The 69,904-nt window shown below is 40.1% G+C and overlaps 1 protein-coding gene across 1 annotated transcript; it reads right to left on the reverse strand.

The window, feature by feature from the left end:
- Positions 1–6,688: 6,688 nt before the first annotated feature.
- Positions 6,689–32,044, reverse strand: EMP2 (epithelial membrane protein 2). Its single transcript, XM_063344610.1, has 5 exons — positions 31,620–32,044; positions 16,059–16,170; positions 13,785–13,878; positions 12,258–12,404; positions 6,689–11,673 (listed from the first exon to the last, which is right to left on the reverse strand). Exons 2-5 carry the CDS (start codon positions 16,134–16,136, stop codon positions 11,489–11,491), a joined length of 504 nt encoding a protein of 167 aa, XP_063200680.1. The 5' UTR covers positions 16,137–16,170; positions 31,620–32,044; the 3' UTR covers positions 6,689–11,488.
- Positions 32,045–69,904: the final 37,860 nt, after the last annotated feature.

Here is a 69,904-nt window from a genome sequence, read left to right on the forward strand (position 1 = left end):
AAAGAATTAATTCTTGTATATCTCCAACAAGTTTTATCTATTTTTTATCAGTTCTGATGAAGTCATACTGGTCTCTGTGGAAAACCAAAATTCAGCAACTGCAAATAATTCAGGTATTGAAATTTAACATCGAATCCATGCATGCTAATGCATTTACTACAGAATATACAAAGTACATCTAGAATATTGCAAACTACTACTCATGTTTTTTCTTTTTTAAAATGTCATTAAAATCCAGTTGTGATTCTGAAATGCTTACAGATGTGCCAGGTTTTTGTGTGTGGTTTTTTAATTGATACGTTAGCGTGCTTTCACTTTATCAAGATGTTTATTCGTAGACTTGCATTATTTTTAAAATGTTTAAATGAAACCAATTAAAAGCCTAGTATGAGGTGCACTAATGAAAACTTTTATACATCCAACCCACTGTTTTATTATTACAACGTTCTTTTCAGGAAATAGCATAGAAAGAGGAGAGGATTAATTTAATTTTCTAAAAATCAAATTATTGTAACTTAGTCGATATTTTAAAACAGTAGAAACACTACATTTTTTTACCAAGCTTGACTCTGTCATATAAATAATGTAGTGACAAAGTGAGCATTCTGAGCAGCTCATTCTGATAGCAGTTGCTGCTTAAAGGAAACAAGTATCACCCTTTAATCAAAAAGTAACACACAATCGGCTCTTCGTCCTCTCTACCCATGTATTTTCTTCATTGTAATTGGACTAATTCACTGGGGAAAAAAAATATAGGGAAACACTAGACCACAAAATCTTGAATAGCGTCTCAGAATGCACACTTTGACACACTGCTTCCTTACAGAGATGTCTTTGATAGTTAGAAACCTCTAAGACAATTCTGGGCCAGCTGAGTTGACTTGCCAGATAGTTGCTTCTTCGACAGAGGCAATACTGAGCATTCTTGGCGAGTCTGTCATTTCCATAAGATTATTGTCCCGTGTGTTTTGGGAGGGGAGATTGCTAATATTCTGCTGCTCTGACAAGGATTAAAAAATATTCTTGTCACAGTGTAAATTAAGACTTTTAGATAAAACACATTTACGTATTTTAAACTTCTGTGAAAATTGTGTTACAGCTATTCCAAATAACCAAATGTCTACACAAGCAGAAATATCAACAACAGTTCAGGTAAAAAAATAAATTAAGGATATTTTTCATGTTTTCTTCAAGTAAAGCCAATTGACATTGACTGTACATAGACTGCTTCAATATCCTGGCATTTGAGTTACTATTATAGGTGCATAGTTTTGGGTAAAATGTATGAACACAGAATGTAGGTATGTGGGCCGTCATACCTCTTGCTTTTATTATTGTTCTATCACCTTCTTAAAGGTAAACTTACAGGGAAAAGAATGAAGTGAAAAGTGATGATGAAATGTCATGCTACTTTTCCCTTGGAAATGGGGACCTTGTCTCCTGGATGACTGTATTGCATGGAAGGCACAGAAACAGTTAGGTTGCAGGGCACAGAAAATTGAGCAAATCAAAGGGGAAGAGATATTGGTCAATCTTGAACTATGTTCATTTTGTAAGCACTTACTCAGCTTTGTTCTTCATTTTTGATACAAGGTGAATATTTAAAGAAAAGTTTAAAGAAAAATGTCTGTCTCTCCCAGCATTGACAGCTTAGTCAAGCTTGCTTTTTAATCCCTTAAACAAAAGCAAGCTAATGCTTTCCCATTTGAAAGGACACATTTGTGTTAGTATGTGTTCAGAATGCTTTTTGAGGAGTTTTGATTCTGGGTAGTCCATCTCTGAAATTTTTTGATTGTTTGGGGAAAATAATCATAGATAATTGCAAAAATCCAAGTCCTGAGGAGCACGTCTTTTACCATGGTAATCTGTACATCCTCAGAGAAATCTAGAGATCATGTTGGGACTGAAGTGTTTTTCATAACCTCTTCCTTCCCAGTGTATTTAACCAGTTCAATTATATTGGTGACAGCAGCTGAGTCTATGGGAAGAAGTTAACTGTGGGGTTTTTTCAATGGGAGGGGAGAGTAGACAAAACTTCGTTGGTGTAAATTTGTGTAAAAACTGCTACAAAACCATGGTGTGTAATGGTTCATTGAGCTGATCAATTGAGTAGCTATTTCCTGTAAGAATATAAAAATAAAAAATTATTATTAGTGTATCTGGTACTACATCTGATTGTACAGGAAAGTGTCCTCAAACAATTAGATGATGTTTTAAATAGTTTGTTGTGAACAATCAAGCAATACTTCTACTGGCTTAAATTTCTGGATATATGCTATGACTGGCTCTATAACTTTGCATTTTTACAATAATTTTCTTTTGTTGTAAGAGGTCTAAGCTAACAGGTAGTGTTCCATTCTGCTAATTGTTAAATAGTCTTGGCGATACTTGACAACAGAGAAGCCTTCCAGTGAAATTCTATATTGTTTTATCAGAGTGAAATGAAGGAAAGAAAACGCAGTGATTGATCTATCAGAAGAAGAAAACCACGATTGTAGCAAAGGTAAAAGAGAAAAATATTTTCATTTACTTTTCACCATCTCCCTAAACTTAATGTCTGATGTGTAACTTAATGTAGGTAACTTTAAGGATGAGATAATTCTGTGTAATCATCAAACTATATCCATTTCTGTATCGGGTTTACCTGTGAAAGTTTTGGTAGTGGGGAGTGGCTTCTCTGAGAACAGATTTGGAATTGGATCAGATGGGTCAGTTGGATCATGTTGGACAGAGCCATTTCTAGCAAGCTCCAAAATGGACCTTCCGCTGGCAAAAGCTGAGCCAATCAGTAATGCTGGTGGCACCTCTGTGATAAAATATTTGAGAAAGGCTAAAAAACGCTTACAGCAGGTTGCAGACCTGGCAGACACCGAGGTCAGTGAAGAAGGAGGGGGAGGAGGTGCTCCAGGAGCCAGAGCAGAGATTCCCCTGCAGCCTGTGAAGACAACCATGGTGAAGCAGGTTGTCCCCCTGCAGCCCATGGAGGACCGCATCAAAGCAGATATCCACACTGCAGTCTAAGGAGGACCCCACCCTGGAGCTGGTATACATGCCCTGAAGGAAGCTGCACCTCATGGAGAGTCTTGGAGCGGCTCCTAACAGGAGCCTATGGAGAGGTGCCCATGCAGGAGCAGGTTTTGTGGCAGGACCTGTGGCCCGTGGGCGACCCATGCTGGAGCAATATGCTTCTCATGGATTGTACATGGAGAGGATCCATGTTGGAGCAGTTTGTGAAGGACTGTTTCCCATGGGAAGACCCCATACTGGAGCAGGAGAACAGAAGCAGCAGAGATGAAGTGTTTAAAAGGCAGTATTTAAAGAATTTGTCTTCTCATAAGGGACGTATGTTTACTGACTACAAATTCTGTCTGTTGTCACAACCCCTACTCCTACAAGGAAAAGTTACCAACTTACACTTACTAAAACAAGCTGTCACACTGAACGGTCTTGTTAACTGCTTGGTAATAAAGCTAGTCACACTACGTGCTTGTAAAGGACAGTGTTGATACAAACAAAAGGGACTCCTGTTCTTCATCCAGCTAAGTGGAGACTTGTTCTCAGAATGATAGGAACTGACCAGATGTGTCTTACTCATATTAAAAAGAGCCATTGCTTTCTTAGCTCCTCAGAGGTTCATGCTGAGATAAGAGATGGGATTCTAGAGTTTGGGAGAATCAGATTATAGAAGTTTATAGAAGTATTTTATAGAAGTATTAAGATTGGCATGAAAGAAACATGAATGGAAATCTGTTTGTGCAGAAGTACCAGTTGAAAGACCAAGAGAAAGAAAGAAAGAAAGGGTCAAAAAATAGCATGGGTTGTTAGCAGAGCTTAGCATTTCATGGACCACAACCTCTGTGTATACATGTATGTGTGCAATTTCGTTCAGTGACCAGATAGCAAGAAGACAAAGAACAAACTGAAGCCATAAGATAAAATGACAGGAAGACAAGTAGTGCCATAGGAAACCTAGAAAAAGAAAAGAGGAGACAGTATCTCACTCGGCATTTTTGTTGATGACTCACAGAGTGACATAAGATACAGAAGCAAAAGGTGACATTAACTTTCCATTTTTAAAAGGGTATAAAAGACCAGTTCACTGTTAGCAGCAAAAGGAATCCAGAAGATACGCTGAGGATGTGATTGCTGTTGTTCCCTTGTCCCCTGTTGTTGCGCACAAGTAATCCTGACTGGACTGTTTGGATTCATATCTCGGTGTTTGTGTTTATGTGAGTCCAAGTGGGCAGAGTCACCTTTTGCAGGAAGATAAATAAAATATCACCTTTGCTTTCTGTATAGTCTGGCATTGAGTTTTCTTACACTGACTGCTGCAAAAGGATAAAGTTAGATTATGCTCTGAAAAAGGAACGTTAAAATATTACAAAGCCATATATTATTAGGTGGACTTGTGACTAATGTAAAACCACAGTCTTTGTCATGTATGTCAAACAAGTTTTAAATTTGATTTTTGCTTAATGAGCTTCACATAAATAACAGTGTGTCCCTATTTGCCTTTGGTTTGTTTGTTTTACCTTTGGAGATGGCGTAATTTAGAAATTCTGTCTGTGAGCTTTCCTTCTCAAAGATGATTATGCATTTTAATTTTTGTCAGGGGCAATTTAAAGAAACAAATTAGTAATGATGAAGTCTTAATTATAAGAATTCCCTTGATATGTCATATGGTTTTTACTACATTTACAGTGAGTTTTTGCTGATCAATCCGAATTGGAAAACACTTGAAGGACATGTGCAAACCAGGGTGGGGGGATCCTAAGCCGTTTTAAGGAATAGCGGATGTGTGGGTTGTGATATCTACACCCCTAATAGTTACACAGATTAAGAATGGCTTTAGGATGAAGAGGAAATATTTGCAATCTCTGTAACTACCCTTCTTTGCAAGTATATATGAAGAACTTCTGTTGTGCGCTCATACATATAAAAATTTTTAATTACTACTTTGGTCCTGTAATCTAAATTGTACCTAAATGCAAGGAAAAAGAGAAGATTCGGCATCCTTCTGTACACTGTTTGCAGGTACTTAGGTAGATTCTCTTATTCTTGCAACGAACGCGTATGAAATAAATACTTCTGGTGAATCTAGGTGTAGTGTTTGGTGGTTTTGTGTTTTGTGCTAATCTTAATCTTTGTAATTACTACTGGTCACATTTCTTATTAGAACAATTCTTAAGTCCAGTGACATCAAAATTGATTTGAATGAATGTGTTACGAAATCCATTTGATAACTACTGTATTACTTGAAATTAATTATCATTTTTGTAAACTGCCCCATTGGTATTGTGCCATTCAGTTGGCTTCCCACTTTCGATAACAGGTATATAGCTTTGAGAGAAATTTGAAAGCTCTTTGGTCAGTGGAAAAAATTTGCTGCTAACCCTGTGTGAGATGAATTATCCTTCTAGTATCTATATGGTCCTTCTAGTGTCTGTATGATTGAAAGATGAAAGTCAGTGGTTACAAGGATTCAAGATATACTCATTCTGTTCCAGTTTCACTTAATGATAATATAGTTGGACTAAACTGAAACAATCTTCCAGTTTCAAGAAATCGTCACTTAGTGAATTGTTTTGTAAAGATAAGAGTCCTAGCCTGACATTGACAAGTCTCACAATAGGGAAAAAACCCTCAGCATGCAGAGAAAAATCATTCATATATGAAGTAAAGATTTTAACAAAGCTGTCTTTTGATAGGTAGAAAAACAATACTTAAAGCTTGCATCTTGTTTACAGGCAGAAGAGAAAAAGTTCAGAAATACTTAGCAAACAAACAGAATTCAAAGCCAGTGAGCCTCATTTAAGGGTTCCTGAAGCTGAGAGAAGAAACAGCAGATGAGGTACTCTATTAATTTTTAAATTGTGGATTTTCATATTGCAGGATGGTTTAGAACTTGATGGAAAGTTAGACTTTTTAAAGACCTTTTCAAATGGAAAAGGAGCGGTGTTTAAACAGTTGGCTTTGAAGGAGCAGGCTTCTCTTTCACCACGAGGAGGCTCCATTGCAACGGTATTGGAACAGCAAAACGTTTTCTATAGAAGTACGCAAACAAGTCGTGCCAGGACATACCGTCATTAGAAACAAACACATAAAAAACCCGACCCCAAAACTTGTTCCAGTCGTCCTTCCTCCTTTTATCTTCTTTTTCCTCTACTTTGCGTTTTCCTTTCCCTCCCTCCCCCTCCAAATTTGTCATGCCTAAAAATGTGTGAAACCATTATTTGCTAACAAGATTTAAACTTTTACCCTATGAGCATTTAGGTTCCTAAACAGTTTAAATTCTTCTGTACAGTTACTTTAAGCATAAGTGAGCTTTTTCTGCTGAAAATATTTTACTAAAAAGTAAATAAAAATATCTAATATAAAAAGAAAAAGAGAACATGGCGCCTTTTTTATTCATTGCTGATAATATATTAAGAAGGTCGAGTGTGTGAAGCAGTGCACAGGTGTTATATTCCTACCTTTTCCTTTGTAGCAGTGTGTGCGTATTTGGTTTAAATGAAGTTTTCTGAACTTTAGCATTTATGACAGCAACACAACTACCTTTTTTAGAAATACAGTTTCGCTTTTTTGTGTTTCTTTGAAGAGAAATAGAACATGAGCTTTCTTCTCCAAATAGCAGCAGCAACATAGATCAAAATCTGCACCACATGATACAGTTCGGATATCATCAGAATTGCTTCATATCTGTTGAAATTTATTATAGTAATTGAATTTCATGAAGGCACCTGGAATTTTACTCATCCGTGCAATATACACCCGTTTTAAAACTAAGCAATTAAGTACATGCACAGGTTTGTGGCTTTTTGGCTAAATTCGTTACAGGGAGAAAAAAAAGAAAACCAACACAAAAAAAACCCCCCACATCTAGAAATTCAGTTAGTGCAGTAATGATCCAAAGTAAACAAATATCCCTGAAGATGTAATGGTAACCTCTTCAGCACTCCTTTGGATAGCACACAAGTTGTTGTTCTAAGTTGTTATTACTAATGGGTAAGGAGTATTTTCTACTTCAGGGAAAATCTTACTGGAACCAAATATCAGCAACGTGCCAAATATTAATACATGAACATCAGTTAATCTGTGACGCTTCTGTTAGTTTGGAAACTATAGAGACAGTAACAATTCAGAAGTTTATATAATCCCATGAAGCTAAGTTAGTATGAATAGCAGCAGTGTAACTGGCTTATTTGTTATGTTTGTTGTTTAAGTAACAGCTGTTTTTGTCTTGGTGCCTAGACTTTCAAGCAATTTCCACATCTTCCTCTACTGCCAAGGATCCCTCTCTGTCCAGAGCTTGCTGAAGAATTCAAAGACCTTCCTAAAAGTGGCTTATGTGCAAAATCTGAGGGGGATTGCACTGTCACGGACCTTTACAGAAACTGATCCAAAGTGTGCTTCCTTCCACAGTTATCACTTCTATCTGTTCTGTGAAAACCTTAGTAACAATTCTGCATCACATTGGAAAAAAACAGGCAAAATAAGGGCTTTGCCACTTTCAATGACTTGCTGTTTATCACAGCTTAGCATCCCAAAGAAGTACTACTTTGTCATTCAATGAAAAGATATACATGCACATTACCGACCATTTTGTGATGTACAATCCATAACTCCTTAAAAAACTCTTTAGGAGACCCATACTACCTTAACAAGTGGTCTAGTGTTGTTCCGCTATGAAGTACTATATTGTTATTTGCAGTGAGTTCCGAGTCAAAGCATTATTTGTACAGCAGACGGTATTCATTTCCTTATGTTTCCAACTTGATACAGTCTGTTACGAACTTTATTCCGTTAATTCTGTAAGCTTCTAGGCTTCTACAGCTTTGAAAATGAAGTTTTGTTTTTAGAACTAATGTACTTCCACATTTCACTTTCTTTCATCTTATTACTTCAGAGGGTATTATTGCACATATGAAAGAAATGGAAAATATAATAACATTTCAGCTTCGTTATTTTCTTTATTTCAGCGGCATTGATGAACCGTGAATTTTAGGGATCTTAGCTCTCTTTAGTGTTTGGAAAGGTAGTGGCTCATCTTACTCCTCTTTTTAGAAACTATAGGAAGGATTCTTTTGTTTTGTCTGTTTAGCTAAATGGCACAAGCTTCCACAATGCTGAAGATAAGATAATACTGCTGTAGTCCCTACGTTATTTTGGAGCCATTAAAAAACACGTAAAATGAATGGTTGATGTAGCTGGGGTAATTAGATAGTTCATGCCTAAGCAGCACAGTTCCTATCGCCTACAATGCATTTTTTTAAAAAGGTATCTTGTAGCAAAGTAGTGCAGAACTTCATTTTTTCTTGTCCTGGATGGAATAAATTAAAAAAATACCTATTTTTTTAAAAAGAAAAAAGACATTCACATAAATATTCTAGATTTCTTTTCCAAGATTGTTTCCTGTACTTCTTTTCAGTTTGTTGCTTGCTGGGTAAAAAATGGCAAGGTAGGTTCACAGCTGTTAGTGAATAATTTAATAGTTTGGACTTTTTCCTTTTGTTCACTATGATTAGAAGGCAGAAGTTCTACGGGGCTTGCGAAATTGTTTCTGGGGAGTTGGTTTTTTTTTCAGATCAATCTGTACAAATCCATCTGCGTTATCATCTCACTGCAAACCTGAAGCTTGGACCGCAGCAGATATAGAAGTCACTGGCCTGTTTGTAACATTATTTACTCACATGGTAAAGGCACTCCACCTAATCTTAAATACACAGCTGTTGCTGCAAACGATAAAGAAAAACCCTTATAAGCAAACTACTTATCAGAGCATCTGTGGATTTTGCATTACTCAGTAGTTACTCTTTTGTCACCATACACTTAAATGTTCAATACACTAATATTTGCTCTGCTTACCCTGGGAGGTCTTCAACAACAAAGGACAAAAATTACCAGCTTGTGGTTCTACTACAGGCAGGAAGAATTTAATTTTACCTGTTCACACAAATACTCAACTATTTCTCATCCAACATTGTGTAAATATATCCCAAGCTTAAAGACAACGTCAGATTGCAAAATGTATCGAGCTTGCTATTACAGTACAAGAATTTGTTTTATTTTCATGTACAGTTTCAGAATATATAGAGCATAGGAAAAGATATATTAAAGGCATATCAGGTAGAAAGAATATCCAAAATATATTTTTCCTGTTAAAACTAGTTCAAAATGTTTCAGCATTTGTTTTCTTGGTATGCAGCACATTCCCGTCTGTTCTGCTTTATGTGGTATCATGCGTACGCTGCTGTTTGTACACCATGGTGTGCATGCTTTTCACTTTTAATTAAAGGGACAGAGCTTTTACTGTGGAATTAAGCTGTGTGTTCATGTATATATACATCTTTATTTTAAATAATTTGCTCTATAAATGACCCGAGCCTCATCAAGACAAGAAACTGAAGAAGCGTCTCTTCAAGTCAGTGGCATAACAGCTTAACTTAATATTTTACAGGACTGTCTTCTAGATGTAAGATAGTTTTAGTCCGTATTTGCTTAAGAATTTCCCTTGCTATTTCATGTTTGAATAAAACTAGCAAAATGCCTAGCTAATAGTCTAGCTACTTTCAACCTTAAACCTGCATCTGCTTATTTAAGACAAATTCTGCTTGTTAGCAAAATTCAGGTTTTAAATCTGAAATGTATTCAGCAAACTGCAGAAACATTTTAAAAAGTAGGGTAATAATTCTTGAAATTCAGAGCATTCCCACTAAGAGAAAGAAAATGACAAAATACTAGCATCATCCTAGACTGCTAAGAATGCATTTTGCTCAGATTGATCTGGGTTTTTTACCATTATTATTAATTTTAATGCATTGTCCTGCTTACTTCTCTAATTTCTTAACAGTCTTGTTGGGCTTTCTTTGCTCCCGAAAGACAAGTAGTACATGCCAAAGCATTTTACGATGTTCCAGGAATGGAGATGGAACTCCATGACCTATTACTCATGTTGGAGACAGTTCCTATACAGTTATGCACCTGAACTTTTACTTTGTGACAAATCAAGGACGAATTATCTGAAGGAATGGGTCAGACCATCAGCTGATGTATAATGCAGTAAGTATCGACTTTAGTAGAGCTACACTACTTTGTAATAATGAATTTGTTCTACATTAAGTGTAAAACCTCATTCAAAACCTAATTACTTTTTTATTGCCTGTGTATTGGGCCAGCTGTAGTGAATATACTGAAATAAATAAGTCACTAGTGCTTTTACAAAGTCAAATCTGTATTTAAGCATCAAAGCTGTAACTAACCAGAAAAAGGCACTTCATTCATTCTCCACACTGATCTCCCCAATCCAAAATCACCACCAGCCAAAGCCAGTATTACGCTGATGAGCAGTTAAGCCTGGTAAGCACTACAGATTTATCTCACAAAATTATTGAAATTATTGAAAAATAAAAATCACCAAGTCATTTTATCTTGAAAAACTACCCTGGAATTCATAAGCATAGTAACTGCAGTCTGATTTATTTAGTAGGAGTGTTTAGTTCAAGTAAAATCCACATAGGAATTTAGAATTAATTTTTTAAAGGCCGATTTCCTAATGGGCAGACTCAGGGAATGCTTTTGCAGATGATATACTAGCCATGAAATTGCTATATAATAAAAGCCCAGTGTAATAAACCTGTTGGATTTGGCTGTAAAAACCTAAATTTGTCATTGCTTGATCACTAATTTTCTTAGAAATTTGCAGATGTAGGCAAGGTAATGCTTTTTGTTTCCCTTTTCTTCCTTCCAGAAAGGCTACACACAATGCAAAACTAAAGGGATACAGGACTTGAGTGGGGGATTTCTGACTGCCCAGACTGTTCCAGTCCCATGTTGTGCGGTGAATTTGCTGGTAAATTCTCCCGCCAAAGGCTCTGTATGCTGAACTTAAATGTGAAAGAGAATCAAGAGAATCATTTGCTGCAGTACAAAAGGAGTTGTTTACTTTTGCAAAGCAAGTGGTTTTAATAAAAGCCCGATGACACTTACTGCACATTATAAATAGCCGAACACTAGTCCTCTGCCAGAACAGACGCACCGAGTACAGCTTTGGGCTTTTATAATTGTTTGCTTTTCACTGTGATCTGGGCCTCATTTTTTATTCCCCCTACATTTAACCCATCCCAAAGGGATACATCTGGACCAGGAATATAGTCAGCATATTGCCTACAAATTAATTTGCACAGGCTTTGTTTGCAATCTACTAGAGGCCAGGAAGAAACTGTTAGCATCTAGTAAAGGGAAAACCATTTATGATGCTGAAAAATGTAAAAGAAACAACTTGGCTCTGTCCTGCTCAGCCCCCTGACCTGTAGGTGCCAGGCATTCCATTAAACCTGCCGGGTTTTTTTATTCCGTTTCGTATCAAGAACACAGTACATTTTTAGAGAAACAATACCTTTACTACAAAACCATGTAAATGATTATATACAAAATGGTTACTGGAATTTGGTTTTGTACTGTAGTGACAGAAATAACTAGCTGCTGACATTTATTTACGCTTCCTTAATACTAGGTACATAACACCACTGATCAGAGTAAAGGCAAACGCGATCCAGGCTAAGACGAAGGAATAGCCATATTGGCCTTCAGAAACTTCAATGCTATATTCAATGCTCTTGTGTAGTTCTTCGTGCCTATCTGTATAAATGGAAGCTGCAATCATAACACACAGACCTGAAGGACGAAGAAAACAGTAAAGTTTAGCATCTTAAAATATTGTCAATATGCATAACAACTATTCACTGTCTCCCTTCTGTCAGCTTCTTCCAGCAATGTCCTTTTTTTGCAGACAATCATTTTCCATCCTCAAACTAAAGTCGGAGCATTTCAGGACACGTTTTCAGTTTCTTTGGCATGGATTAAATTTCAAGTGCTGTTGTGTATTTATGGCATTTGCAATGAGCACAAAATGATTCTAAACATCTGGATAGTTTTAAAGACTAACAAAAATTAAGGAAGTACCTGCTTGTAACAATCACAGAGTTATTTAATTTGAACAAGCAGTTCAGAATCTCAGATTTATTCCCTTCAAAATTCAAATGACTTTATTCTGAGCAGTGCTATCATCCATGTTTTAACTGCCTAAATAGTACAGAATGGAGCAGTTCACTGTTTAAACAAATATGAAGGATAAGCTGTGACCTCAAGAGCCCTACAAATTTCTCATGCAGCTCATTCTTTTTGAAACCTTTTTCCCCTTCCCTTTCCTACTTTCATGTAAACATTACTAAGGTCAAAAATGTTGAAAAATCACTCACATGACAGCAGCTGGATAATAGAGGTTAGCACAAATCTTTCTCCTTGCTTTAGACGGAAGAGTTGGAGAATGAAAACCAGAAATGACACACAACAGAAAATAGTAGATAGGATCATGGTGGCCTGAACAGCCTGAATTGATTGATACTCTGCAAAAACAAAAGCAGCCTTGATTAAAAATACAGTTTCTCTCTTTGCCGGCTTCTGCGGTGAGCAGAGGGGCAGAGCTATGTCCTGTAGGCAGGAGCTCAGCAGATACAGCAAGCCAGTGGTGCATGCATCACCCAGGGTGGCTCTTCTCCGCTTCCTTCGTATTAATAGAGCCAGTGGTATAAGGACTTTTAAAAGCTTTTCATAAAACTAAGTGAAAATACAGAGGGGACTGTTTCTCCCACACCACATCCTTTGCTACCATCTACATTCTAAAAGCACCGGGAAACTGCCAGGTGTCCCAAATGGCTTACAAACCTGACCCGAGTCTCTCACCAGACCTGGAGACAGCTCTGTCTGATAAGATGTAACCAGACAGGATATCCAGACTTGGCACAGAGGATTCCTTCGATTCAGGTTTGGCATCCTGTCAGTTACTTCCCCCTAACTAGGAGCTAACGTAGCCCATAACTTTGTAACTACATGTAGCTGCTTTGTGTCACTTCGCTGCAATGCCATGGCCAAGCTAAGCTACCCGGAGAAGCTCCTTGCAGCCCCTCTCCTCTGGCATAGCTACGCTGCAGTTAGTAGGGCCGTGAACAGCAGACGTACCTGAGCTACTCATCATCTAGCTAGTTTGGGTACCTAATTTCAATGAATGCATAGTAATACAGACATCAAATGCCAATTTGTTAAATTCGTGTTAGCTTAGATACGCCTGCGCGTAACGGATCACCGCACTGCGGCGCAGATACGCTCTAAACCAACCTGATGCTTGGAAAGCAAAGTTACTTCATGGGCACATGGCTCTTCAAATCATCCACCTCTTTAAAATACACAAAGATTGAAAATGTAGAAATAAAGTAAATGTAACAATTGAGATTTTTTTTATTTTTTGTAAAGCAGGATGTTAGGCTGTGCTGTATATTAAGTCGTCTTTGTTAAAACTTCAGCTTGTGTTCCGACTTTCTTCCACTTTTCCACCATTCCTGTGCACAGCCAGTATTTTTAGGTTCTTCTTTGAAAGTTAAAGTTCAATTCTGAGGTAGATGCTATCACTTCAGTCCCACTTTCAGTAACTTCACTGTTTTTACCTGATCTAATTTTTTAAGAAATCTTTAGTACTCATTGTTAGTTGTTTGTGTTTACTCAACACAAACACTTGGGCTTTCAAGTGCACCTGACAAGCAGTTCCCTCTGTTTTCCTCTTACAGAAACTGTTGGAACAGTTTGCCTTTCCAAAATAGAAAACCAGTGTTGAAGCTTTTAGAAGACCTCAGTAGTTTAAATAAATACATTATTGCCCCTGCAAATTTCATAGTGATTTCACCAGATCTCCTGCTGAAGCAACTGAGACATAGGCACGGAGAGACACCCACCTCTGAATCGATCAGTAATCGCCATACAGACGCTGGTATTCCTTTCACACATTCTCCAGACATCTGTAGAAAAATTATCTCCTACCCACCAGGCCTGTAAAATAAAAGTAAAGGGCTCTTACAGGGAAAAAAACCCAAACCCACAAAACTCCTTACTTGTCTGAGCGTCTCCCGATCAGATACATCAGCTGGAATAAATTTCTTTTCATTTTTGATACTTAACTCTTCAAACTACATTTGAGATCTAATGGCATTTTGGAATGAAGGGTACATCATTATTCATTATGTCATTTTCAGTTTAGACCTGTGTAAAGCAGAAAAGGGAACAGATGACAATCTTAAAAATCCCAGAGCACAAGGGATTTTCCACTGTTTGTTCACAAATTTTGGACAGCCAGTGATTGCTCACTCCTTAAGATGCCTAGACAAAATATGTTTTGTTCTCCAGACCCTGTTTAGGATGCACAACTCTTTAAAGGCACAGCATTTTTTAATTTGCAGGAAATAGCAGGGGATACATCTATGAAACAGAAGCCATTTATACGTTTTCTGGTTCACTGACACTGAGTTGAATTAATCTCAATGTAGTTGTGCTGTCAATGTGCAAATGCAGTATGTACACTATGCCACCTGACTGGAAATGGCTCGTCACAAACCGAGATCCTCCTGTGGTATTTCTATTTTGATGTTTTAACATTTATTGCAAACTGGTACTACGGTGACTGAACAGATTTTTACGGTAGCCTGGGAAATGCTGCAAGCACTCCACACAAGTGGCATTTCCTCAGGAAACCCATTCCTGTTCCGATAGCTACCCAGGCCTTTGTTTTGACTAGAGTTGGAAAAATATGACTGTTTAAATATGACTCCTGGTAGCATCTGCTGCTTAAACAGACATTCCAGAAGCCTCACAGCTTACTGTGCAGCTTTGCAAACAATACAACAATAAAAACTATAATGTATTATGACAGCAGGCATGTGTGTAATAGTAACACTGTTTTAAGAAAAAGCATTACTTTCTCTGGATGCCATTCATTTGGATTTATCGTCCAAGTTCAATATATTATTTTTCAGCTCTGAGCATTATATAATCCTTTCAGAGTTATTTTCATGACTATAAAACACCTCTGAAAATGATTAATAGAAGGTGGTTACACAGTTTAAGTTTGTAATTGTTTACGAGTAGCTAGTGACACAAAGCAGAGTGCATGGGCGTTTATTTCCCTAATTTGATTTGTATGTAGCAGATCTGAACAAAGAATAAGTTGCTTTGCCTACTGTCCTCACTTTCTAAATATTCAGAGGAACAGGGTAAGACGACCTGCTTTGGTGCTCCATTAATGACCTACTTCAATGGAATAAATCAACCAGCTGACTGAAAGATAGAACATCTGAGTTTGTATAATTTTGCAATAAAAACTTGTGGGTAACACATCATTTCCCTTGGGAGTGTGGTCTTAGAAAACACTATGGAATTTAAACCAGCTTCACTGAGTACAGTAAGGTATTTTCAGCAGGCAATTTTTTTTAATCCTAAAAGTCTGTACATACACCAAACCTCTTAGGGAAAGAAAAACTACAGTGCACAGTTAATAGTATGAGTCAGAATAGCGGGCTGTTTTGGAAAGAGGAAAATTCAGTTAAGAGCTAGATGTAAATATTGGAAGGTAAATTCTTTCTGGTCACAAAAAATAAAAAGGAAATTTCAAAAGAATGCAACATACATTATTCTAAAACTTTGTGCTGAAACTGCTTCAACTGAATGGAAACATACATTCACGGTGTATCTTTAATGATTTAATTGTGAATCTTGGACGACCACTTCCGAGGCAAAGCATACCTGACTGAAATTATCCCCATGCATTAATGATGACCTGTTTGACTTCATGCACTTGACACAAAAGGATGATAGATTCTGTCCCCCCCTTTCCCCCCTACCTAGCTGGACCAAGTCCCATAGCTCCACCCTGCAAGCACGGTAGTATTTGTAAATATGCTCCCTGGCCAAGTACCTCACAGGGGAGAAGATGATCTGCGTTAACAGGGGCTTATAACATGTATGGCATGTTCTTGTATAGTCTTACCCACGTGTACCAGCAACATGTGTATTCAAGGCATTTTTGTTACAAAAAGGTATAAGGAGACCAGCGTGCCTAACAAAGTCAGGTGCCTTCAATAAGCAAGTTGAAGACAACTGGAGAAGAGTAACTTCATTTTTACAAAGCAAAGAAACACCTGTGTGTTGGAGAGAAAAAGAGAGCAAATGAGACTTACATTGTCAATAGTTGAGATGAAAAGCAGTGCTGCTGAGGTTATGTGAAACACAATAATGAAAGCCAGAAGAATCAACATTCTTGATCTGTAGAGGCTTTAGTCTGAGATAAATCTGTTAAAAATAAGAATATACAGTCTTTAAAAGCTGTCAGTGGATCAATCTGCCATTACGCTATTTTGCTGTGACTGTGAGTAGTCAAGGTCAGCGCCAGCGTATTTCAGAGCGAGGTGCTGTTAGAGTCAGGAACGTCGCATGCTGTTCCGAGTCCACAGCACACATTCTTTCTCCAGAGATAAAAGATTTCACTTAATCAGAGTTTACATCAGCGTAACAGCTTTCTGTTTGTTACATGTGATACGTAACTAGCACCACTGGCGTTAAAATGAATCACAGCTTGAACTGAAGCCAAGAGGTGCATTTTGCAACCTGCCAGTGGGATGGCTGCACTGGGTAAACACACAGAGAAGCTTCTTTCTGTGTGCTTCTCCAGCAAGGCTATAAATCTCCTTCGTGTTGACTTTTAGAGAAGCGCTTTCGAAATTACAGCCTCATTTGCATGCAATGCTAGATTTTCCACTGGCTATTGTAAGGTCTTGTTTCAACCATGCTTTCAAAGTTGGAAGAAACACAGATTTCAAAAGGATGCTTGTAGAACAAAATAAAGTGCATCAAGAACTACCTCCTAGATTTAGTAACAAACAGCTATGTTGCACCTTAGGTCTCATACAGGTTGTCCTTTTTTCGTATGGTTGCAAGATTTATCCATTGATGAATGACTTAGGGCTACCATTTTCTCCAATATATTGCTCTGACTGGTAGGGCTCAATAAACCCATTAGTCATGTAATAATCCAGTTGTGTTTATGTTCAGTCACTTAATGCTCTCTCTAGTCTACCTCTTATCTTCATACCTTATCTAACCCATTTATCACTATTTCACATCTCAAATGAAAAAAAAAAATCTTATGTACAAAGGAACCACAAACTTCATTTGAACTGGAATCCCCAGGAAATCTGTGGGCGCAATAACAAATAGGTTAGGGAAAACTACTGTTACTAATACAGAGAAATGTACAATTGCTTGGTATGTCTATTATCTTTTTCTTCTTGTTGTGTTAAAATGCTTGCCAATTAATATGCTATATTCTCTAGGGAATCTGCATTCTTGCAGGTATTTTCTCTGCATTTAAAGTGCAGGATTCTGTAGCATTATCTGCATGTTATCTCTCATCAGTACGTTAACGCATGTTTCTCCACTTCCTTTGCTTTGGACACATCTCTTATGTCAAATGATCTCATTCCCATAATACAGCAAACATCCAGAAGAAAAGGCAGTTATGATTTTTTTTAAGACTTCCATGATTTTTTTCATGTGTAACACACTCTCCCCTACTGCCATTTACTAGAATCACGAACCACACGCAGAATTTAACCAAATAAGAGGACTACTTTGACAGCATTTTTAAGGCAGCTCCACTGGCATTCTCATCAGGCCAAAATACAACTGCTCTGCAAAACTTGAACAAAAAGATAACAGCATATAAACACGCTGAATAGAGACTAGAAGTTCCAGTTTAATCCTTTACATCTGCATTGCAGTGGAGTGTTTCACTGCAGTACAGCATTATAACAAGCACAAAACAAAATAGTATTAAAGTGCTTTTGAGAAAATGAGAATTGATAGGATAACCTTATGTCTGTATCTAATTGGAATGACTGTATGGGAAAGCTAAGTCAAATCCTAAAATAAGGAAAGCAGCTACTCAAGTGTTTATTCCTTCCCATTTTCTCACTGTTAAACTTTGCCTTCTCAGCCACAACAAAGAAGAGAAGTGGTAATTTCCTCCAAAGAGACGATTCTGCTGTATGACTCAAGATCTTCTGAACCTAGTTCTGCTTCTAGAATGTCATTCATGGCTCTCTATCAAGCCTTTCTTGAATGAAAGGAAGGAAGAAGGAAAAGCGGATATTTTGTGGTTTTGTACAATGCCACATCAAAATATTTTCATTGTGAAATGTACCAGTCTTCACACAGCACTCTCTTGTCCTGTGGTTGGGTTTTTTTCTGAGTTTCGTTTGTTGCACAGATGGTATCGACACAGACAATAACTCAACACAGTCATCTGCCATATAAGGAGAGAGAATCAAATTGTACTCAGTATTATTTTAAGAATAACAATAGAATTTCATCTTATTACATGAAGAATCATAAAGTAAGAGAGACAGAAAAATGTAACCTAATTAAAACCAATCTTGCAAAATCAAGACTTGCCAGCACAGAAAAATCCACTTAATCTTCAGTCAAGTGAATGTTTTTGTTTGCCTGCTTTCAGCCATAAACAGAAGTGTTTCAAACAGGATGGATAAACATGTACGGGCGATGAGAAGAAGACATTTTATGTTTTGCCCAAATAAAGCCAAGATTGAACGAAAAAGCTTTTTGTTTTGTCTTTACAAAAAAGTAAAGGACAGGATGAATAGTGTGATGTTTCTGTTCTGAAGAACCTTCGTAACAGCCATTTTTAGATACTTCCTCCTGACTTGCTGGTAATGGCTCCTTTCATGAACTGCTACAACTTCTGAGCACGCAGTGCTACAACAGCTGTACACAGATCTGGAAATGATATACACTGTGGGAGAGGAAGGAACAGACCAATTTCAAGTAATTAATAGCAGGAAAAGACAACAACAACTTGTTAGCCAATCTGTGATGCCTAAGTGGGGTTCCCAGAAGTGCGCAGAAAGACGTGTGGATTTCAATTACTCCTAGCAACTTTCTCTTCCCATGGAGACCAAGCGGAATCTCTCTGGTTCAGCACGGCCTGCACACGGAGTCAGGAGGGGAGGAGGGTCTTCAAGCTAAACTCTATGTAATCTGTGCGCAGGAAGCAAAGAGCAGCTCCCTTCTTCTGAGATGCAGCCAGCAACAACGCACAAGCTCCTACAGAATCTGCATCCCTCTCAAGGCAGAAATTCTGGACTTCATCTCTCAGGGGAACTACTAGCAACCAGTCCTCCTCCACTCCAGACACTGCTGCAATTTAAAAGTTTATTTTGGAAACCCAAGATCCTTCTACTCCCTCAGCAAGAAGATCTTCCATCCCCGGTTGTCTGAGGACAACCTACTTGGGTACCTCTCCTAGCAGCAGGCAGTTCCTTTCCACTCTCTGTGAGCAAGGGAAGGACATAGTTATGTTCACATGGAGAATTTCTGAGAACACTGTTTGCATTAACTTTAATAATTTTTGCTTTAATCATTTATTACTAACCAAACACTTTGGTGACATCCTATTCTGCATACTAGCTGTAGTCCTCTGTTTCTTAGTCACCATTGACTGTTTCTCAAGGGCTCTCTTAGGTCCACAATTGTTCCCAGTTCTTTTAGCAGCCGCTGCAGCCCCTGCCAAAGCTTGCCAAACCAACAGCAGGCCACCTGGCAGTGCCTTTTGCCTCCCTCTTTCCAAATGGAAGGTACCTGCAAGAAGAAACAAGCTAGCACTACTCTTTAACCTGGCTGAACTAATTCTGATCAACAGAAAAACCAGCAATTTGTGTTAGATCAAAATCCTATCATCTCTTACATTTAATTTATGCAGCCACAAGAAAATATTGCTTTAAAAGGGCTATTAAAAAGAACAGAAACATTTTCAAATCACATAAATTTGGGAATCCAGTACTTTGTACTATTGCACTGAACAACTATATTAAGATGATGCATGGAAATGATCAGATTATTTTGTTTTAGCCTCTTGATTATAGATAAGAATATTTGTATTGATCAAAAAAAGCTTCCTGGGCAGAGTAATATTTTACTTTCTATCGTGTCGAGTGGTACACACTATGCTCTCCAGTCAAGGTGTTTAAGATTTTTAAGTACGCTGCCTTTAGGCATGGATGAAGACTGGGATGATGCAACAGATATTGTTCATCGTTTCCCAAAGTGGCTTGAATTCTTTCAATAGATTGTACATACACACACACTAAAATCTTTTTGGACACGCTATAGCTGTTTTTTAATAGAGATGGTGGATCTACTCTTCTCAGAAGTACATGATGAAAAAACTAGAGGCAACAGTCACAAGTTGCAACAAGGAATATTCCAATTGTGAAAAGTGTATTAATTATATTCAGTGAGCATGATTAAGTACAGGAACAGGGCCCCAGAGGCTGCAGGATCACCATTCTTGGACACCTTCATAACTTGACTGAAGCAAGGCCCAGAGCATCCTGAACTAACTCCCTGCTTGGAGCAGGAGTCTGGGCGAGAGACCTCCCGAGGCCTCTTCCAGCTCTGCTCTGCTCTCAATCTGTAGCTATTTCAAGAACCTCCCTCTACTAATCTCCAGCAAAGCTCTCACAAAAGAAAACATAAAATTTTACTTAGCTCATCACATGTGACATTAAAAACAGATTTAGGGTTCTAGTAAGAATGACATTGGATGTCAACGTGAATTCTTCAGTTGCAAGCCTCAGCATTTAACGCCACTTTACAAAGTACGTTGTAAGGCAGAAATGTACAGGTACAGCAGAGTTAGAAGTGCAGACTGCCACTGAATCCAGAAAGAGTAAGTTATGAGAATCCTACTGAACACATCCAGATTTGCTGTAGTAATAAGGTTTCCCACAAATGCTGTTAAGTCGTAGGAAGGTTACACAAAACACATTGAAAACAGAAAGCTAGCTATATTGACAACAAAGATTTTTTCAATTAGTGCAGAAGAACTGTTTCCGGGTAATACTCCAGTGCTACCTTAGTTTTGGAGTATAAATGCAGCAGTTACACATATCTTTAATATTTTCAGTAATGCAGACTACTGGAAGCAGTATTTCGCACTTTCAAGAGCCTGATGTGCTTTACAAGAGGTGGCTAAGAAGGGCCTCTGCTATAATCTTCTAGACGTGCAGAGGCAAGTACCTTTTTACAAGATAAAACAGTACGACAATCTCAGAACTGCACAGCAAAAAAGGTATCCAGTCCGGGGTTCCCAACACTTTTGCACTGCAGCAAGCAAACACGTTACAAACGTGGATTGCCTCCCTCAGTCAAACTCCACACTCCCCCGCAAAAAAAGCCTCAGTTTCTTTAAGACGAAGTTTCTCTTTAACGTCCAGCAGTAGGATGAAACATGCCTATTTGAATTTTTTCTGCTGTTCAGCACAGCAAGCAAGCAAAAAGCAAACCTCTGTCTTTGACGGTTCTTAGCAGGTTTATGACTCCTTTCCAGTCCAGATGTCATCTCCGCAACCCATGCTTTCAGCTCTTCCCATGCGGCTAAATTCTGCTGCCAGGCCATTTCTCATGTTTGTGCATACTTGATTTTTGCAACCACAGAAACATGTACGTAGTACAGTATGTTTATCCTGAGCTCATCTGCATTCAGAAGGCTGAAGCTTATCCTACAACATTGTCTGCTGCCCTCACTTCCTAAGATCAAGTCCGTTTCTTGTATCGTCTTCATCTGAGTCCACGTATGAAGAAAATCTCAACATGGACAAACCTGGTTTATATTCCTACAAACATGGTGAAAACACAGCAGAACAGCTCCTGCTCTGTACAGAGCAAGGCTGGAGGTGTGCAGACTGCTCGTCACCCACCTTCTGTGTGCTGAAAAGACACACCCAAAAGAAGGGGTAGAGGATCCTGCTAAACAAGTTACCATACCCGCAGCTTTCTGCACCGAGATTTTTCATTGCAACTAGAACAGCAGGTCTTTGGGCCATCAATAAGCATTCGATTCAGCTGAACTTTCTTGAGGTCACCAGTGTAAAACTGAATCAAAGCAAGCCTTCTTAATGACCAATTCTTCTGCCCCTCAGTGCTATAATTAAGTCTGCATATGTGACGTTAGAAGAAAAAGCTTGTATACTGGTGGCATAGAAGTCTGTCATCTTGTGATGCATCATAAGATGCTTGGATTTACATGATAATCACTTCGTTTTGCTCAGCGTTCTTGTGCCACATCTCATGGTGTCTCATGACAGAGAACTCAGGAGTTGGCTCATGTTTTGCCTGTGACATTGTCTCTAAACTTGCATAAAATTCCCTGGTTTATAAGGAACAGAGTGATACTGTTGACTTTTTTCTTTTTTCTTTTTTTTTTTACCGAATATGCAAGGGCTCTGTTTTTCTTGTGTGATTCTCAGAACTGGAACCAAAAGTCAAGGAAGTTCAGGCAGCAGAGTTTCTCCCAAACTAGCAAAAGCTTTGAGGACTTCAACAATCCTCTAATGCCTAAGTATCAAACAACATAAAAGACAAGAAAATCAGGAAATTTAATACCCAGGGAATAATTAAACCAGTTGAAACAACTTACTCCAATTTCATTATTCCTTCTGCCTGAGTTAATTTAACAGCTGGGAATGCAAACGTTACAAGTTATTTTACTGAGTGATATTCCATAAAACAAGCCAGATGATCTCAAAACTCTTATACTTTCTTTCTACACTTTGCCCTTTCAATGTTCTCCAAGCCAACTATTGCTCTGACCCTACTGACGGTCTGTGGTATCTCTACACCAATCCATCAATTGAGTAATTTCCACTGGATCCTGTCTGTCGTTTTTCATGGCTGCAGGGTTAACGTGGCCACACGCCCGAGCCTCAGGGCTGGCCTGCACAGCTGCCCAGCACAGCTCACCGTCCTTCCTCACCGTTCTTCCTCACTGTCCTCAGTGCTTCTGCGCACCCCCGTGCGTTGCTGTGCACATTCCCCAGCTGTGACACATCTGGACCCTTTCCATGTCAGCTACAGAAGAATCCTTCTCTCATGCAAGGAGAAGTCCAGAAAGGATAAGCACATCCTTCTATCTTTCTTTCTTTCTTATTTTTTTCCTGTGTCGTCAATGCATATTGGAAAAGAAAAGAAAATACAACTAAAGCAATCTAGTTCTATTTTAGATGATGACTTAGGGGGGCTTGCTTTAAGGAACCAGCCTTTAAACATTTTGTAGGACAGGAGTCCAAATCTTGAAGCTAACATTGCATGTAGATTTATAAACTGCATGCAAAGGCTTTGCTGTCAATAATCCCTGAAAAACATATTGATAGTCCTCTGGTGCATAAAGTCAGCTGCTCCTGTTAGAGCTCACAGCTGTACAAACTACATAAAAAATGAGTATTTTCTTTTATTTAAGTCTTATTTACAAGTGTAATTCAGTAATTAAAAGTATAGGTCTACCAACAGATGTGGAAGTCTCCATATTTGAGCCGACACATTCTCTGTTTTCAAGGATCAAATATATTGTAGAACTGGACCTTTGCTGACCTGTTTTGTCATGTCCAGGTGTAGATTCAAATTCTGCACTGTGTTCATGCTCGGGTATTAGAGAGCTAACAGTCAATACAGAAACAGTAGGTCCTCTTCCAACCAGCGATCTCTTCAGCCAGCTAGCAAACCTCCAAGAAGTGCTGGCTGGTTCTGCCTAGACCTCTACAACATTGAATGGGAACCCAGGAGGGAAGCGCAAAATAAAAGTAACAGCCCACACACCAGACAGGCTCCCGCCCCATTCTTTCCTGGTGTGAAGCTAAGCATGAAGAACAACGTACACTCTTCAAGAAGTAATTTCAGGCCACTGCTTGATGCTGGACTTGGCTAAATGTCCTGTCAGCCCCTAGATGGCACAGACACCACCAGCTCTTTTCTCCTTACAAGCAATCGGTTAATTGCGAACACACTCAAGCCCGAAGCTCTTTGTGCTACCTGTTTTATGTGGAAGGAAGAGAGCTTCTCACAATTCCAGCTACTTTTTAAAGCCCTTCATCATAAAATCAGAAGGAAATGAAACAATGCTCCCTGCATACAATCACTCGTTGTAGGCAAAAAAAAAATCAATGCAGCAAAAATTAATTCACGGTATTTTCTAGGGCTCTATTTCAATTACAACATTGATGCTTTTTTAACTCACGGGCGGAAAATGAAAGTAAGATCATTTTTCCAGATCTAGATTTGTTGGTGCCCTCGCAGCAGACTGTGTTAAGACGCAGCAAACTCCAGCACAATTGAAGCAGTCAGCTTGATGTATTTTGATAGTAAAATACAGGGGCTTGGAGACAAACTGGCAAGATACGATATGACCTAGATTTTTATCCAGTTTCTTTCAGAAAATCTTGCCTTGCAACCAAAGCCCTGAGGTCTGCTTTTTGTGTGCACCGAGATTAATATAAACATGCATCTGTAGCTTAATAAAGCCTTTTGTTATTATGGTGGTTGGGTGTTTGTCCATCCTATTGGTGCTGTGTGGGACTGCCCGAAGAATAGTGAACTTAGAGTGAATAAGCTCATGTTCTTGGCCTACCTATCACCTATGTGTCAGGGGATACCGAAGCACCCTTTCAGCTCTTTCTGAATCTATTTCATAAACGCTAAATCTTGGCTCCTCCTCAGAAGCCCTACCTAGTTACCAGAAGTGGAACAGACGGTGCTTACAGTTAGGCATGGCAGATCTTCCCTGGACTTCCTCCATTCCTTCTCACCCCCTCCTCCTCTTTAGCCTTACTTATGCTATTAATCCAGAACTCCAAAGTCTGGGAAATTATAACCCTGCTATGCCATACATTTCCAGACAAAACCAAGAAAAAAACTGCAGCAAAAATGCAAAGTGCTAGCTTCGAGTACTGAGACCCAAAGAAGCTGACATTCCTAATTTCTCAGGAATGCTTTTAATAAAGTTCTGACCGAGGGATGCCAGCATTGCTGCCACTTCTGTAACTCTATGGGTCATTTATTTGCAAACAAGTTCGGACTGGGTTTAGACTTGCCCTACCACTCCTTTCACTATGGCCCTACTGTGTGCACTGCAGAGGGAAGTCACTCTGCCACGAAGTCTTTGTGGGCAGACTGAGCAAGAGAAAACAGGCAGGATCTATGGGAAAACACAATCACAATGCCCTGTCGCGGGGTGGGGAAGTGGCACTTACAGGGAAAATGAGCCTTGTGACGTCTTACCTGAAAATCCTAAAAAAGAGCCTCAAGCTTAAAAGATTCAATACAGACGTATTCAAATACTCCAGCCACACCTGGGAGAGAAGTGTAACACCCACCGTGTGCCTAGAAGACAACTCAGCAGGTACAAAGACCCTTGACTACAGGCACATTTGAACAGTAGTCTTTAAGCCTTCACCTTTTCAAAACTGTTCTTTGGAGGTTTTTGTCTGTTCAGCAGTCACCACGACACTCCTCTAGCAGCACAAACCAGCATCTTCCTCAGAAGTAAATCTTTTAAATATTCTTCTTTTTCCCTAAAGCACTTTTTCTTGTAACTGCACTTTTATACTAGATAATCATAATCTCATATTTAACCTGTTCTATGTCTGCTTCTAAATCCCAACACAACCCACAGGCACATAAGGTGGGCTGCCTCCTTACTAAATAACACCTGAAATGGTTACAATTCATCGCTAATTTCCATCATAGTCATTCCTTGGGCCCTCCGCTGTCTGCTCGTCCACCTTCACCTTATGCTGAGAGCCACATGCCTTTGGAAAAATGCTAACAAAAACTGGTATTTAATGAAAGATACCCCACGGAAGTAATCTCTTCAAGAGATTAGTTCTCAAAGGGCATATATTGTTTGAGAAAACCCAGCAGTAATTTGAAAGAAGGAACAGCTTGTATGCTGTAGTTTCTGGTTTCCTACAAAACATGAATGTATTCTCTCAGCTTTCAGAGTGGCATCTGCAAAACATGTTACAAAATGTTTGTAACTTGAAGTAGGTATGGGTAGAGCTTTATTGTATGCTTAGAAATTGAAAAAAGCACACATCATTTCAGTCATTCAATCCATCCTTTCCATTCAGGCAGTTTGCTTTAAGTCCTGTACCGATACCACTTCAGGATAAACAAAGTTGCGGTATACATTAAAACCTTCTTAACAATCAAGCCGGTCTAAATGCACTAAAAGCTTGTTTTCCTAAGCTAAACAAGACAAGAACTTCTCGTTCTAACTTGTTCATTTCCAAAGATGAAGACAGACTGGGGATACACTGGCTTGCAGGTCAGGGCAGCACATGGAAGGAAAAAGAACTGTTTAACCAAAAGATGAAAATAAATGGCTATAAATCACATGTGAGCGCCTTTAGGATGGAAATTCTAACTCTTAGAGCTGACAGGTTCTGGAACAACCTTACAATCACCACAGCAGGGAAGAAAAAGACCTGCCTCCACAAAAAGGGATTATGCGGTCCAGTGATGGTGCTGGCAGGGGAGTAGACCTGGTGACCCGAGAGGTCCCTCCAGTTCTGCACTCCTGTGGAGGTTAGCCCAACAGTTTCTTTGAGGTCTCCATACAGTTTGCAACATGCTCTTGCATGATACCCATGCCCTTGGCGCACTGCTGAATTCTCTCCTGTCCTTCAAAGACTTCAGGTAATGCTGGGAGCAAAGCCGCCTGTTGATCTGTACAGTGGAGTAACACAAGCAGTGATCAAGGGACTGACAACACACAGTCAGCTTTAAGGGAGGATTCAGCTCTCAGGTGGGTGGTAAAGCTACGAAGAGCAAGCAAGGCCTGTCCCCCTCTTCTGAGGGTGACCTAAGGGCCACCGTTGCCTCCCAACGCCCAAGAGCAGTGGTCAGGAACCACAGAGCTCTTGTCACGCTGCTGGCGCAGCCCTGCCACTGGCCTGGGGATCAGGCAGCCATTTCATGGAGCGGGGACAATGGCACGGGGGTGTACCGATAAGCTATTCAAGCTATGAGAAGCCTCCTGGGAACCTGCCTCTGAAGGAAATAACTGAGCTGAGGTGTGGCCTGGCCTCACCCCTGCTCAATCACTGTGTGGCCACATTTTGATGACAAGGTTGTCCCCATTCAATACCTCGTCAGGGCAGGGAGGGACAGACCAAGAATAATACCAAACCTTTTCATCAGATTAAACGTGTCCTCAGTTTGATCCAATGAAAAGCAATAAGAAAGCACACCTGCAGTATTAACTCTAGGCATTAATATAGCTCTGAGAGCAAATCTCAGACCCTGAGCTCTACTGACTACAGACTGCTGCTTATCCAGAGATTATTCCAGATACAACAGAACAGCTCGAGTGATTTATGTTGTTCCACATAATTAACCAACAAACAAAGGCAGAAAAGGTTTGTCTTTCCAGATTGAAAGCAATGTGTTTAATTCAGTAGAAATGAAAGCTGATATTGTTTTAACTTTGGCAGATGCTCTATGGAAATTGCTACCAATTAAATGTGTTACATTCACTGTGTAAAATTTTCAAACTGCTTGTTTTAATTTGGCTTTGACTAGCTCTGGATTGAGAAAATTTGGTTTTAGTTATTTCAGAGTTTACACATCATCTACCAAGAGTGTGAAAATACATCTCTATTGACAGTGCAACAGTTGGCTATCACATAAAAAGAGCAAACTCTTCCACAACTACTACTATTTTGTTTCACAGCAATACTGTGGCATATGATTGGATTTACTATTCAGCCTGCCTTCAGAATGTCATTTTTACATTCTAATTTGTAATTGGCACAATTAAAGTAAACCTTAGAGCTTGCCACATGAAGTCCACCAGTTCAGGTGGATGGATCTCCCGCACTAGTTGCACTGCAGAGATGAGCCACCTTAGTCGCACTGCTCTTCTGCACTCCAGCTGCTCCGTGGAAGCAGAGCTCAGCCACCTCCTGCCACCACCTGCCTCAGCTCCGCTCTATCCGACGACTCCACCTCCATCGGGCTGCCTGCCCCTACAGTGCACGGGTCACTGCAGAGCCCCAGTGCCAGGGAAAGACCCCATCAAGCATGCTGGTACGTGATAAATGGGCAGGCTCAGCCAGCTCTCTTCAGCTCTTAGACTCTCCTTGCAGTCTCTAGACTTCAGTTTGTTTCTGCGTTTGAATTAAGCGGCTGGTTTGTTGCTTCCCTGGATTGAGAACTGACGAGCCTGCAGGTTGACAGCAGAGATCAGCACATGCATCTCAACAGGGACAGCTGGGGACTTTGGAAGGTTACTTTCTGCCTGGAAGAAAGCCATCACTTGATGTATTTCAGGACACTTAACACCTGCATTAAACACCTGAGGGAACGTTCATACTGCCCACCTTGGCTGTTTGTGGCCTGCCCAATTCTGAACACAGCGCAGTGTTTAAGAATCAGTGAAGTAAAACATAAATATATATCCTATAGCCATCTCTAAGGGGTGTTTGAGTCAGTCCACTTTCTGCCCCACCTACAGACTCCTGTGAACATCTCTACACAGCCAGAGGGTTGTATTTTAAGGTCACACCCAAATTATGAGGCTTCACCTGGCATGAACATACCACCATTAAACCTGCCCATGAAACTTCATAGGCAAAATAAAAAGGTGTAATTACATTTTACCCATTCAGTGAAGAAATAATTCCTTTGATGAATGATTTCAGGCCATCAGGCTTTCTCTTGAATCCCACCCAGCAAGATCTATTTTCTAAAAATTAAGATGCTTATCTTCCTGATGAAGTCATGAGCATCACCTGACATACTGAGATATATTTTACAAAATTATCTTCTCTCTAAAATACTAAAGCTTTGAACAAAAATAGTGAACACTGAACCGCCTCCCCACCGCCCCTCCGCAGAGATCACTGGTTTGCTTTGAGCATCCAAAAAACAAACAAACATTGAGCAGCTCCATGAATGGAATTCCTGAGTGCTGTGCTTATGCTTCCCCTGCTGTCCCTCTGAGACCAATCTGATTTCAATAAAAGCTGTGCGTTCCTTTCTACTTTCCAATTTGGCTGCACTGAACTATCGCATGTTTTTTATATATGAAGTGTTTGGTACACTTCAGAGTAAATCTCTTTCTTATTAGTTCCTGTATAACACAGTGCCTTATTCTGCTGGGTCTTCTTCCAACAGGAACAGGGCAGTAGGACCTGGAAAGTACATCTTCTGCCAGCTAGCAATATAAAAGATCTTGTCCCCAGAGACCTACTTATCTCTTTAATTAAAGATGTTCTTGTACTGATTTATGTGGTGGTGGTGTGTCTTACATGATGCTCAAGACAAAAATAGAACATGAAGCATAAGTGGAAAACCAAAAGATACACAATCCGCAGAGGTGTAGAAAGAAGAGTCTCCTTGTGCTGCTATCTCATTTTTAAATGGACAGGGAAATAGCACTGTGAAAGGAGACAGAGTACGTCTAATGTACTTAGGAAATGTGGAGGAAGGTCTTGCTCCTCTAAATATCCATATGGGACTCATCAGTACAACATTCTAATCATTGTAGGAACGTCAAGCCCAAGATGGGAAACAACCTTGAGACAAACAAGACAACTAAAGAAAAGGCATGAAAATGGAAGTTAGAGAAAGATAAAAGGCAACTATGAAGTGAGAGATGCTAATAAACCAAGGGATGAACTTTTCACTAACTGAAAGAGGGTATAAGAGAAAGGCAGAGATGTTGATTTCTTTTAAGCAATGTTGGACAGAAACAATAACTACAGCATCTAAGAATTGAGAAAGAACTCTTCTAGAAGAGGATGATGTTGCAGCAGCCTTCAGTCTTAACCTGCTCAGTCTGTCGAACAGCTTCCTTTATTAGCAAGGTTTTAAATCTGTGTAAGTAAATACAATACACTGTTTGTCCTTACTGGCAGATCCACAGCATAATCAACACTGTTTGGGTGCTTATGATAGAAGTCTTTCCAGAGACCACAAATAAAGAATACACCACCAGTAGTGTCTTGTCTACTGATAGTATGCTGTTTTTATTTTTAATTATATCAACAGACTGTTTTCCTTCCCAAATGAGCATGCTAACATGAAACTGATCGCCTCCTAAGAGTTTTCACAATATTACTGCATTTTGCCTTGAGTTAACGTTGATGGCTACGAGCAGAATAATTCCTGGTTTCCTGGCTTGGCAGGCAGCTGACCTGGTAACGTCCATGTCAACCACGCAGCTGACATGATAAAATCTGTACACATGGTTATTCAGCATGGAGGATGAATCTTCCCCCAGGTATGCCAACAGTCTATTCTCCAACTTTATCCTACAAGTTCACAAGGGATACAGAGGATAGCAAGAGTACCTTCTTTGAAGCAAAGGTCAAGTCCTTACATCTTACACTGAATAAACTCACATCAGCTTCTGGTGAACATGTTTTCCATATACCTTTGTTTCCACTCACACTTTCATTTCACCAGCTGTGGTAAGTACCTGTACCCCAGCTGCATTCCTTAGCGTGACATTTAATTTGTCACACACCCTCTTACTAAAAAGTAGCTAGATTCTCCAGTAAACTGCAATTCACACTTCTCCCCTCACTGAAACTCCTGCCCAGTGCTCCCCCACCATTCGTGTGGGTTCCTGCCTGTCCGTGTCTGCAGCCACCTCAGTCCTGGCAGTCCGGCCTCACAGTTCTCTTCCTGAACCACCCTGGCCTGCCCGGACAGCAAAGCCTTCAAAACCAACAGCAGAGAGCAGGTCTGGATGGAAGACTCATTACAGACTATTTTATTTGACAGAAAAAACTTCCGCTCAGGCAGGCAAGGCGGCTTATTTTACATAGTTAACATACCAGCACTGTACGTACAGAGTCTGAAAGTGAAGAGAAAGTGCTACATTTTCTTTTTTGATGGGTATTAGCCAACCATAGCTGTTTACTTCCAAAGTTCCTGAAGAGAACTGTAAGAAAACCGGGCGTGTATTTTACAGCTATTCTGTGGGTTTCTTCACAGGCCTGTATCAAGCCAGAAGAGACTTCTAAAATGCTCCACTGCAACAATTACTGACCATTTACATATTATTCCCAGGTGCTGGGGGGGGGAAAAAAAGACCTCCCTGCACCACGTGAGCAAAGTATTTCTGCCAAGAAAATAATGGAGAGGCCGAACAGCAGGTTTCTTGGTGGCAGCGCTGGGTGAGCAGGAGCAAACCCTGGGTATGTCTGCTGAGGAAAGGAGTGGTGCAACATTCCTCCCGGAGATGTCCAAACAAGGAGCTGACCTCTAGAATCCAATACTCGATATTGCAAGCAACCCGCGTTACTGAAAGCTGCCTGTCCGGGACCTGGCACAACCTCCCGGCATAAGTTGGACATTACAGGCAGAAAAAAACCCACCAGTGAGAAAGACAGAACGGCTTATTAAAACTGTACTTTGATTCAAGTGGAAAAACGTTTAACGCTGGCAAAAACTTCACAAACCGAAGTCTGCACTGAATTATATCTAAGCGTATTTTCCTTCCACTAGGGGGTGGTCGGCTGCCAAAACCAGTCACACGTTATTGTAGTATACGCACAACCCGCTTAGACTACGTTAAAAAAAAAACAAAACAAAACAAAACAAAACAACAAACCCAACAAAACTCTCCTGTGGAGACAGCGAACTTTCTGCCGGTTTGGCCCAGCCGCGTCCCCCGCCGTCAGCCCCCTTCTCTCCCCCGCCGCGGCTGGCCCGGGGGCGGCGGCAGCTCCCCCCGCCCGGGAGACGGCTCGGCACAGCGGCCGACGAAAACCCTTCACTTTTAATCCTCCCCCCTTTTTTGTTTTTCGGTTTCTCCCCCCCACCCCGCTGGCAAAGCCGCCCCCCCCGTCCCTGTCCCCCGCCCGGCCGGGGCTACTCACGGGCGCGGGGCCGGCGGGTGCGACCGTCTGGCGGCGGCGGCGGCGGCTGCCTCCCGCCCGCCCTCCTGCAGGAACAGTGTCAGGTCGGGCTGGGTGCGCAGAGAAAATAATTCTCAAAAGTGCCCCTCGGCCGCCGGCGAAGGAGGCAGAGGTGTGCGAGTGTGTGTGTGTGTGTGTGACTGTGCGCGGGCAAGGAGGGAGGGACGGCCCGACGACGGCAGAAACTTTTCCCCGCCCGTTTCCACCCGGCGGCGGGCGGGCATCCAGCCGCGCCGCCGCCCGGCCCTCCCCGCCGGCCCCTGCGGCCGGGGCCGGTCCCCGGCAGCGCTGCCCCGTCGGGTCGCGGCGCCTGGGCAGGGCTGGCCGAGCCCCGGCCGCGGGGGATGCCACCGGGAGGGCGCTTGTCCCGCTGCCCGGGCGGCCCCCGCCCTGCGCCTTGGCGACGGTGGCTGAGGCGGGAGCGGGCCGGGCGCCGGCCCTGTCAGAGGAGCGAACGTTCCGTGTCCGGCGGCGGAGCCTGTGAGGCGGCGGGGGCTCGAGAGCCGCCTGCCATCCTCCCGTCAGCGAGGGCAGGAGGGACGGTGCCAGCCCGGCGGCAGGGCGGGGGGAGCCCCCACAGGAGCCGTCTGTGGGGAAGAGAGACCCGGTGTCCTCCCCGGGCCGGCGGCCGAGCCCCGCGGGGACCCTGCGCCGTGCGGGCGGGGGGCGGCGGAGGGAAGGCGCCATTTCGCGCCGGCGGTGGCGTTCCCCCGCGCTCCTGCCGCCGGAGATGGGGCAACCCCGCCCGCCGCCGGCGGCAACGCGATTCTCCAGCCCGTCCGCGCCGGGGCCGGCGGGGCCGCGGCCGGTTCCTCCTCCCGCGGTGGGTCGGGGAGAGCGGCGGCGGCGCTGAGGGACGAGCCCGGGCCCGCTGGAGCGGCGGCGAGGGCCATGTTAAGGCAGAGCCTCCTCGGCGGGGAGCACAGCGCCGGCGAGACTCGGTGGCTTTCGTCGAGGAGGAAAACTTGTGTGTGGAGATCTGAGGAAATCTGTGTTTATAAAGCCGGCTCCGCGCAGCTGAGGTGAGCCCCAGGGTAACTGCTCGCACCTCAGAGCCCTCGCTCCTGAAGGGATTCGCCAACCGCCATCGCTGCTATCAGGGATAAGCCGTGTCCATTTTCTGCTTCGTTTTCACAAAATACATGATAAAACAGTTGAAATAATGACCATCACCAAGCAGGTGATGGTACTTATTCCTACTCATAAGCAGAATTAAGGCTGTAGTTCAATTTATTTGCGGCCTTGCAGGCTTTAATGTTGGTACAGCCCCTGCTCACTTGGAGGGCCAGAAGGTCTCACCTGCTGGTCACAATGAGCTTTTACCACGGCGTAAAGTTGGCAAGGAAATCCGGCTACTCCAGTGTGGCTGTCGAGCTGCCCAGTTTATGTTTGTTTTCTTTGGTGTCTTATCTTCCATTACAGTTCTGCACAAGTTGCTGTTAACATTTGCTTTGGTTGTTACCTAAAAATCAACTAGACCGTGACTCTTTGGATTGAGACCGTACACGCAAGTTTATGGGCAGTGTCTCCCAGTCCCAGAGATTACCTGTTCCATAAGAACTGCAGTGAATTCCAGTAGCACCATCCCTATTCCTAAAGTCGTCACACAATTAGCAACTATTGTGTTGAGCAAAACACTGTGTTGGTTTCTACTCCAAAACTAGTAGTGTGGCTTCACTTCATTGCATCTTCACCCCTACTGCAGTGCAGCGATGGTGCCGGGTAAAGCTGTTAGGAATCTCATGCATTGCCAAAATGCAAAATTATAGAAACACTGAAAGAGTTGTTTCAGCAGTCTAAGCACCACCAACTCTGCCAAACACTACAAGCAATTCAACTGGAGTAAATGGCATTTGGTGTCATGGTTATCCCTCCTACAGTGTAATTTTCACTGTTTGATATTAGCTTTAGCTCTGTTAGAACTACCAAACATCAAAAAAAATGTGTTCATAAAGCACCTTGGAATCATGCACAAGAATATCCAGTGCCATAAACAGTCCCCACCATTCACTAAAACTTTAGGTTTCTGTACGCTGATATATATTCCAGGTTTCTGGGGAGGAGGACTGGCAAAGACCTCTAGTGGCTGCTTACTTTGTACATCACCTGCGTTCTGGTAATTGCCTTGTGGGTAGACTGGAATAGGAATTCAAAGTGGTGCTCAGGGGAGATGCTCAGAGCTTTGGGGCTGAAGGAGCAGAAGTGAGAATCTTGGGAGTATCCGTGGAGGAGGCGGCCCTGCTTTACTGATTTCCAGGGATTTCAGGAAAGAAAGTGGCACCTCAGGCTGAGCCAAGCACTGTAAGGATAAGCAGCCTGACTTCACTGGGCTGAAGCGTTAGGGCTGAAGTCACTTAAAACACTCCCCTCATACAGAGCTAAGTTTGCCAGTGGAATTGTGGTGGAATGAAACAGAACACTTGATTTTTAAACAAAAGATGTTGTTGCTTACAACTTAAGTGACTAGAAAGAGGAAAATTGAGTGTTCTACTTCATCATGTACTTCATTAAAGGCACTGCTTGCTAATAAGTGTATAATATTGTCCCTATAAGAAAATATTTACTGGTAAAAATAGTCTCCTTTCTCTCCCCTCAATTTCTCTTACTTGTGTTTTTAATTGTTGTATAGTTGTCATCCATATTTTATCTTAGCTAGCAGCTAAGAATAAATATTTTTAAAGCAATATCAACACGCTGCCAGATGACTTCAGGCTTTTCCTGGAAACAAATTATCTAGGTTCTGCTTTTCAGACTTATGTTGGACTGATGTGCTTTGAGTGAGTTGTTCGAGATTTTATTTTAAATGCAGTGCTAAGTGCCTGAAAGTGATGTTGACCTTTTCCCTGCCTCCTCCTTCACTCATTTGCATGAAGGATGATGGTGTGAAAGAAAACGTGGCATATCCAAGTATCTCCTTTACCTTTGCAAGCTTATCTTGAGAGATAAGCAAAGTCACCGAGTTAATGACAACAGAATTCATAGTGGGCAAACAGCAGACAACCATTCCATGCCAGTTCACGCTGCTTGTTTTGCCATATGGTAGACTGTATCATTGAAACCAGATGGAATTCATTAATGAACAGATGTAGCTCTCCCACTTCCCACTACCAGCTGTTATACGGTGGACACAGTTTGCCTGTATATTTGAGATAAGCCTTTTTTCCACTAGCTATAATTCCCTTTTATACATGAGGAACTTTCAGAGCAAGGTCTGAAAGTGCAGGCTGGGTAGTCATCATGACTGAGAGAGACTGTATAATGGAAATACAGGCTCAAATGCTGGTCTTACTGGCATATGTGTGTGCACTGAATGTTCAAAGTTCGATGTAAAACAGCTTACAGACAATTTGCAGATATGTTAAATGGAGCACTGGTATAAGTGTTGGTCTCATTAGATTGTAATATAAGGAGTGGAATAATAAGTTCTTTTTTTCTTTTTTTTTTTACATTTAGTGATTACGTAGATACAGTTTATGCCTTATCATGTATCTATCAAAATCAGCAAACAAGTTCAGTATTTACATAGCTAGAAGGGATCAGGGCATGCTTTCTGCTGTGCAATAAAAGGTTGTAAGTAAAAACACAGGCTAATAAGATCTTTGGATTTATCTGAACAGGAATAGGAGGGAACCTGCAAGAAAGGAACCTCATGGTTGCCAGTGACTCCAAGAAAGCTAGTGATGAATGGTAAGAGGTTTCATCAATGAAAATTAGTTCAAATGCAGGCGTATATGGCTGTGCTGCCATTTTTATTAATGAATAAATCAATCTGCTAGGAAGAGAGATATGGATGGATGTATTCTGTAAGCAAGACTGAAAGTTGGAGCCTTGATTTTGCCCTTTGCCACTGATAAGGAAACGAGGCTCTCAAGCTGCAAGCCCCAAAACTATGTACTTATGAAAAAAAAAAGGACACGGGCACAACTGATTTCAATCTAAAGATCTGAACAGGGATATAGAAGCTGTAATTTAGCATTCAGATAGGAAGTTGAAGACTCTTAACTTCCTTAAGGCCTTTCAGACATAATGTATCATTAGTAAAATAAATGGGACTAGAAGTTTAAATCACTCAGTTTTCCTTTGTAATAAAATACCAATGCTATTTTTGCCTTAAAAGTAGTTTTTATTTTTCGTTGGTTTATGGAAAAGTTTCCTTAGTGATTTAACTGCAGTGTGAAGGGACAAATAATGTACTTTCCATTATATATATGAACAGTATTATGAGTATTTTTCATTTTCAGCCATTAGGGTTTTTTTAAGTGTTTGCACATACAGAATGACAGAAAAGTCTTAAGTTGGAAGATACCTCTGGAGATCACGTGGGCCAGCCTTCTACTGAAAGGAGGGCCTTAGATTAGGTTATCCAAGATCCTGCCTAGCTGAGTCCTGAGTATTACAGTAAGGTAGATTCCACCACTTCTTTGGGCAACCTCACAGTTGTTTCTCACAGTGAAGAATTTTTTTTTTATATTCGGACAGAATTTCCCATGAAGCAACTTGTGACTGTCACTTCTTGTCCCGTCACCATGCATCCTTGGGAAGGGAGTACCTCCGTCTTCTCTGTAACTATCTTTCAGTTATCCATGATTAGATCCTCCCTGAAACTTCTCCTCCCTAGGCTGAACAAATACCGTTCTTTCAAGCTTTCTTCAGAAGTCAAGTTCTCCGACCCTCTAATCATCTTAGTGGACCTCTGCTTGATCCTCTTTAATTTTTCAGTGTTTCTCTTGGACTGGGGGGACCAAAATTGGACACAGTATTCCCTAGGTGGGCTAAAAAGTGCCGAGTGGTATAACCATATCGTGTAGTCTACTGGCAACTCTTGATAACACAGGCCATCCAGTGGTAAACCTTCTTTGCTGCAAGGGCGTGCTGATGGCTCATGTTCAACTTGCCCATCACAGCCCCCGGGTCCTTTTCTGCAAAGCTGCTCCCTAGTCAGTTGGTGGCCAGCCTATATTGTTTCTTGTGATTATTCAGTCCACATTGCAGAATTTTGCACTTTTTGAACTTTGTTGAACTTTATGTAGTTGCTGTAGGTCCATTTTTGCATTCTGTCAAGGTCGTCCTGATTAGCAGCCCTGCCACCTTGCTTATCAAACATGCCTCCCAGTTTGCTGTAGTCTGTCAACTTCTGGAGTGTGCACTCCATGCTATCATCCAGGTCATTAATAAAGACATTAAACAGCATTAGTGTCAATATTGTCCCCTGAAAGACGCCACAGGTCACCAGCTGCCAATTGGACATTGCAGCACAGGTTACAAACCTTTGAGCCTGGCAATTCAGCCAGTTTTCCAACCATTGTATTGCCCACTTATCCAGTCTATATCTCACACTGTGGTGATGATATCATTAACGATATCATCAAACCATTGGGACAAGGCATTTGGGGGCTCCGGTCATGAAGGAGCCTTTCTCTTCCAATAGTTGTGTCATTCATTCCTGATTAGTTTTATTTTACTTCCTGTCTACTCCATTTCTTGTGTTTGAATATAGGATGGTTACAGCTATTAGACCTGGTGACATGCATTATACCTGTAAACAGTAGCAAATGGGTTTATATAAGGAGTTTGTATAAGGAGCTTGTATAAGAAGACCTAACAAACCTGATCTCTTTCTTTTCCGGTTGATTTTATACTACAAAGTTTTCGGGAAGACACTTCTAGTTTTGCATCTGAATTAGAAGAATGGAAGTCTGAATATAATGGCTTTATTTAGCAAGCTTAGACCTGTTTTTTCAGACCTGCATTCAGCAGATGCCTTATATATTCCTTAAGATGTGAGGTGAGTTAAAGTCCCATAAGACAGTGAACTCTCACATATCTATTCTTCTCTAATGTCCAAAATTAGACCTGTTTGAAACATCTGATATTTTCCTTAGGATTTTCTTCCTGGAGATGGTTGTATATAGATGAGTGAGAGAATAACCCTTTCATTGCAATTAGCCCATTATATTTTTTTGAAAGTGCTGATCTAATAAGAAGATTGTAGGTTGTTAGATTTCTCTTAGTTTCTGTCTTCCAGCAGGATGGATCCTGAATTACCCCAGTCATCGCTTCCTCTGGCTGCAAAAAACCCCAGTGTTTGAGAGTGAACGTAGTCCTGTTTGAGCTGTGGTTTTTATATATTAGTTTTTCACATGAAGAGGCAATAGTTGCCAAATACTTAGGGAGGAGTAGAATGGACTTCAAAGCATTCTTTAAAAAGCACTGATGGAAGAAACCTCATATGTTTCTTCCATCAGTACCTACCAGGTACTGTAGCAGGGGGAAAATTATCATGCAGCTTTAGGTAATTGAAAGGTCAATTTATATATGAGCTGTCGTCTGCAGAGCTTCCCATGCTGCAGCTTTTATCCTTCCATTGTTTGTCAGCTCTGCTTAACATAAGGTCTAACAAGCAAAAAAGCTTTGCAGAAATTCTAAAGTGAGACTCATATTTTGTTTATTTAAAGTTAAAAATTCTTACAGAAAATTCTATAAAATAGGGCCTGCAGAGTTCAAAGGTCACATGAAACACAGCAGTAAATTCTCAGCATTGGAAATTTTGGAAATCTGGAGCTGAGATTCCTAAACTGCTTGCTTGGGAAGCATCCATGCCTTGTCCATGCACATGGTGTTAGAGACAGAGAGACAGGAATACCATTCAATTTACCATAAATATGTATTATGTCTTTTGGAGCAAAATCACACTCTGCTAACACTCAAAATCCAGGTGCATATGATTTCTTCCCGCCTGTGGACCCTAGCAAGTATGCTCTAGAACGATTCCACTGTTGAACAGCTCTGTGAGGGGAGGAATGGAGAAAACAATGAGAAAGTAGATCCTCTCTCGTGGTTCTTTAAAAGTCCATACAAGGGGAACTGCCATGCCCAATGTAGAACATCATTTCATTAGTCACCCTAAAAACCACTGAGGCACATCAAGGCTCTCACAGCTTTGTCCCCCTTCTCCTTCCCCTCTGCAGGTGTTAGAGGGTTCTTTGCTTTCATCCCTGAGAGCCCTGGTCTACTCATAAAAAGTGTCTCAGGTCTTTACAAACCATAGTGTGTCCTTGGTAAACAACCTTACTCACATACCCCTTCCCCCTCCAGCCTTGGGAACATTTCCTTCTCCCCCTCAAAGGAACGTGGTGAGATTAAGTAAGAGCAGCAGCTTTCCAACAGTCCTTAACTCCTTGAGAACTGAAGTCCATGAGCCTAGAACAAGGAGGTTGTAAGGAGTTCTGACAAACTTATGAGATCTTGAGAGATCTGAAGACACCTCCTTTTTCTCATTCCCTGCTTCCATCTCAGTTAGAGTCATTCACTACCTCTTATTCCACTGTCATCCTCCAGACCAAAAGGTGTGCGAGTCAGAGAATACTGCTGAAAACAAATGCCTTTCATTAGCTGCAGTAAGGCTTTGCTGAAACATGTGAAAGATTTGGGCATAAACGGCACAATGTGTCAGGGAGCTATGTTCCATGGTTTATACAGCAAACATATACAGGATATATTAATTAAATTTTTTGTTCACCATGCTGATCTGCAGGACCTGCAGATCTGTGGAGATGACAATAAATGAAAAGGAAGAGCTTACCCTTCTTTTCTTTGCTGATCTTTTGTCTTCCCCCCTCTTGGAAATGCTTTTTTTTTGATATTAATGTTGTAATTACTTTAAGAAAACCAATAAAAATTTCTGGCAAAAACTAGCCAAGACAAACTGCAGTGCTGCCCCTGGAAATGTTATTACTGGATCAGACAAAACTGTTTGCCAGTGCAGTGATCTCATTATGAGAACTTTTTAAAAGCAGTATTTAAAAATATGGTTATGGATGATGGTAGCAAAAGCATTGAGTTCAGGGGCCTCCTTGAGTCAGGAGGGTATTTTGATGCTAGTGGGTCACATCTCTTTAGCCCATTTGCAGAGTTTTTCTATCTAGTCAAAGGTTGTATGGATAATGGTAAATTAAAAATTAGCTCCATAACTGGATCTAGGTATTAAAATTCTTTAATGTTAGGATCTGACAACCCTAGCTTTGTTTGGAAAAAGGAAGGAAATAAATTGGCAAGGACTAAAGGCAAGCTGCAACAAAAAATAAATTGTGGAGCCTCTGAAGTACAGTACAGCATGTCAAGGACTTAAAACATTACAAATAAGCCTGTACATTGCTTACCATCCTGCCAAAACAATTGCAATAGCAACCCAGCCCTCTAAACATATAGCTTTACAAATCAAATGCATTAAGAAAACAACTTGTAACCAGTCACTCTGCTAGAGATACAAACAAAGGAGACTAAATCCTGTTATTAAGGAGGGGTAATAAGGACTTGGCCACAGAAAACTTACCATTGTTTGAAATCTGCAGCAGTGTGTGGTTAAAATGGCAGGACTAGGATTTCATTGTACAAACAAAATCCAAAACAAGGTCAAAGTGCCCTACAAGAAGAAACTATTTTGAAAAGTAGCCACTTGTACTGCTTAGAGAAGGAATATATTTTGTCGCTTTGGTTACTGATCTTGTCATCCAAAAAAGCACAAATCTTTAATCATTAAGAGTAAATTAGAAAATATGCCTGTTTGCTCCCCCAAGAGAACTGCTCACTCTCAGCACGTCTCAAATAACATCAAATCTTTAGAATGTAAGGAATTAATAAATCACATTTTCATCTAATCTGTACAGTAAAATAAGCTACTTAGCATTTTTATTTCATACTAGTGTCTAAACACACAAGGAGGCTTACCCATTTGCAGCAAAAGGTGAATGACAAACAGCTCCACCAGTGAGGACGCTGTCTTTCTGTAAGACCCTGTTCTGCAAAACACATGTACAGAAACAGCTCTGGACTCTGACCCATCTATACGATGGTTCTGCTGCCCTCCCTGCAGAGCAAACCACAGCATTCCTGCAGCTTTCTTATTTAAATAGCAAGCCTGCTGTGCAGATACACTTGTCTCCATATAAATTTGTCCACATGTATACATGCACACTTCCAAATATGTACATATAAAAATTCAGATCCAGGAACTGGGTCATCTGAAAAGAATTTTTGGATTAGCATGCTTTCTGATGACCAGCACACACTACAGAGGGTCTTATTTTGTACACCATTTGGAAATTCATCATCTTTGTTTATTATTCTGATATGTCTCCATGCATGTAAAGTGTTAGCTCCTAAGGCTGTCTATTAGAAGAACCCAATATTGCTATTTCTAATGAATTCTTATGTAAGTTTAAATAACTGAATCTCACAGGAAGAGCATTGCAGAAAAGAGAAAAAATCAGCCTTTACAGATTTTAACACTTGCTGAAGTCAACGGAATTCAAATTTAACTCTTCATGGGAGCATTGGGGTGCTGCATGACAGACGTGGCAATGAACCAGATTCTGCCTGCAGATATGCATTTTTTAATGTCATTGACTGAAGCGGATGTTGCCACAGGCAGGATTTGGACCTGTATACTCTTAAAGCGGAAATTGTTTTCATAGTGATTGCAAGTATTAATACTAAATGGGCGAAGCATGAGCCCTATCATTAATAAGAGCTATGTTTTTAGTAAATTATAGGCAATTTTAATAAAAAACATAAATTAGAAGTATTAACGAATCTTACAAATTTTACATTTTAACTCCTGCTACATGAATAGTGCATAAGGGTATCAGGAAACAGCAGTGTGTTGTAACTCTTGCAACATTATAAGGAGCCTCAAGGCATTTAGTGTTTTCTCCGATAGTCATAGAAATATGAGAAAGCCTTTTACCCTCATATTAAAAAGAAGGGGAAGAAAATATATTTGTCATCTGAAGGAAGCCTAAAATTCATTTTTTGAAACCTATCATTTTTTAGGCCAATGATAAAATGTATCGTGACCTGACTCGTGGTTTTTGAATGTAGGTACTTGCCAATACTGAGATGTTATCCTGTCTTTGTCCAAATGATATTCATAATTCCACAAAAATATTAATAATTTCACAAAGGAGGTGAAGCTGTATTGCAATAGCTAGGACTATGTGTATTCTAATTTTAAGTAAACTTTGGGAATGTTTCAGCATTGCAGCACGCTGTAAAAGTCAGGTTGCTATAAAGGGAATGAACAAGAGATACTGATTAGTTCAAACCAAAAGACTGTTAATAAATGGAAGAAGATTTGAAGCTGAGCAGGAAAGTACTAATGAGAGAGTTAGGTCTGTCTGTACCAGGCTTGTGGATCTCGGTGTGTACGGCCCTCCTCCCTTTTCCCTCTGACCCGCTCCCTGTTTCCACAGGAAGGAAACACACACACATAAGTCAAAAGGAAATCTAAGTGTGCTCCACCGGGATGGCCGCTTCTCCAGGACTGACATCTGCCCTTCAGGTAATGAATTAGCTGGGCAATTTGAACAGCATCATTGGGAGTAAACTGGACAGTGGTAGGATTTAGATCAAGAAGCAGGTCTTTGTTGAAGGCAGGAGTAGCATTATAAATTTTAAGTAGAAATTATTAAAGCTGTATTTTAATTTTCAATTTATAAGAGACAGTATCATTAGGATGTTCAGGAAGTGAGATGAGGCAGTGTGTGGGATCTGTGTGAATAAGTTTTAGATAACTGAAGAGACATCAGGTACGCGCCTACAAAAGATGGGGAGGGCAACAGATAAAGGCATCATCTGGTGTTTTGTGTAGAAGCAGAAAGATTTCAGTGAGATGGTTGATTTGTGTGACTTGTGCAGTAGCTGTGTTCGCGACTTGGCTTTTTAACCTGATCTGCGCATACTTGTGTTAAGAAAGAGGGAGATGTATTTGTCTAGCAAAGAGGAGAGCAAACTTAGCTAAGCTGAATTTCACCACTGATGGGCGGTGAAGTCTCCTCTGGAACCAAGTGCACTTCTGGGAAAATTGTGTCTTTCTCCCCCCACACCCGCCCTGTTCCAGGACTTGAACACTTGTAACTGTTCCCGTGCCAGGCAAATGTCATCCACCACACAGTTGGATCCACTTCTTTACTTCTTGCATTTATCCTGCGATCAGTCTAGACTTGTCTAGCATTGCTTTGCATTCCTGGCAATTTTAAGGAAACATATGTCTTGTTGGCTGCATGTGGGCTGCTTGGATTGAACGAGCTGTGGCTGGAGTGCCCAGGCTGGCCTGTTTTCGGAAAACCACAGCAGCTTCATCTCTTTTCCTTTTAAGAATTCCATCTAAACTGTGTTGTGTTCTTTTCTCTGTGGTTAAAACGTCATGTAGGATGTTATTTACAATCCTACGTGTGGAAAAGCATATTTTCATATCACATCTAGCCTTGCGGTTCTTCCTGTCTCAAACTGAGGGACTAATGGCTACTAAGATTCAAGGAGGGGCACTAAGTATTGACAGAATCTGTATCTCATTTTTGTTCCTGCACAAAACTGGTTTGTAGGTATGTATTCATAAAGATTGAACAGCAGATAAAATCCAAAATATTTCAGAAGGAAAGGAATAACAGGAGTTCACGTGAGGTTTTGCAACTTATTTCCACATGAATAATGTAAATCACATGGTCTGTTTAGCCTGCAGAGTAACCAAAGGGGTCAAGTGCCTCTCTTGAACCTGTCCTGAAGGTAAAAAGCTTGGTAAAAGAGCATTTGCAGCAATGATCAGAAGCCTCAAAATCAGATGATGATGATCATGATGATGATAATTATATTTTGAGATTGGGCAGATAACCAGCCTTCCCTCCTGGGGAGCTCATTGAACAATGTAGGGGGTTTTGGAGTTTGCTTCTCTTCTGTGGTAAATTATTCTGTTGACTAGAACACAAGTTCAAGGCTGCTGGGCCTTTGCTTGTGTTACTCTTCTCATAAAGCTTAGCTGGTGACTTCACTTCTTACCTATGAAATGGACTTTATACTTACCTGCCATCCAGACTTGTTTGTAGCTTCATCAGCCCATGTATGAAGAATTCTATGAACCGTTCAAGACAGTGGTTGTGATTATTTCCATAGATCTGATATGGTTCCTGTTGTATTTTTGCATTACTTTCATGGTGATCTGAGATTCACTTGCATCTGAAGAATGATAGAGTCAGAAAAATGTTGGTAGACTGAGAGAAGCTTGCCTAGCTAAGTATTTAAATCCTCCAAGGACAGAAATCCCACCACCTGTATGTCAGCCTGGCTCAGTGCTGCACTACCCTCCTGGTAAAAAAGGTTTTCCTAACCTCCAGTCTGAATCCTCAGAGCTGAAATCTGTGGTCATTGCCTTTGCTATATTGTCTAGCACTACAGAGGAGAGTTTGGCTCTTATGTCTTCACATACCTCTTTCAAACAGTTGTAGGCAGTCATTAGAATTCCTATTAGTCTCCTTTTTGCCAGCCTAAACAAATACTTTCTTTGTAGGACATGTGCAAAATTTCCTGCAGAGTACAGAATTAAACCAGCAAGGAGAGAATAAGCAGGAAAGCCAGATGAGAGCGGGGTGCCAGAGTGGCTGCATCTGGTGGGTAGCACTGCGCCACCCGCAAGGGAGAGGCGCGTGATGCTTTGCTATCTACAGTTCACCAGAGGGTATCAGGTATTGAGCCTGACAAGAATTTTCTTAGCAATGACTTTTTTTAATGATCTAAGGATGTATTTATGTCATTATTTCCCTACTTATTCAGGTTTTAGACATAGGTAAGTGAATCATATACATATCAGAAAGCTGAAAATTCTAAAAATGACATCTGGTCATAAAATGTGAATAGTACGTGTCTAACCATTCCTTACTATTTCTACTTGAATGTGTTCACATGTGCACAGATTACCCTAGGAATAAAGATCTGTGAGCATGCAGGGCCCATGTTCTGGAGACCTCTATGTGAAGAGAAGAATATCCAATATAAAATCTACCAGTCAGGATATATGATAATTTACATTTTTGTATAACCTACAGTTTATCTTAGGAATGAAGAAACTATGGCCCTCAACAGCACAAGAGCAACAAGATTATCTTGCTCCCAGTTATGTCTAAATTAATAATTTAAAGCTCTGTGTTTCTTTATGTATGTAATAGTATGCATTTGGAAATTGTTCCCTGTGGCACAGGGCCATATGTTAGCGTGAATGCACTAGAAAAAAGTTACACATAAGCTGTTTGGCTTGGTCTCTTTTTAGCTGAAGCTGTCACTGCATCAGTGGGAGAGAATATTTCCGTTTTATTAAAGCTTACAGGTTTTAATTGCTCTTGCTTTGTCCCTATGCCATTGTGGTTGGCAATACATATAATTCGGTAAATGAGAGTGTGTACCCTAATCTAAGAGCAAAATTATTTGCTTAAACACAGCACAGAGCAAGGGGGAGTTAAGAATATAGGTGAGATAATATACTGGAATTGATCTGATGCCAAGGGATATATAAATAATATAAACTAGTATAAACGGTACAATATATAAACTAAACTAATATAAACTGTAAGTTATTTTTCCAGTATGTTCTAATGATAAACTTACAGAAACAGAAACACCTTTAATGATGTTTTGGCGTGGAACTGTCTGTACTCCTTGAATCTTGCAACATTCAACGTGAAAAGTGCAATGGAATAAGTAGAGCTCATAAGTACCAGCTGTTTTTGTTGGAAAACGCTGACAAATCTTTTCCTCTATGCTCCAATGAACTTTCATTTACCAAGAGCATAGTCCTAAATATCAGTCAGTAGTTTTTCTTCCTATACCTCCATCATTTTGGACTGAGAAGTGTCCATCTGCCATTTTGTTTAAAGAGCAAACAGTGGAGCAGTCTGCAATGTAGTATGCGTTTAGTTTAAATGTACAGGAAGGGTGTTGAACTTCTTTAGGGTCTCTCATTTTCAGCCTTTGGTTGATAACAGTAATCCCTCTTTGAGGAGATTTATTGCTTAGCAAACATGTTTCAGTACATTAATGATCTACAAATTATGAAGTCACTAAATGCATAGACACTATCTCAGGCCACTCACAGTAGGGCTTGTAAGAGTTGGACTTTTAGTTGAGTATAAAAGAATGCCTTTTTTAAAGAAACCTGTACAAATCTATGTTAAGTTTTTAATTGCTTGCAGTGCCCTTCCATGGTAACCTTTGTCCGCCAAGAAGTCTGTTAAAGAAGCTCTTTAATTATTTATCTGGTGCATCTACTATATCCATAGTTTTTTCCCCTCTTCATCCTGGAGGGTTGCAAGGAAAGAAGAGCACGGAGCAGAATTTCTCTCTAGATAGCAAGACTGCGTAATACCTAGTCTGCTGTTGTGCCTGCCAACTGCTGTCAGACAGAACTGCATTGTTAAGCAGAAGTTGGAAGAGATTAGACAATACAGGGAATAAATAATAAAGTGGGACATGGAATAGTTTCTTCCCCCCTCCCCCCTGCCCCCCCGGTAATTTCCACTTTCTGCCCTTGTACTAGAGAAATAAACATAGAGGATGTTTTCGACATGTCACACATTATCCATCTCCTCCGTTATTCCACTGAAGGAGATAAGGCTGGTCTGCATACACAGACTGAAAGGAAGAGTACTGCTGGAAAATCAGACTCTGTTGGCATTCAATCTGGTCATTAATAGTGCAATAAATATAAAAATTTAAAATATTTGGGTATCATATGGTAAAATGCCTGTAGCAATGCTATTAATGTACTACCAGTTATGCTACAGTTACTACTACGACAGTTCATTTAACCTTCAAAAGGCCAAAGTTCTTCCCATTCCAAAGCTGAAGAGGTTATATCACTTTCAAAGCTTTAGCTATTTTGTAATACTTATTTTAGAACTGTGGATATTGCTATTAATAGAATCATCTCACCCATTTCTGAGTCCGGTGAAGCAATAAACATCAGTGATGTTTTGTGACAGTGAGTCAACTATGCACTGCTGAAAGGTGCTACTTTTTCCAGCTCTGAATTTGGCACCTCTTCTAAAGTGAATATTCAGTACTCATAATGCAAGAAATATTTCTGAAGTACATTAGCTATGTAACTCACTGGTTTGTTTACTTTTATTCTGTAATGTCTTATTCATCTTTTGATGAGCTAGACTCATTCTTTTCAAGTGTCCTCATTCAAGATGTTTCCTGTGCCTTGACTTTTGTTACCTATCTCTACATTTCTTCTTTCTGAGAGCTTTTACTAGGTAACAAAATCTGGAGTCAAATGATTGTGCGGAGTCTTTCAGCCAGTCAGCCAATAACCTAAAAAAGGGTTTTTTTTTCCCTCTCTCCTGAACTAGCAGCAGATTTTCATGCAGATAAATGTATATCTGCTTGAGAGACAGGCACTTAATTCAAATAAGTTTTTTTCCTTTTTAACTCTTCGGCCTGTAACTTAACCATTCTCTTCCTTCTAGTTTCCTCTTTAAGACAAAAATGTTTTGCCTGGAAACTCTGCACTTTATACATACCTCTACCAGTTAGTGTTGTCTGTGAATCTGCATCTTCACAAGTTACTAACCTTTGTCAAAAATCTTTGGGCCCTTTGAGCAGACACACTGTAGGTAATCAGTATTGGGTCATGCTTTGTTTCTCGATTTTCTGGCACTTGTAGACCATCTCCATGTCCACAGCAGATCCTTGGATTTTCTTCAAATCTTATTCTCCATTTTTTCCTAATGCCTTCTCTTTCTAGTTTATAAGTGTACTTTTCAGTACTGCCGATGTACTGTGGGTGAATGTAACTTGAAATTCACACATTTGCGAGTCTCCACTGGCTATTCAGCAGTATCATAATTAATGTGAATTTGTGAATTAAAATTGAATCTTACCATCAAGGTCTGGATAAGCTTGCTGTTATCATCTCCTTGGAAATGGGTGAAGGCTTTTCAAGTGGTGTTTTGTGAAAGAGCTCGAAGTGTTAATTGTAACAGTTTCAAAAGATTAGGGCTGTGATAAAACATCTTTGACCAATCTAGAGTACTAGTTAGCTACTTCGGTATTTTGTAATACTAGTTTTGTTGGGCTGGAGCAGTGTCTACCTTTCTGATTCTTTTTCCCTCAGTAAGTAATATTAATGTCAACAAGTGGCTCTGCAACAAAGGTAGGAATGTCTAGATCTTTTATCTAAGATCTAAGAAGAGGTAAATCTTCTGTAAGCTAGAGATGGAGCTGTAACTTTTACAGCTGTGTCTAGGCTAACTGAACCAGGTACTTGGGGTACAGGGAAAGATAATAACGATAGCATACAAGATGGGCTATTTAAGTTAGCTCTGGACCTGGGATATTGAGTACTTGGTGTTTGAAATCTGAGCAGGTGCTGTTCCTATGCTATCAGGGTACCCCAGCTGTATAGTATAAATCTATCTGGGCACAGTTAGGTGAGTTGTGGGCTGGGAGGAAGAGAATCTTGGTGTCTGTTGCCTGAGTTGATCAGAGGCATTTTGATAAAGTAAGTGAATGTTTGTTTTTCTTTTTTTCTCCTTTCTGTTGGTCTCATATGGTGAATGCTGGCGAGTCAGGGATATGATGATAATGTTCTATTAGATACGAAGCTTGTGTGAAGTGTGCTTGCTTATATATTTAGAAGTAGATATTTCCTTTCCTCTCATTAGGAAAAAGATCATCCCAACCATGATGAATACTTTCCAAACAAGTGATGAAAGAGCCATGTTCAGAAGCTTTTTCATCTGGGAACCCAGTCATCTTCAGTTTTGTGGTAACTTGGCCATTTGTTGCGTTTATGTTCTACTCATCAAGTAATTCACTGAAGTCAAATTGGAAATTTGGCATCTGTCATCTTACAACGTTTGTGATGCAATACAGTATGAAAAAACAGTGGTTTTTACCTGTTAGAGGAAGTACCCCAACTTCCCCCTGAAAGAATCCACTTTATAACACAGTTAGGATATTTAAAATATAATCTTATTTTTCCTAGAACAGTTATAGGCATATATAAATTCACACTTTCACAGAAGTGAGAGGGTGGAGAAAGCTACACCTTGAACAAATGCATGTCATATGCTATTAATTTCTGGAGAGCTTTGTTGGTTGGCTTGAGGCAATAGAGAACAGTGTCTAAATGTTAAAAAGCGTCAGGTATTTGGAAGGATGGTGACAAGCAATCCCCCAAAATATTATACCTGAGAAAATTCCTCTTAAAGGAGGAGAATAGAATATTTCCTGTGTGTTTGTAACTTCTGTAAGGCTGTGGTCCCTGAAATTCTGCTTTTTCCAGGATTGGGTTGTTGGTCGGTTGATTCCCTAGCCAAAAGGAAGGGAGGGAATATTCTTTGCTTTCTTATCCTTCTATTTACTTGAAAGGTACAATCTCTTTCCATATTTTCTCAATTGTTCTGTTTTTTTCCTCCTTACAGACAGGACAAATTAGCTTGTTTCTTAGTCTCCCACAACCTTGTAGGACTGCTCTAGTCGCAGTGCAGTGCTGCTTTGCAGAAGGTGTGGGAAGGTAAAGGTCTTGTCCTTAGCAGCCTTTTATGTATGTGGAAGCTATTGTAGTTAGTAGATCAAAACAGACCAGTTGTTGTGAAAATATGGACCTAACAACACTTTGTAGGTGCAAATGGTTGTGGGTTTGGTGGGATGTAGTAACATTCTGTAATCAGCATTGAAATTGTTTGAGTTCAAAAGCTGTATGGGATTTCTGAATTGTTCCTGAAAGAATATGTGAAGTCTCCTGGGATGAGTCATTTATCCAGTGTGTTCTCATCTGAGTGTTTCCTCATTAGGCTCATCCATTGATGTTGTCTTAGGTTTCTTCATTTCGTTCAGGATGGCGTTGCAGAAGTTCCTGGGGAGCTTTTTACCACATCTTAAGAAAATGCTGCATTGGCTCTCAGTTTCCAAACTTCTGTTTCTAGGTGCATTTCTCTGTTCTGTTTTAACAGGCTTTGTCTGGTTTGAACTGAATGGAGACTGGATTTTTGTGTGTCGGTTCCTCCCAGTGGGCCTCTGGTCAGAGTTGCTTTCATCTGTTCTTGGGCACATGTGTCTAACGCTGCAATACCTGCTCTGCCTGAGAGGCTGCTGTCCCAGAGCGGTACCTCCAGTCGTCATCCCAAAGGGGATCAGTTCCTCTACTGCTTCACCCACGTGTCCCGTTTTGCCACATGACCAACTCCTGTTCAAGCTCCAGTGTAGCTTAGGTGGAAGCTAATGCTGCCCATTCAATAAAGAAGCTCTGCTGAGTATTTTGTTTTAAAGATCTAATCAGAATTAAGTGTAGCTGGTATTCTGCCTTCACTATGAACAGGCTTGACTCAAGCCAGTAAGACCAGCTTCCTTTTTAAGCCCCAGAAGGACACAAATATGAAAGATCCTAGAACAGCATCAAGTTTCTTCAAATATTCACTTTCCTTACATGTTCTAGCACTCTTCTGAAACAGGCTGTTTCCTTGCCTGAGAAGAGCAGAATTCATTCTAGTCAATGTGTTAAAAAGACAGTACTGAAGTTCAAAAAGACCTGGAGTCTTTGAGAACTTTGAGCCTTTATGTTACTTAAGTCTTTGGAATGAACCATATCAAGCACTTTATTCACCTCTCATTGGTTGCCTATTTCATAGCCTCTTAAATTATAATTGAAAAAATTCCTGTATTTTTTCCTCATTATTCCTTTATTAATTATGCACAAACTTGCTGCCACTATAGTGGCTTATTCTCCCAATTTCTCCATACGTTTACAGTAATAATACATAGCCATCCTCATTTAATTGCAAGAGAACATATTGAGCTCCTCTTGTGTTTCACCTGTAACATTTATCTAGCTCCCCTTCCTCTCAGGTCTGCATAATTTAGTTGCTGACTGCTTGTCTCACTGGTTACAGCCCAGGAGCCAGGCACTGCTCACAGCTGCTGAGCCAGCCCAGATGAACACCCTGAGACTGGCTCTGTGGACTGCCTGAGCTCTCTCTGCCTTTCTTGCTCAACCAGCTGCTGAGCTGGCCCTGGCAGCAGCCTCAGAGTAAACAAGAGGTGAAAAGGAACCTGCAGCCCTGGGGTAGGTATGAAAGAACAGGAGACAGCCAGTCCACTGAGGTACACAACGCTACTCATTTTCTCCAGTGAGGCTTTACTATAAACAAGGGGCTTCTCCTTGCTAGGACTGCTATCAGCACTTTAAAAACCAGCTTCATCTTTGGAGTTAGCTGCACTCACTGCTTGCTTCAGGCATTAACTTAACCAAAACATGCACAGCAAGAGCTCTTATCTCTTTTTTGCAAACCACAAGATACTGTACAGTGTCAGTTTAACTTCTTCAGCCCAAAGCATACTGCTGTATTTTAGCAAGGTGCACTTGCAAATAATTACTTACACCTGAGAGCAAAAATTACTTCAGTTCCCTCAGGAAGTCAAAAGTGCAGTACTTACTAAAAAAAGGAAAAAAAGTGCTTTAAAGAAAACATTTTTCGTGTACATAAGAGGTCATCTATGAGTGAAGGCTCTGGTGAAGTTCTGAATCCAGATTCATGTGCATTTAAAATGCCATAAACTGCTCATGACATTCTGTACAAGATGATTCACTTCTTCCAACCACCTCAGTGTCGCACATATGGAATCTGTTTTATATTGTCTGCCAGTACTGCACTGTTTCATCCCCTTGTGTATATAAACCATGCTGAGTCTTGCAACCGTTCCTGTAATGTCCTTACATCTGCAGTGTTCCTCTCAGGAGAGAAGGCAAGGCTTTTCAATACTGTTACTTTTATCCAAATATGGGACTTAATATATATCATATATTAAACTTTATCATGATAGCTACTACAAAGGCACAGATCATGTGATGCTGCATTAACTTGGTCAGTTTGACTTCAGAGTGCTTAGCATGTGATCCTAAAATTGTGTTGCCTTTTGAGATTGTAGGTTCTAGGTTGTCCCTTTTTTTAAGGCTAACAAGATTATATTTGAGCTCCTTAATCCCCTGCAAGTTTTGACAGTCACATTTGTAGAAGACAAAAGCTGCTTCCTGTTCTGCCTTAACTTTTCAGTGTTTGGCAAATGGGATTAAAGCTTTTACTTGCATCAAAACAAAAGTTTAAAGTAATCAACTGTCAATAGACCTGTTGGCAGTTGTTCCAAAATATTCAAGATAGTTTATAGATTGCTCTGGCTGATTGGCAGTGCTTGCTGAATTCCTCAAGAGGGTGGAATTGGAACCAGACCTAGTGGGTGTGTCATGAGGAATGAGGAGGCTGTGTGGATGTGCATCTTCTCATTTCTTCTGACTTTTAACCCGGAACTACAGCTCTGTGTGTATGTCTGTACTCCAAGTGATAGCAGCACCAGCTTTCCAATTAAGCCTGTTTTTCAAATCTTCCATGTGACTAGCTGTTGCAGTCTCCTTCCTCTGGCTTATGTTTGTGACAAATTAAGCGCTCCACACTTCTTGTAGCTTTGTCCAAACAGGGGAGTCACAAATACATGCCGTAAATTAAGGCATAGTGTAATGAAACAGCTCTTCAAATGTTGAATCACTTGTGTTGAAAACATTGGGGACTGATTGAACTCCTTGAAGAGCCAGTGCTGGAGAGCCATTCCCTCGCCCTCCTCCCTCGCCTGCACCTAAAACCAGCCTGACAGGTGAGAAACAGGCTTTCTGGTGTGGGTTTTTTGCCTGCTTTGATAGTGCCTGCAGCTCTGCCAGGTGCAAGGTGTGGCTGCATGGGAGCTGAACTGCCTTCTGCTGAGGTGTTTATCTTTGCTGGGAAACCTGTGCTTACCAACCTTTAGTAGGGAATGTTGAGCTTAGATACTGTGCTGAAAGATGACCACCTGTGGTGAAAGCAGCCTCGTCCGCTGCTGTGGAGGGGTATCAGTTAATACTGAATAATCAAACCCATAATGGAAAAATAAGAATTTATCCCTTTGGAATTTGAATTGCTTGTTTTCTCCTAATGGCTAAGATGTAGGCTCCATTGGAATTTGAGAGAACAACATTCTCCACCCTTCCAAAAGCAGAATTATTACTTTGTGAACTTTCTATATTTTCACTGTTTTCTGCATATTCAGAATAAGTAGGGATATGTTTGGGTTTGTTTTTTTTTTTAAATAAAAAAAAAAGGCAATAGCCTGCCTTGAAGGCCTCACTTCACAGGCCCATGCCCAGTAGTACAGCCAGCTGAAAAGCAATTCCACTGTATTAATCCCTGTACTAAAGTACTGCAGTAGCTTTACTGTTGAATGGGATATTTGCATGTGTCAGTAGATATTGGAATGCAAACTCTTATTTCATAAACAAATTCAGTTTTGATATAAACAAGTTTCCACATTTTGTTGTGTTAATGGGCTTAAGGACAGCAAACATCTTAATTTGTTTTTCTTTTTGCCATCCGGGGTTGTTTGTGTCCTATCCCTCACCCCCATCCTCTCCCAGTCTCTCCTTTCATCTCTCATGGAAGATAGTATTTCATGAGACTCAAAGTTTTCATTTAAGAAAAGAGAAAGAAAAGCAGTTTTGTCTGGCTCTTCAGAAGCATGAGGAAACCAGCCTTATAGGTTCATCCAGTAGATAAAGACATATAAAACACTCTTAGAAATGACTTTATGTAATGTGAAGAACTGCAGGGGCCTGTTTCTTTTGAAATCTTGCAGAATGCAGTATTGCCTTTCAGATCTTGACCTTGCAGTGGAATACTAATATGGGCTCTTCTGGGGAATTTTCCTAATGGCTTTACCTAAAATGACTGCTTTACATAAAATACATAAGGGAAAATACTGACTTGTCAAAATTCAAATCATTCTGTGGGAAACAATAATTTTCTTGGGGTTTTTGACAGGGAAGGCTTCTTCTCAGTTGAACAAGAGATATTCCACTGTGTGTACCCCTTTCCATCGAATTTGGCTGTTCTCACAGTTCTGCTCGCAGCCTTGCCGGGTAACTTGTATCAGGTTTTTATTCTCTCCAACTGAAGTAGTTTAACTTCTTATCCATGTTCAACATCCTTCAGGACAGAACTGGGACTGACTGTATGTAGTCTGCTTAGGCAACTCCCCTGGCTGAAATTCCTGCGGTGCCTTTCCTAGTGCATGCCAGCTATCTACCCTGGGAAGTGTTTGCCAATCATCTGGTGGTTGAATAGAGACAGGCTGAGGGTACTGATCAATCCAATTCATGTTTTATGTTACCTCTGAGCAGCCTGTCTCTGAGGCTGTTTACCCTTCTAGGTTGGATCAGCTATACATGTTTGTTTTCTCTGCTGTTCTTCATTTATTTTAAAAAAAAAAAGCTTAGTGACACCTGTTCCATCTGCATACAGAAAAGGGTACTTAAATTATGTGACATCATGGGATGTAAAACTGTTTCCCTCTCTGAAGTGAGCATGATTCCCACCACCACTCCAGTCTTATGGAATTCAGTAGGATGCTATCAGAGTTTAAATCTGTGCTTTTGGACTCCATCACAGGATAAGAGGCATGAATACGCGGACTTTTTCTTACAGTGCTAGTTTTCAAGTTCATAAAGGTAAAATAGGTAGTACTGGTTTTCTCTTAATTGAAATTATGTAGTAGAACATGTTCAATAACTTAGGACTGTCTGATACTTTATGGCCTTCCAAGAAAGATGCAATCTGTTGGAATAGTTTGACTTGCTGTCAGGAGGACCTGCCAATGAGCTGTTTTATACATTTCAACATTTCCATTCTGCAGTTTTCCATAAAACGCTGGATTTTTTCCCCCTTTCTTGGATAAGTGTAAGTCACACACTTGAAATGAAACCAAAGCCTAAGGAGTATTAAAAGCTGACTGGAGCAGGAATGTCTGCATTCAGTTTGTTGCTTCCTGTTCTGATCATGAAATTTGAATCAGACTTGGTTTAAAGATAACAACAGTCCCACAAATCAGTGTTTGGCGTAGCTACGTCTGCTAATGCTCCTTTGAAGAAGGGACCACTATAAAGTCTGTCTTCTAGGGCTTTTTAGTACAGTGAAGACACTTTGGTTGCCAAGGTCATAGTTCTTGCTCTACTCTTTCTTTTTTTCCTGTTTTGAATCAAGCAAATAGTGAAAAAGTTCTATGAAGCTCTCAAAACTCAGACTAAATGCTTTCTTTTTTCTGGGGAAAAGACGGTGAAGATATTAGTCTGAAAGAAAAAAAATGTATTCTTGCCTGCTGAGACTGACTTTTTGATTATACTGAAAAAAATAGCCTTAAGTAAAAAGACCTATTTTATGGTTATTTGATGTTAAAAATTCCATTGATTTGCTTAGCAAGATTCTTCTACTGCACTGTAAAATGCTTGTAATCAAAGACTTGGGAGGAGATTCTAAGGAAAAGCTGATGTTTATCACAGAAGAGAATCCTAAAGAATGCTTTTTTTCCCCCCTAGATCATAGGAATCTTTCTTGTAGGATAACTTTAAGAAAAAGTGACTCTGAATTCTGTGATGCTTGGCAAAATAGGAGTATAACTTCCTAAGGGCACACGAATAGGATTAAACCCAACATACCGTCCTCTCTAGGCATATGCGAAGACACTTGACTCATTGATTCTTCTGTTTCAGTACTTTCTTTGACAATAGAGTTAACAATTCTGAAACTTAGAATGAAAGATGAATTCGGGTATATTGAATTCTACTTTCAGAAACTTTGTACTTCTGCAGGGTAGGCATATGCTTCTATCTAAAAATCAGTCTGCCCTACTTGCTTTTGGACGAATCCTTGCAGCTCTCCTCCAATCACTATGACAAGTTTAACTCATGTTCTAGAATTGTTGCATTTGAACACTTACTGGCTGCAAATAAAAAGTTTTGTAGTGATAACCACAACAAACTTTATGAAGCCTTTATGCATATAGTGAAACACCAAGGCTCTTTCAGGTCAAGTCCTCCATTTTGCCAAAGCCAGTGACTGGGCTCCCATCTGTGTTGTGAAGGCAATGTTTGGTTTAGATTGTGTGTGACTGTTGAAGGACTGGCTTAAACAGCAGGTATGCAGTTCCTGAAGGAGGGAACAGCATTATCATCAAGACTCCTACTGGCTGGTTTCTAGGTAATAACTTCATAGCAAAAATTGTCTGTAATTACAGGAGAGCAAAGAATACTTCCTCATTGCTTGCCAAAGCTCCCTTAAAACTCTTCCCTCAAACTTAATACAGATATTTGTTCAAAAACGAAGCTTAATTTGAACCCACAGTGAAGAAACTTAAGCCGTGTGTAGCAGTGCCACCTAGTGTAGTCTGTCAGTCCTTGGTTTTCAGGGTTAACTGAATTTTACTCCTGTTGTGTCTTGAGTCTCATGTTTTGGGAAGATGACCATTAACTTCTTGTTGTAGAAAGTGGTAAAGATGATTCTCTTGAAATCTGGGCCAAAGTATCTTCTTGCATGAAACACACTCTTACCTGGTTGCTTGTTTCACTCTTCTTTGCAGAATTAATGGCAAAATATTCTGAAGTAATCCATGCGCAACAGTCTAATCCCATTTTGTCATGTTTACCTTTTAAAATGAAACAGGTAGGATGGAGCAGTGACTGGACAGTGCTCTTGCTCAAGGAATATCAGCTTGATAGTGCAGGTATTTATTGAGGTTTGATAATATTTTGTAAAATTATTAATGAAATAAAGTAGCATTTATTATGACCCAAACTGGTAGAATTTTGCCTGCCAATCTACATAAAACTTGATTTGGGAAGCAGAGGAGTAGAAGTAAGGATTAGATTATAGACCTCAAACAGTAGTAAATGGCTTATCCTGTATGAGAATTCTGAAAAGAAATGGGTTTAAACTTGCTGTGGCTCTTAGCAAATTGTTGTAACTTATAACTCTTAGCTTAACAGTTGTTACTGATGTTAAGTTTTGGCTCCTAGGTGGCTACACGTAGCCCCCACATGTCTGAACCTTGTTATTATGACAAATAAACAAAGCCGTGGAGTGGGTTTTTATTTTCACTATAATATCTCTAAAGAGTGACTAATGAAATCTATAGAATTTTATCTGGATTTTCACCAGTTAAAAAACAAACAAACAAAAAAACACACTCAGATTTAGTTCTTTGTACTTCTAACCAAGAGGAAGTTCATCACTGCAGCTGGAGCTGTTGGGAATTGCATGTTTTTTCTAGATTCCCAAAGGAAATACAGTCAGCCAAAGTCAGAAATGGCAGGAGGACAGAAAGCAAAAGGCACAACTGCTGGATTTATCCTTACATAGGATTTGTGCTGCTTGGCCTCCTGATTTAGCTGCTGAAACTCTTTTCCAGTTAAGAATTTTTTGTCTAGTGCTGTCTAGCACAATACACAGAGACACTTCTAAGGCCGCCCGTGGACATGAAAAGTCCTATCTTGAGTTCAGATGTGCAGGTAGGCCCTCTTGTCTGCTGATTCCAGACACAAGAAGGGGAGAACTCTGCCAATGGGATCTTAGAAGGAGAGATTTATAGGAAGGGATGCTCCTGAGTGGAGAGTTTACAGCATATTGATCTCCTGCATCTTGGGATGTTGTGCTGTATGAACAGCAAACTGCCCAAAGATCTCTCCAGATAATACTGCCCTTAAGTCCTTTCTTTGAAGGGAAAATGAGACTGTGATTTCTCCAGTGCCAAGGCACAACATCACCGATATAGGCATGGTGAAAACTAGGTGACAGTGTATAACCAACACTGTCTTGTACATGGAGATTTTGCATGTTGCTCAAGAAGATAAGACTGTGGACTTAAATTTGGGCACCTCCTAGACTGCCTCTATTAACAGTCGAGACAAATATGTTCACGGTACTTCTCTACCCACAATGGTTTTCTAGTATTACTAGCCAAAAAAAATAGTGATTAACCAAGTAAATTAGAAACTTAGTCATCTAATAGATTACCTAGTATTTCTCTTGCCTGTTCTGATACACAACAGACTCTTCTGAGTCCAGTCCCTGACAATGGAGATACAATGAGTTCACCATCAACAGCAGAGCAGTACATGTTGTTCTTGGCTTCACAACAAAAGGATCCAAATTCAGCAGTTGCTTCAGCTCAGAAGTTGACTACTCAAAGCAGGTATTACTACCTGAGCATGCTTCTTCAGCAGCAACTGCTGGGATTATTTCACTGATGATAATGATGACCCCATTGTGTGCTGGAGACTGCAGAACCACCTGTCTGAGAACCATCTTGAAATGTTGCCTCAAGAATGCACAAGACTACACTGTGTCTTTGTCTTGTTGTGGGTTTAGTTTTTTTTACTGAGAGGCTCCTTAAATATTCGTATGCCATTCCACATTTCTTAAGTATTGTAGTCTTGGAGCCTTGCAGAGAGTAATAAATGCTGCTTATGTAAATTAGATTTCTGTGGAACACCCCACATGTTCCCTGTTCCCACAGCTTCTTATCTTCCCCTTTCCCTCTTACATAAGGCAATGTTTGAAATATGCATGTCACTCCCCATCATCCACTTTCCATTCTTTCAAAAAGTCCTCTTGATATAACTTGGTCTTGCATGTGCCTCAGTGTGATTTCTGTTAGTTTGACCTAATTTGGAGCTCTGTTTCTACAGTACTTTGATCAAGAAGGTCCTATTTCCAGAACTTTTGAGCTGCATTCCCCCTAAAGGGGGTTATTGTTCTGGCTGTTATCAGTGAAAAGAAGGGACAGTGTTTCTGACTGAGTGGAGTTCAGTATTTCACTCACACCTATTTGGGGGTTTTATTATTAGTTCTAATGCAGTCTATTAAGGTAGCAGTCTTGGAAGCCCTGGCATGGAGGAGCATCCAGGTAGCTTCAAGTTTGTGTAGCCAAAGTTACTTTTTTTTTTAAAAGCACATAACACATATTAAGATATCAGTGGCCCTGTAGCTGGTGATCCTGAGCAAATGTTATCAATGGGAGGAGTATTTCAGAGTTCTTCCTAGCACTGATAAACAACTGATGGCTTGAAGACCAAGGTCTTCAGGTGAAATCTGAAGCATACAGGAAGAAGTGAGACTTTTGCTATTAATAAATGTGAATTATCTTACTCTGTTTTTACTTACTAATCTAGTGGAGAGTAATGGCTTATAGAGAAAAGGAGGTGATATGGCTTCTTCCATGCTTATGTGATGTGAGTTAGGTGAGTTTTATCACCAACTACTAGAGGAACATTTCAGGGGACTCCTTGTTAAAATGCTGGTGTTGTAGAGCTTTTTTTTTTTTCCCCCTTGACCCTGGGTTATGCAATAAAAAGTTTTGAAAGGGGAGCAGAGGAGGAGAATTCTAATGGCAATGTCTTCCCAACACTATAGTAGCCAATCTAGTTTGGTGCTGCAGTCTGCATTAGGTCCTTTTACAGACCCCTTCAGGGTAGTCTTTTGCCACAGTCAGCAAAGCCAGTGGGCTTTGGAAGGTGATGGCTTGAAACCCCATTTCATGCCTTTGCTTTTATTCTCAAGAGGCAACCACATCAAATGGTAAATGTATTTACATGGTGCTTTTTAGGTCCAGGGTAGATTTGTGGATGCCAGACTGACATATACAATAAGAAGTATGTGTTATGGCCAGGGAGAATCAAAACCAAACTAAACAGTAAGCACAAGTTAGGCAGTCTTCCAAGAGAGTCCAAAATCACGGCTGGTGCTTCCTGTTTCTCACTGCCTTGTATCCCCAACGGCAGAACACTGTACGAGTTGCTGTGAGGTGGCATTGTGCTAAGGGCTACAGTGAAGACTTCACCTGGTGGAGTCTAAGTGAAATATTTATTTTAATATTTCATAATATTAAAAAGCTTCCATGGGAACCTAGCAGGGATCTTGTGATTTGAAAAGTTACCTGAAAGCTGTAAAAGTTGTTCATTTGCTTCCTTCCAGATGAGGGTTCTCTGTCCATTCGATCCCTGCTGGTTGGCTGGGCTTTGTGGCTCTCTTCCTTTTGTTCTGCTGCTTTAAGTGAAAGCAGAATACTGATGTAATCTTCTCAACAATCCTGGGGCTTGATTATTTTTAAGGATTTTAAAGGGAAAGTTCAGGTAACATGGAGATGTGAAGGTGGAATGGGGCTGTGGTAGAGCTGGAGTGCAGCTGAATCTTTGAGGCAGTGACAGGCTTTAAATAGGGAGCATGTGTGGAACTGGAACTTTGCCACATGCTGTGTGAGCGGTGGTGTTTTGAAACAGGCCATCCTTACCAGAGCAGTGAACAGTTCAACTCTCACTACAAATGGAGCAGCGCTGTAGGAAAGCAAATTGCCTGTGTCTCCTTAACAACTGTACTTGAGTATTTCATAGATGAGAAATCTGGTCACTTGTACGAAACTTCCCCTCATGGTCCTCTGTATGAAGTTCAAGGTTTAGCATAGCTGTTAATGTCCAATAAGCAAAGTGAATGGCTGTTTGAGGCTACACTTGTTTATTGATTTTTATATTTTTATAAACGTACATAAGGGTTATACATGTTTATGTTTTTGGGAAAGGGAAACAACTTTGTTCTGCTCTTGTCTGAACCAATTTTTTGCCATTTGAAAAATCTCATTTGTTAACTCTGATATTCGGATTAAGGAATTAAAGATTTTGATGGACTTCCCTTTTTTTTTTCTAGTTCAAATATTAAAGGAAGCAGTGAGAAGAGCAGTAGATCACACTGAATAGGAAAGCAACTGCAATACACAGTCTCACATTAATTCCCTATTAAAATTCCTTGTGACTTCCTGTATAAAACTGGGAAGGGGGATCTTCTGGAGTGAAATTACTTCCCATTAAAAAAAAATCATTCCACAAACAGCGGTTTTATTTGTCTTAAAGATGCTGTGAGCTCTATTGTATTTTGATGATGATAGATTAGGTGGCAATTAGTGTTGTTCAGTCTATGCCACATTTTGTTCTATCATAGTATAACACCTGAGAGCTTCTCTAGATTGTTAATAAAAAGCATAAAAGCATAGACACAACAGCCCTTGCACTTTATAAAGCAGTTAAGGTTTCATACCAAATAAGGATGGAAAATCTTCTAAGCTGAAGACCAGAGTTTGTTCTCACACTCGTAAGCAACACAAATGCAGTTAGAAAACCAGACTAGCACGTACAGCAAAAGACAAATATTCTCTGCCTAACTACAGCAGAAAAGGATATAAATAAAAGGAGGCAGTGCCAGTACCTAGAATGCACCTCTTTACTTTGGCCACGTTTGGTGCAGGCTTTTTCCCCTCTGGCTGATGCTTTGATAAGAAATGGTTATAGTAAGACCTCATGCTGACTTCAGAGGGAACTGCCACAATTCGTGTCCTTGGCTGATCTCCTGTTGCCCCAGCTTAGCTGTGACTTGAACAATTTGACTGTTTAAATTTTTTGGAGTGAGCCTAGCTATGGCATTGATACTAGAACTCTGTATAGACTTGGCTGTGTATTGGCTTGAGCATCAGTATTGCCTAGACATAAAAGAGCAGAGCGGGGTGAAGCTGGGTAATTCCTCCCCATGAGCTGGCATTACATGCTTTCTGTGATACCAGTCAGTTTTAAACTGCTGAACTTGGGCATGGCTGTGCTTTCATCTCTTCTTTTTTTTTTTTTTTTGGCATTACTGTATCTTTAGTCGCAGCATCTTACTTTGAGATGCTGCTATGCATTCCAGCTGGGTATAATTTAACACTTAGATTTTTAGCTAAACTTAACATCCCTAGAGGCTTTAGAATTGAAGACTTTTTTTAATTAAAGAATTACAATGTCAGGCAAGCAGTATTTTCCCAGGCTGTCTGCTGCTGATGCAAAGTGGCGCACTCAGTTTGCACATAGCATACCGTAATGCCGTACTGAAAGAATTGCACAATTCAGTGGTAGAGGCTGAGGAGCACCTTGATTATTAGTCATCTATGTAATGGGAACTATTTGAAATCTTGGCTGCCAGTCTAAGGAACTGCTTAAAAAAAAAAAAACACACACCAAAAAAACCCACTAAAAAAACCACCACCTCCACACAGAGAAACCTGGATCTGATATTATAAGTTAAAGGATGAATACCTGCTTTCATTAGAAGCACAGATGGCAATATGTAACATCGCTGTAGCTACAACTGTTATCTTTATTGATCACAGGGTGAAAGTATTTTGAGTGCTCTATCACAAACAGGTAACAGAACTGCATTTCCGCTCTTTTTTTTTTTCCAGACAAGCACAGTTGTTTATTATTCTGAGTACAGAAGTCAACATGCTTCAGACTTGTGAAAAACATTCAAGGTTTTGCATTCTGTACAAAAGGGTTTAAAATGAAATCTGCTGCTTGTTAAAAGCAGCCTATCCTAGTTCCCTCTACAGCCAACAGTCTAGAGAAGTGGAAGCCAAGCCAGTATTACTGTGCTGGAGGAGAAGAGGGAGAAATCTAACAGCAATACACGTGCAGGATTGTCACATGATACTGATGAGAAATGTCTGTGAATAAACCACCAAGTTCATTGTAGGGTCTTAATCATTAAGAAATATTGATGCATAATCCCTCTGTGAAGGACGTGTTAGCTTACGTACTGGAACATACACAGTCCAGACACTGGATAGTACAGCAGGGATGGAAAATAATCCCACTGTTTATTCTGGTATTTTAACCATAAGCACAGCCTCCTGTCAGTAGAAATTCTTCTGGAAAAGTGCAACTTTGACAAAATGTGCATAAGATAATAAGAGAAAAGAAGTGAAAAATAATGGGAAAAGTACACACAAGTATTTGGCTTGGTTTATGTCTTGACAGTGTATTTATGCTACAAGTAGTTGAGTCTTATGAGACCATCTCTGGTTGGTCTGATGTTGTGGCAGTTCTTCTTAGATCTTCACTGGGCCACTTATTTGCCTCTCCTCTTACAGGAGATAGGGAGCATTTAGTTAAGTTAATTTTAATGAAAAAACAATAGGATTTGGACTCAAACTTTCTGACACAGTGCCAGAGAGTCATGAAATCAATATGGTTAGCACTTAGAGGAAACATGGGCAAGTGCAATGACAGAAGTATCATAGAATCATAGGGTTGGAAAGGACCTCTGGAGATCATCTATTCTAACCCCCCTGCCAGAGCAGGGTCACCTAGAGCAGGTTGCAAGTATGCTCAAGCATTGATGAAGTCAGATTTTCATACCTTTTGTTTTCTTACCTTACATCGTTAAAAAAACCCAGCAAGTTATACTGGAGTGGGACGGGGTGTCCTCTTTATGTGTATAACATATCAGAAATCTTCCTATAGGTGAAGTTATCTGTATTTAAAAAAGCAAACAAACCTATATAGAAATGAATGTTATAAGTGAGACTTCCCTTAATCACAAGTAGAATGCATATGTTTGTTAATGATGAAAATTAATCCAGTAAAGGTGACTAAGCTAGTAGAGTGCTTTTGTGAATGCCCTCATTTGCCTTTTTGAGTAACTTGTGGAGAAGGAGCAGGAAGATCTTCTGAATGTTAGATAAATCTACAGCAGACTAAAGCAGAAAAGTAACTTCAGGGCGTTTTATTCTTTTGCCTTGCAATACTTCTGGGCAATGTGGCAAGGTAAGTTTGGAAGCTTTCACAACTCCTCTGTTTTTTAGATAGTAAAGTTCCTCTAACATGATTCTCTTCAAGCTCTGCAATTTAAAATGCAAGTAGTTCACGGCTTTTAAGAACACATATGTAATGCCATAATAAAATGCTTCTGTCCTCATGTGTACTTAAGGAAATAATAGCAAAGTAACTCTAAGGTTTTGAACTTGGACTTTTATTTCTGTTTATTGTTGTAAGTTGTCCAGCCAGTGAATAGTTTAAGTTCACTACGCTGATGTACGGGATGTGTTGAGAAACCCTTGATGTTTTTGAAACTAGTGCCTGAGTAATTCTTGAATTTCATCATCACTTTCCAGGGGAGAGCAGTGGCAAGGAATTGTACAGAAAATTACTCGTAGCCTGTTGTTCAACCTGAATGCATTCAAGTTCCAACTCGATACTACTGGGTCTCAATCCATATTTGTTTTGTGGCAAGGCTGTGACCTGTGCTGGGTATTCTGGTAGCGTTCAGTCTCGGACAATTGAGATCATTAACAGATTTTAAATGTTAACATGAAACCACTGTTCAGTGTTCAAATGATCTAGGACATGGAGGGAACTAAAAGATAAACTTGCAGTAACTAGTCTCCGTTGCACAGCAGCCTTGAAAATCAAGCTAGATTTTAACTGGGGGGATTGAGGGTTTGGCGTTGGTTTTTGGGAGTTTTTGTTGTTGTGGTTTTCTTTTTTTTTGGAGGGGAGGAGGGCAGCGCAGGGTCTTATTTTACTTGGCTTATATCTTAGAAGGATAAAAACTATAGCTGATCAACAGAAGCAGGTGGCTGGTGTTACAATATTAAGTCCTTTTTTGCAGTTCGCTGTTAAGGTCTATCTTGAAATGAGATTTGCCTGTGCTGGGAAGGAGAAAATGTAGGAACTGCAGTGCAACCACATCTTTACAGTCTTAGTTCTACTTTGCATCTTTGCAATTGTGTGTGATGGGGCTGAGTACTAAAGCCTCAAGCTAAAAGGTTGTGTTCCACTTCTGTGTGGGTGTGGAAGGATCTTGATTGCCAAGGAAAGCATCTAGGACTTAGTAATGGTGACTTACAGGGGATCACTGGTAGAACAGGGATGGTGCCAATTAGATTCGTGCACTGAGGATTGTTTTGCAACCAAGTAATTGCCTGAGCCTTCTGATTTAGGCTAGCAGAGTTTGGCTGGACTTCATGAAAATTCAGAAACTGTCCCTGTTGCCTTGCAAAACCCCGGGAAGACTTTCTTAAAGACACATGCAATTGGAAGGGCGCCAACAAGTGAAATGAAAGACTGTCTGAAATGGGAACAGGGAGCCTACTGTATATGTGCAACTATCCCGCAGTCTTGTTACGAGAAATACCCACTACTAGTGAGTTTCTGACAAGTCCTGCCTGCTTTGCAGCCTAACAGAAGATGTTTTCCTTTTAACAAGTATCTCATGTATGATATGTATGATGTTTGGACATCCCCCATTTTCCTGTGTAAGTAGGAAGATGGAGGCTTATAATACTCCCATGGGAAATGTCACCAGCACTGAGTGCCACAATTGCTACCAAAGCATTTAAATGTTTCATCTGATTTAAAGATGAAATTTTAAATACAAATAATGCCGCATTCTTCAGCAGAAAGAAGCTGTGATGGAGCTAATAATTTAAAATAAATCTAGTTGCCTACAGTCTGTACGAATGCAAAGTCCAGGGCTTGTGGCAACATCTTAGAATACATTACTTCTGTCACCCAAAATGATCAAATTCTCTTCTCCTGTAAAAAAAAGAAAAAAAAAATCTACCTTTAACAAACTGCTTCCACACCTTATTTTTAGTTTTAAACACTCAATTAAATTTAAAAATGCATTTTTGACACAACACTTGAATTCAGGAGCTGAAAGGAATGGGTGGTTTTGCTTTCATCAGCATAGTAAATCACATTTTCATTTCTGTATTTCTTTATCTTTCACATTTTATAGTTCAAGTAGAATTTTATTATTTGATTAATGGAACTAAGGCAGCATATTTACTATATGTAACTTCTTCCAGATGCTATGTGCTTTAATGAACTAGTTAGTGGTGACTAGTTCCTCTGCCAGATTCTTCTGCTGCTGGCTCTCTGTTGCTGTTGTTGAGCAAGGAAAAAGTAAGGCAGTGGTTTGGATACCAAAGTCTTCAGAGAATAGCAAATGGAGGACGTGCAAGAGTGTCCAAGTAGGAACTGAGGGTAGAGGCCAGAGAAACAGCTCCAAAAGCAACTTAACTGGTAATTGAGAACACAATAAAGCCTGAAATAAATTGGGTCTTGTCTTGGTACCTAAATGGGACTCTGAACTGCAACTTTTAAAAACGCAATGCTTTTAAACATCAATGTATCAATCCTTGAGTGCATTGTCAAAATAAATGAGACAATCATAATGCATGTTGTAAAGGAAAATTCAACCAATTGCCAGTGAAACCAAGTTGCAGTACAGTGAGATAAAACCCCTAAACTCAGCACTCCTTCTCATTAAGATTAATTAGTTGCCATCAGAAGCATTAGAGAACAATGCGCATAGGCTCACTTAGGTCTCCAGGGCATGTAGGAAGATTAGTGGCATATATTAAGTGTAATCATTTTAATTGAGCAAGAAAGAATGTTCTTTTCTTTATCAGAACAGTGATCCACGCCTTTCTTTATATGATCTGTCTCCATGGTCTCTTAAGCAGTTTCTTCCATCAGTCCTGTTCCACTTCCACTACGGAAATGGTGAGTTGGGTTCCTGTCTCTTCCAGCATGCAGTTGTAGCAGACAGTTCTCATGTTACAGCCAGTAGCTAGATCACATTTTTCCAATATAACTTTAAAATCCATTCACTAATGTGCAGCCAGTACTTTTGGACTATCAAAGATACATGCTGCTATCCAGTTAATTTCTTAGTATGTAAGTAAAGGTGTTTTTTTTTTTTTTTTTTTAAATGGTTCATGATCTTAAATGATCAGTAGATCAAGCTATTGCATATTCACTCTATCTCTTGCCAGGTTCATTCAGTATAAAACTACTGTATCGAACCTGTTCATCCAGATACTTAGTTAAGGGAATAGAAATGATAAATACTGAAAAACTTCAGATTTTATGTTCTCCTTCATAAATAGACTAGTGAGTAGCTTTAGATGTACTCTTCTACAAAGCAATATGACTACATAACAAAGATATGTGTTCTTCTGCAAGCTACATATGTATACACACAAAAATAAATTTTCATTATCAAATCGAAGGACTATGAAACCTTAGCTAAAGCTTGTGTTTCATGAACAGATGACTCCAAGGAACAGTTGGCTTCTGTTTACTACTCTGTGTATTGTCTCCCCTTGAATATGAGTCTATACCAGGCCAAAGACCTGCATGATACCTTCCACAGGGTTAGTCTAAGTGCCTGAACGTTCAAAGCTCTGATGGTGGCTGCACTCTGCTGGAACTAAAGAATTCCAGCCATTGTGGGGAATGCTAAGATAAGGAGGGAAGTGACTTTTCCAAGAACAGGCTTAACCTGTGAATAAAGGAAAAGCATCTAATTGTGTAGTTTTCAATGACATCAAAATTTATTTCTATTAATTTAAAATAAAGCTTTTCTGTAGATTCTAATTAAACATAGCAAAATTTTCCCCAACATCTAATAAAAGCGGATAGTGCTACTATAGGTGACTCATTTAATACAAGATGTACTGTGAAAAATAGTATTTAGGTTAATAGGCAATAATACACTTAAATATTGTGGCTGTGTGTATTGTATTGTTGAATTCTAAGTGGCTTTATTTCCTCTTTTAATTGTAACTTGTTCACGTTGTTCTTGACCTACCTACAGTTATTTCTTTCAGTAAAACAATCCATTATTACGCAAACACTAGTAATGGCTTTTAGAGGTATTGGGGAGGGGAAATACAGATGTACAAAATATTATCAAAATGCTGTAAATATTTCATGTAAGGAAGACAAGGTTCAAGTAGTGTTGTTAAGGAACCAAGCCATCATAGCATTAAAAATACATAGCTGTGTATATTTTAGTATGACAGCACCTGAAGCATTTGGTTTGTAGGGAGTTGTCTGCTTGCCAGTAGTGGATGTAGAACTGTAATATGTGAATGAAAATGGATGGAATAAGGCATGCTGACTGAAGTGAGCTTTGACTTGCTGGATGGGGGTACTTTTTGACCAAGAAAAGAGGAAAAAATTTTTAGTTGAATGAAGCGCACTCATATTTATGGGATTAGAGATATGCATGGGAAGTTTCTCTGCAGGTTATCTGGTCCAGCTTCTTATGTGAAGCAGGGCTATTGCTGTCAGGTCAACTGTAGGAGACCCCAAAGACGGAGATGTTTCTTCTCTTCCTCCAGAAGAGAAAAGCTGGCCCTGCTTGAGCAGGGGGGTTGGACCAGGTGACCTGCAGAGGTCCCTTCCAACCTCAACCATTCTGTGATAGGGGAAAGTGAAACACATCTTAATTGAGGGCTCCTTCCCTTAAATGTTAGGGAGGGAACAAACGTCCACAACCAAGTGTATCATCTGTATGATTAATGTTGTATCGTGAACTCTCCGAAGATATAATGGCATACTAAAATGCGTTCAGTTAGAGTAGATATAGTAGCGTTGCTTATGAGATGTGACTTAAAGTGCTGTATGAGCCTTGAAGAACGTTATCTCCGTTGAAGATCACTTAAGCGAAAAGAATGTACAAAGACAGACTGTAAAGTCAGAAAATCACCCAGGCAGAGAAAATGTTAGTGTCATCCAAGCTGGGAATAAAAATGAGGGGGAAGAAATGGATATTGTGTGAACTGAAGAGAGTGGTACCTTCAGCTCCGAGTGACTTCAGCAGAGCTAACTGTAGTTCCTTAGTAATGTGAGGTTATTTTTGAAAGTCAAAACTTAGGAGAAGATGTAATGTAGTTGTACCTAATCCCATATCTGCTCCTGGGACATGACTCAGAAAAGGCTTGAGACAGCTGGGAGAGCTGAGCTGTTTCAAGTGTGTTCTGCGTCTTACTTGTTTTGTTTTTGATAACTTCTTGTTTCCTATTTTGTGATCAAGAATGTAACCTTCTGCTTTGCTAGACTAAACTTATTTGCCTTTTTGGATTTGTCTAGCATTAATGATAGCTTCACACAATTCTGCCAAGTATCTTGTCTTTTTCCCAAAATAGCTGTATTTATTACAGTGTAATAGAGCACTTGATTCCAGAAGTAGTTCAGGAAGCTAATTCAGGGTGACCTTAGCACCAAGCTGGAGAGGTTGGTTTGATAGCTAATGTAACAATGGCTTGAATACAAGAAAGAAATACCAGGCAGTAAACATTCTCTGACAAGGACCAGGCAGAATACAGTTCCTCTGACTACCCCTTCATATATTTCATACATTCCAATTTCTGCTACACTGTGTAAGCCCCAGGAGTCGCAAGGGAGTGCAGAAGGGCAGTAGTTGTTTCAATTTTTTTTCCCAAAGACTTTTCAGGAGATCATGCAATACCTTTGCCTGGTATTCTAGAACACCATAGAGAGGCAAATTTTACCCTTGAAAGACTAAATAAGAGAATTGTCAGGAAAAGCCTGGTTGGAAGGTCTGGAGGAGTAAAAGGTACTGGATGATCCCATCACTGAGTGAACCAGCCCTGGAAATAATCCTGTTCTTCCGACACAACCATATGTATGTGGACAAGTGTTTATATCCCTATAATGGTGTATTTATTTCCATGTAATGTCTAGTAATGATACCTCAAGACAAGATTAAATAGGAGTAGTCTGGAGAGTGGCAAAGAGGATGCTTAAATAGGGTTGTTTTCATTTTCCTTCTCTTGCCTTCTTGCTTATTAAGTTTTTTGCTTATCCTCTAATTTCAAGGCATGTCTCAGTGGATAAAACCGGTTGTGGGAAATAAGCAAACATGCTTACTGTTTGCCTGCAGTTGTGCATTCAGTGGTGCTTATCATATCAATTTAGGCACCCAGTTTCATTTTTTCCTCATTAGACTGAACGTATACTTTTAAAAATTAAACATAGGCACCCAGCAGGAATGCAAATCTCTGCTATGTACTGGGGCTGTGGGAGAGATATCCCTGGGGAAGGAGCCAATGTAGATAAGACCGCACTGAGTTTCAAAGCATAGAGGAAGCCTATGAGTCTGAGATGCAGTTAGATGCAATGGGTCTTAATTTTTCTTTTTCTATAAGCAGAGATGATTGAGCAAAATATATCAAATGTATAGCAAAATACAGGAATCTATTCCTAGCTTTCTGGGTAAGACTTCGTATTTTTCCTTGCAAGAAAACCTGACATTAAATGTCACAGACTTCTTGGTGTAAAAGAAAAGCCCATGGGTTACAGATTGCCATTTTGACAGGCTATCTATCAGGATTTCAAGGTGGGGTGGGAACACCAACCCAGTACTCTTCTGTTTTCTGTGTTACACTTCTGCGGGCATATTTATAACAGGAAAAGAACTCATACTTGTGGTATATCCTGTAGTATAACTAGATATGTTGTAATATTGTTACTGGTAGCATTTTGTATGCGTTACTGCTGGTAATGCAAATTAAGGTTCCTTTTCTTTCCTTTTAAGAAGAAATTTAACCCATTGAACCAATTTAACCTGGATCAGGTCAGCCTTGCAGTTACATGTAACGGTGCAGAAGTAGCCAGTTCAAAAGGGTATAAAGGAGTTAACTGTATAGGCCACTGGACTGCAAAATTGCTTTCCAAAACCACATAACAAATCCTATATCAATAAAGAAGATCCCAAAGCCACAGACAGCATGAGAGGATGGAGTTTACCATGTGTTTTTGGATCACTGCAATAGTTACGAAATTTGCTAAATAAAAATTCAGAATCTTCCCAATAAAGGACTCTTGTGCTGGAGAAGACATCTGTATGTCGCTCTCAGATCCCAGCCTTAAGTTCCAGATTTGTAACAACAGT

The sequence above is a fragment of the Chroicocephalus ridibundus genome, chromosome 8, assembly GCF_963924245.1.
Source record: "Chroicocephalus ridibundus chromosome 8, bChrRid1.1, whole genome shotgun sequence".
NCBI classification, from domain to species: Eukaryota; Metazoa; Chordata; class Aves; order Charadriiformes; family Laridae; genus Chroicocephalus; species Chroicocephalus ridibundus.

Excerpts from the sequence above, each read along its gene's own strand:
- EMP2 (XM_063344610.1), bottom strand. The coding sequence starts at position 16,136 with ATGTTGATTCTTCTGGCTTTCATTATTGTGTTTCACATAACCTCAGCA. Across the intron at positions 12,405-13,784 it reads GATTACTGATCGATTCAGAG|AGTATCAATCAATTCAGGCT; the intron begins GTGGGTGTCTCT and ends TTGTTTTTGCAG. Across the intron at positions 11,674-12,257 it reads TATTATCCAGCTGCTGTCAT|GTCTGTGTGTTATGATTGCA; the intron begins GTGAGTGATTTT and ends TTCGTCCTTCAG.